Source organism: Corvus moneduloides, chromosome 2 (assembly GCF_009650955.1).
Source record: "Corvus moneduloides isolate bCorMon1 chromosome 2, bCorMon1.pri, whole genome shotgun sequence".
In the NCBI taxonomy this organism is placed as follows: domain Eukaryota; kingdom Metazoa; phylum Chordata; class Aves; order Passeriformes; family Corvidae; genus Corvus; species Corvus moneduloides.
In genome coordinates, this window is record NC_045477.1 from 37,521,468 (window position 1) to 37,593,556 (window position 72,089).

The following is a 72,089-nucleotide window of genomic DNA, read 5'->3' on the forward strand; positions in this document are numbered from 1 at the left end:
TATTTTAACACTGGACTCCCACTTATTTTAACAACTGGACTTTGGTTTTATTTTGGTTCTCAGTATGAAATTAAGGAAAATTCAAAATTCTTTGTTATGGTTCAAAGTGAAAATGAAAATGTAATTAACTTTTATAAAGATTTTTTCACTTAGTTTGTGGTTTTGGCATGGAAGAAGTATTTTGATGAGGATTTTTATGTCAGTTCTCCACAACAATTTCTGGGAAACGGAGGCCTGGGTATTTGAAAATTAAGGATAATTCCCATCCTTAGTTGCTTTGAGCAAGACACAATAAGCATACTCTCTAAATCACAATGTAGGAACAGTCTCTTGGAATCAAAAGGAGATGTGCATTAAAAGAGGATGAGAACAATTTACCAATGTATTGATCTCACTGGTTATTCTGAAGTGAAACATCAATAATGGATGAGGTTTCATTCATCCTTAGAGTGAACCTATTACCAGTATTGACAGGCATAGCTCGGGGTCTTGTAGTCCAGGCCCACCGTCTTGCAGCTGGGGCAAACAACTGCTATGGCTGCTTTGATAACGATTTTTGAGAGAACAAGGTAATCAGCCAGAAGTAAAATCAGTTCACCCAGGGGAAACCACAGTCTCTTGTCCACTTCTACCAACCTAGGGAAGGAAACTGATTTCACACATGAATGACTCTTCTCTGTTTTCTCATAGATTGAAAGAACACTGCTTCTAATCCTCAGTGGAAGGGGAGATCTCCTTAAATGCATTAACTGTGGATAGTAGCCTTTGGCTGATTCCCAGTACACTCATTTTGCTTTCCTGCAGAATGGTCACAACTGCACCTCATCTAAACCTTTATATTCTCTGGCAGAAATTCCCAGGCAGGCATGGGAAAGGCTGCCAGGAGAATCTCAAATTCATTGCCAGTTTACACATTGACTTTATGAGTTCCCTGATGCTTTCTCATCGCTCACAAACAAGTCAAAACTGAAATAAATTGAAGAACTGAAAGCAAGGTGTAACGTCCAGATCTATAACAGGATATATCATTGCCAACTTTCAAAATGCTTATAAAGAGAGTCAGAATTATCAGCACTATTTTAGATGTTGAGAAACTGAAATATGAGGATGTGATTTGCACAAATTCAGCTCATACAGAAAGCAGTCTCACATTTCCTGAGTCCTAGTCCGCTTATGCTGAAATTAACTTAGAAAATCCCAGAAATATTCAGATTTAGAGTCCCAAATTGTGAATTAATAACAAGAGAGGAGGAAAAAACAGGATAAAAACTAGTAGCACTGAAGGAAACTTACTAATACATAAGGAAGCCAGTTTGTTAGAAAGGAAAGGTCAAGATGCTTCCTCACCCACTGAATTAAGATATTAGTTTCACCTCAGTATACTGGAGCCATTGGCTACCAGCTGCATTTGACAGTAAATCAGGCAAGCTCCACTGATTTATAGCATAAACAAGGCTATACACTCAGTAGTGATCTCCATTCTTCTCCAGGACCCCCCAAAAATGGGCGTGCTGACAAGGAAAGCCAGCTGTGGAGAGACCGTGGAGGGAGAGTGAAGGAGAGTGTCTGAAAGTTCAGCTTTGATCCACCCTGCCAGAGGATGATGTATAGTGACAAGCAAGAGTCCAAATTGCTCAGAAAACACCAGAAAGAATTAGTGGGAATGAGCACTAGCTTAGTCCGGTCATTGTCTTCTTTAGTCTGGACAATGAAGCAAACTTTTCTCCACCATGAAGCAAATTTTGGGTGTTTTTTCTGCCTCCCATATCCAGCTGGTGATTATTGACTGCTCTTTGAAAAAGGAAATGGAGAGACACCCGAGCAATGCATAAACAGGCTGAGGCTCAGAACAGCTGATTCTTTCTAGCAGTAAGTCCAAGTTAATAAACAATTCTGGATGATAGGACTTTCTCACCCTACACCTTAAAAAGACCTACTATTTCCTTTTCACTGCAAATTCGGTTTTACCGCTCCTAAACACATAGGTAAATGTGTTCTGTGCTGAAAATGGCACTGGCATCTTGATGGATACCATGTTAAGCATGAATCAGGAGCATGTCTTGATAGATGTGAAAGGTCCCAACATACTGGACTTTATTACTATGAGGGTGGCCACTGGACTGAAGGCAATGATGATTTTTCTTCTATTCAGCACTTTCTATGCTACATCCAGGAAACTCCATCCAGTTTTCAGCTCTTCAGTCCAAAAAAGATGCTTGCAAACTGGAGGTAGTTCAGGGGAGGGCACTGAGATGGTGAGGGCTGAAGTGCACATCCTGTGCAGAGAGGCTTGGGCAGCTGGGCTTGGTCAGCCTGGAGCTGAGAAGGCTTTGGGGGAACCTACTGTTTGGAAGAGTTTGGCCTGAAAAACTCTGTCCTTGGGGATTTTCAGGGCCTGACTGGACAAGGCTCTGAGCAACCTACTCTGCACTGACCAGGTGTTTGACTAAGACATATCCTAAAGTCTCTTCTAACTTGGATAAATTGTATTATTCTATAAAACAAAATGATGCTCTAATAGGTGAGACTCTGTGTGTATGACAGCTGGAATCAGTGGTCAACTCTGCCACAGCTTTCTTGTTATTTAACCAAAGATCCTAAATGACATTTGAACATCTAACTCTTCTTGCTCTCCTCCCTTCAGGAGGATTCAGGTGTTAGAAACCTATGCATATTTTTAGAACGATTTGTTCCATTCCATAGAGTTCTAAAGTTGAAATGACAAACTACTCCAGAAGATCACTGTGATGGTAAATTGATTGATGTTTTTATTACAGGTATGAAAAAAGTCAAAGGATCTTGATAATAACAGTAAAGTTCAATAAGTGTCGCTACGATGCAGGGTTGCTGATAAATGAATAAATCATGTAGCCTATAATTAAAATATAAAGGAGAGCTCCTGACCTTCAGTGTGTCTACATCACAGGTCATAGACCATAAAGCAAATAAAACACCCACTAGATTTTCCATATTTTGAGTCAATACCCACCCAAATGTGTTTCAAGGTGAAGAAGAATTAGCAGCTATTGCTCATTATCAAGAAGGCCTGAAAGAACAGATTTCAGGGGAAAAGAAAGCAATCCCTGAATTACAGTTAAGCCAGACCAGCCTTGAAAGTTGAGAAGTTGAGACATCAAACCTGTTTGTCAGACAGAGAGAAAAACAGGTGATAAAACACAGAAGTTAAGACCAGAAATGTGAAATATGCTCAGCATTTTGAACTTCAGTTTGAAGCCAAATTCCCAGTAAACACTGCAGTAATTTCTGTATTTAGTTCTGAGTGTTGCTTTGCTCTTTTTAGTTATCTATCCCAGCTTTGCAGTGTGCACCTCTCATTTTACCACCCAGAGCTAAGCCCTGGCATCTCGGGGCGGGGCAGAGCAGACAGAGGAGAGTACATAAAATATCATCTTCTCTGCAGCCCCTGAAAATGTCCCAGTGCTCTTCCCTGTCACCCCTTCTGGCTTAAAAATGACTGGGAAAACTTGGTGGGCTTTCTCATTTCCAACGGAACTTGATGCCTAAGTTGTTTGTACCTGACACACTGGACTTCCCTGAATATTTATAGATCTTAAAGATCCAAATTTTACGCAAGAAATATGCTTCAGAAAAAAGAACTCTGAGCATGGGTCATATAGCTCATGCCTTACATTTATGTTTATTTAGGTTTTGGGGTTTCTTTTAAACAAATCGTACAACTGCAGTTCCTATAGGGAAGTGACGGATTAACAGGCTCAGCAAATTGACAAGCCTTCGCAACAACTATAGACAGGACAGGAGTTGCTAAAAGACCATTTTCCAGTATAGCCTCTTCTTTTTAAGTTAGGGCAAGGTTGCCCTCATTTATTCCGGAAAGTTCCTTGACATGGAATAAGTTGTCCACCATGTTTATATAATTTTCCTAACTGGGTATTTCTGACCATTGTGCCAAAAGGCAGGTATCTTTGGTTTTATTTCTAGCCTTATTTCTTAGTAATGCCTTTCCTACAGTGTTAAGTCCTTCCCTGGCTATTCACCAATGCTGGAGTGATCACTTCCATACATGGAAAAGTTTTAACTACAGAAGAGTCAGTAGCACATTCTCGTTTTCTACCTTTTCTGCTTGCCTTCAGATAAACCAGAACTTGTTTTTCCTATGCCTGGAGTTAAAAGTTTAAACATCGTCATCTCTTCTCAACAGCAAACTTAAAGTGGTAGGTACTTCTGAAAGAGATACCAGATGTGTTTGAACACATCTGTGAAGAATCAGCATTTGTCTGTGAATTCTGCATGCACAACAATTTATTCCACAAAGCCATCTCAGCTGAATTTCCTAGAAGAGTAGCCTGTAAAATAGATGAACTCATATATCTTCTTAGGTGTGATGTCTTTTTTTTGGCAGGAGAAGCAGACTCTTCTTTAACAGCAAGGTAACATACTGCTTGAACTCAAGTCTGTCTATTTTTCATTATGATCCTAGTTACGGTAGTAAAAGCCTTCATGGTATTTTTAAGAGCCATGACAAAAATAAAGGAGACCATATTTTTACTTAGTTCAGCCTGTGCAGTCTTAATTATGTTTAATTTTAACTTATAATTTATTGTGTTTTCTCACATATAAACAAGAATATATAAAGCTACAGGAGTTAAGCAGGAAAAAAAGAATCAAAACATGGGAGCATGTGGCTGTCATTTGGTCCGGAAGATATCTGAGGTTTTTTTTCACTGTGAGTTACTTCAAATGTTAAAAATGGGTTATTTTCCATGCCATGTGGAAAAGTGAAAAACATAATTGAAGGACCTTCTACAGTTTTAGATTTCAAGACTCACTCTGCAGACCGTATCACTCCAAATGAAAAGCTGCCATCTCTCTGTGCTTTGTGATTTGAGAGCCAAACTGAATATCAAGAGGCACAGGCAACCATGTCTAGAATTAAACTTCTTTCACGCTTTGTATCATGAGACTTTGTATTCTAACTGCCAAGTTTTAACACTACAGGCTTAAATCTTCATGCTGAGGTTCTGCCACAGGATAAATAATTTTGAATTTTTAACTAAAATAGGCAAGCTATATCCAAGTTCAAAGTATGTCTTCCCCTTAATTAAAAGAATAAAAAAGTGCATTTATCCTGTGACCACCTCATGCACTTCCAGAACTTGGACTTAATGCATCAAGAACCTGAAATTTTGAGGGGAAGGGAAGGAAAGCCCCAATATAAGAGACATACATATGGTTCATTCTACTGTCTTGGGGTGACTTTATGATGTTGTATCCCATATCGCTGTTCTATGCCCAGAAATTAATTTTGTGCCTTTCTGTGCCTTTAAACTGACCCTGAAAGGGGGAGAGAAAACCAAAGGAACTTTTAAAGCAGTTTGCAGTGTTTCAAGGACACATAGAGATAGAGATGGCTCTGTGTGCTGCTGCAGGGAGAGACAGGAGCAGAGGAAGCAGCTTGTTTGCTTTCTCGGCCAGCTTTTGGCCCTTTTTCTCTGGAGAGAGACAGAGTTGAACTTTGCTTTCCCGGAACTTTGGTTTCTTTTTCCCTTCTTCTTTTTTGGACTGTTTCAATATCAGAACACATTGGGAGGACTTTCCACCGAGGCCTTGGCCCTGGAAGTGGGCCCACTACCCCGTCACAGCTCCAAGGAAGGGGAAAGAGATCTGCGGAAGGACTCTGAAATTTTCCCAGGTTTCTCTCAGCAGAGCAAAAGGTTTTATTATTTGGCATTATTATCCTTTTTCTGTGTGTCTGTTAAATAAATAGTTTTTATCTCTTTCACTCCTTTGAGAAAAATTCATTTTTTCCCAAACCTGGTGGGGGGAGGGGTGGTTGTAACCTGCCTTCTCTCAGAGGATATATTTCCAAATTTGTCCAAAACAGCACATCTACTTAAAATGAAAAGCAAGAAACTAGCTAGCAAACTGCCTCCAAAAGAATTCCAGACTGGGTTTTGGTTCCAGACCGGGTTTGGCAGATGCCTTCTCCCCAGACTGTAACTCCCCTGACCAGGTTCCCACTGCTTCCAGCTTCTTCCTGCCATTAGATTTTCCACGCACTGGGCATGACCGTCCTGTGGGAGCTGAGTAAGAACTATTCAAGCAGTCCTCCTCAGGCAGCATGCCATTTTAATGGGGTGTTTTCTAGGGGAAATTAAGAAACTGTATATATATGCGATATATGCACTAAAAATGTTAGGACACTTAAAAGTAGAGAGGTTCTAGATTTAGTGCTGGTTTTGCAAATCTTCATTCAACCCCAATGTGTAAACATATCATTGTAAAAGAGATTATTCAGTCATGGTTTCCTGGGATATTATTCATCTCACTTCATGTTAACTGCCTCAAATATAAATTACAAGTGGAAATATACTTCTTTAATGATCAGCAAGAGACTGACACCACCAGAGGCAACTCATCCCATACCATAATATATATCAAAGGTATTTATTTGAGTAAATAGGGAAATTAGACACTTCTGAAGAGCATTGCATCTAAGAAGCAAGAGGTCCAGTACTTTCAGCACCATTCAACCTGATGGGACTGAGCTTATGCTGCTGAATAGGTCATAATGTGTTCTAATGCCAAGGGATATCCCAGACTAAAATGTTGCTATTCATCCTGTAGAATTTGGCATACCTACATGACCCTGGTGAACTCAGAAAAACAGAAAGGAAGATGACGTTTGGAGGCTTATAGAAGGGATTATAAACTTCCACCTTTCTCCCCAGAGCAGGAATTTTTCCCAGGATCACAGAATGGGTAAGGTTGGAAGGGACCATTGGAGGTAATCTAGTCCTACCTCCCTGCTGAAGCATTGTCCTCTAGAGCAGGTTACTCAGATTGTGTCCAGATGGCTTTTGAGTGTCTCCAGGAAAAGAGATTCCACAGCCTCTCTGGCCAGCCTGTTCCAGTGCTCAGTTACCCACACAGTGAAGTTCTTCCATATGTTCAGGTAGAACTTCCTGTGTTCCAGTTTCTGCCCATGGCTTCTTGTCCTGTTGTTTGGCACCACTGAGAAGAGCCTGGCCAATGTATGTACTTCTATGTCATGTATATGAGATCCCCTCTCAAATTCTACTCCAGGCTAAACAGCCCCCCTCCTTCAGCCTTTCCACAAGCGAGATTCTCCAGTGTTCTAATCATCTTTGTAGCCCACTTTTCATCTCAGTGGGCAGCTGAAGTTAGAAATTTCAGAATAAGTAGGGAGAATCTTTATAAATATAGTTGTTTATAGGATTAACTAAAGTGAGGTAAATTACTCCTTGAGACCTCGGGTCAGCTCAGGGGCTAACCCTATATATGGGGAGGATTTGGGTGTACTGTAAGCTACCTCCAACCATTACTAGCTCAGCATACTGAGCCCCTGACAGTGGGATGTTAAGCACACTGACTTCCTCATATGTCAAGGAATTTCTTCTTTTCCTACATCTCTGTTCTTAAACTCTTCTTGCAATATTTTTCATAGAGATGTGATAAGTGGGAATTCTTTCTGAAAGATTTTTTAGAATTTCATGGCAATCCTTTGTACTGTTGAAGGAATAATGCCTCAAGCCTTGCTGGAATATGCAGGAAATGCTAATCCAGTGTCGCGGGTTCGGTTTGTAACCGGGCGGAAACACCAATTTAGTGTAGTGGTTTGGTCCAAAATACTCATTACTGTTTATCTGCTGTGAGATAAGAATTAGGAGAAATGCAAAACAGGCACCAAACTTGAAAGAATATAAAGAAGTTTATTAACACACCTAAAAGAAGAAAAAAAATTATACCACCTTCAGAACTCTCCTCCTCCCCCCACCTTCCTCCCTTCTCCCACTGACAATGTGAAAAGACAACCCTTAAGATGTTCAGTCTGTTTACCACTTCCATAATAACCTTGTTCAGTCCATTTAGAAAGAGAAGTCTCTTCTTGCTCATGCTATGAAAACATTATCACAACGAGACAGCCGCCCACTTCCAAATATTGTTCAGTCCATTTAGGAAGAGGAGTCTCTCTGCCTGCGTGTGAGTCCTTTCCCCCGACTTGCAGCTTTTCCCGCAACTGCTTTCGAGGGTCCACTCTTGAAGGTTTTTGGGGTACAATTTTAAGGTTGAGCCGTTCAGGAACAAAAACAGAGGCCCTTCTCCTTCCCTGGGAGCAAAGGGTCTTCATCATCTTCATCTTTAGGACTATCTCTGGGAGCATCTCTAGGAACTGAGGTTTTCTCCTTTCCCGTTCGGAGCAAAAGTCCTCATCTGGTTCATCTCTCCCTGTTCAAACTTCTCATGCAATTACAGCTGCATCAGCATCTGCCTATCTCAGCACAGGTGCTTTTGCTCACGAGCTGAACACTCCACCCCCCATATCTTCATGAAATTACAACAGGATACTCTGATATATCATAGCTTCACAACAGAATTTCAGCTTTAAGCATCTCCTCTCTCTCTTCCCTCAGGTTTTCAGCTCTTCACAGCAATAAAAAGGGTTAATCTCACCTCGGCCTTGTAGCTTTGCAGCTGGAATGTTGAATTTTTCTTATCGCAGTGGAGAGGGGGGAGAGCCGAGCCGCTCCGGCTGCCCACGGCAAGGCAGTGGGGGGGGTTCCACGGCTGGAACAGGTCCATCGGCTCCAGGATGGCCGTGGCCTGGCCTGGCCTGGCCCAAGCAGGGCCTGGCCGGGCCTGCTGGCCCCCACACGGGGCCCGCAGCCACCTGTCCCAGCGCTGGAAACGAGAGAGAGCTTGGGGGGGAGTTTGCCTATTCTTAAATGTGGATCACAGAGGCGGTCACAACTTTAAGTGGCTTAGAGAATTGTCCATATTCAAACTGGCCAGCTGATAGGTTCTTTCAGTTCCCAGAGGAAACTGTAAGCACCCCTTAGCAAGGACGTCCCTTCCGGGACTATGCTTGCTAACCTATGACATCCAGATACAAATTTTTGTGTATCTCAATAGAAAGTCATCTCAAAGCACCAGTACCAAACACCTGCAAACAAATGTGATTTATTTTGAAACCTTAATCCTAGAATACAGAACGGAAATATCTAGTGAAGGAGTGCAGAGTCTGGAGAGTCTGAGATATCCGTACCAGCCAACTGGTGGAGGATGGAAAATAAAGTATATTGAGCCTGAACTTGACAGGTGAATTAAAATATTCTTCTTTTTCTTATGACCTATGAAAATCCCAAATCCCTTTTCTGGAATCTTTATCTTGTAGAGCTTTTCACAAATACAGTAATTTTTTTTTTCTGTGGGATAAATAAAATTGAGCAGACAAAAGGACCATTTCAAAGTCTGTTTTTTGTGTGGGTGCTGGGTGAAGTAAAGAGATGAGATCAAATATTTCCTATGTCTAAGAAGTTTAAGATATCTATATGCCACCTTACTTAGTGCAACCCTCTCTACTTCCCACACTAAGTAAATTGCAGGAAGACTTTTCATCTTCTGTATCTATTGCATGAAAGAAAAGTATATGTTCATTTGTTTAAATATATGGATTTCACGAGTTATAGTTATGCATTTCTGGCAGTTCTGAAAAGAGGCTCCCCATTTCTCTACATTTTGCTTCTCTGTCCTTCTTTTTTACTCTGAAGAAAAAAAAAATAAAGCTTTTCTATAAGAAGAAGAATTTTTAAAATTATCTGTTACTTCATAAACAAATGCCAATGTTCTGTAGTCATTCAATGGAATCTAAACAGTGTCATTTATTTCATCACTGTGTTAAGTGCAAATAAACCCATATTTAAACAGTGTTGCTTTTCTTTCACACAAAGAAAGACGCAAAATTTCATAAAAAAACCCTCAGTGGGATAAAATGTTGTCATAGTCTATATCCATACTAATAAATTAAATAGGACCTGTCCATAAACTCAAGCCCTTGCACATGAGTATTCCCAAGTAATCCAGGTCCAAACATTAATTCTTAGCACAGTGTATTGTGCAGTTTTGTCTAGGATGACTTTCCCAAATAATTATAGAATCATAGAATGGCTTGGGTTGGAAGGGATCTTAAAGATAATTTAATTGCATTCTCCTTGCCATGGGCAGGGATGCTGCCCACTAGCTCAGGTTGCTCAAACCCTGCCTTGAATATTTCCAGGGATAGGGCATCCACAGCTTCTCTGGACAACTTGTGCCAGTGTCTCACCACCCACACAGTAAGGATTTTCTTCCTAAAAACTAATCTAAATCTTTCCTCTTTTAGTTAAAAACCATTCCACCTTGTCCTATGTCCTGTCTACCTAAAACCTCAGTCTCTCTTCCTTTTATACCCTCACTTTAAGCACTGAAAGGATGCAATCAGATGCTCCCAAAGCCTTCTCTTCTCCAGGATAAACAACCCCAACTCTACCTTTCCTCCTAGGAAAGGTACCTCTGATCATCTTTGTGTCCCTCCTCTGGACTCACTCCGACAGTGTGAGTGTCATGTCATTTTTGTGCTGAGGACCCCAGAGATGGATGCAGTACTGCAGGTGGGATCTCATGAAGGCAGAGTAGAGGGGAAGAATCACCTCCCTCAACCTGCTGGATGCATCTCTTTAGAGCTAACTCTTTTCTGGCCTCTTTCCAGTACACCTCGCTATCAGCCAGTCTAGCAATACAAAAGGTATAATATCTATTTTGAATCTCAGCAAGCTCTTTTTTCTAATGAGCCTGGCAATTAGGAGGTAGCATAGAAATACCGGGTTTAGTTCCAAATATACTGCATACTCAGTATATTTGGGATGTCAAAAAGCCATTGGAGGGATGCTGTGAAAAGTGTCTACTTACTTGTCGGTTTCAGGGTGAAAATGTCATTTTTGACAATAGGGCCCGGACAATAAGTCAGTGTCTTGTTCTGGGATTCCCTGTGCCTTTGAAAATTTATGTGCCATACCCTGGGTTTAATGTCATTCCATCAGCAAACCTGCCTACATGAATTAAATGTGGTCGGAGTACACCCTCCAGGGCTTTGGGATCCTCTGTACCCAAACATACCCGTGCACTGGTATTCCAGCAGGCACACTGGAGCAGGCAGGCCTGTCTTTTGGAGGGCTGGAGCCAGCATTGTGACTATGAGCCAGGGCTTGCCAAGCTTGGATGTAGGCTGGAAACTGCTTTTTCAGCGCAGTAGGGCTTTTGGACCAGGTTTTTGTCAGCAACAAAGAGCCCCTCATCTTAGCTCTTCCAATTTTTTTTATTTTGAAAGAACAACATGCACCTTGCTGCTGTGAGTTTAATCTAATTGCAACTCTGTTTGCTTTGAGGGGAAAATTCAACAAAGGACAACTATATTCCATAAATATGGAACACTGAGAGACTAATGTATTAACAGGGAGCTTTAGTAATCTATAGGTTTGGCAACATGAGCTGAGGCTCAAAAGGAGATGAGAAATAGTCTTAAGGGAAAATGTTTTTTCACAGACCCCTGTCTCTCTTGGCACAAAACCTGTATGTTCTAATTACGGAAAGTATGTAAGTAGTCACATTTCAATGTCAGAACTGAAAGGGGCTAAAGAAACTCCAGCTGAAAGTGCACAGGATTTCTTCCAGGTGCTGCAGAGCACAAGTGTTCCATTTTGTTTCCAGATTTAATTCATGACATTGTTTTTGGTTTCACTCTGAATTTGTGGAAAAACAAATGTCTGCTCATCTCTGACAGTCAAAAATATCCCATAGAGCAAACACTCCAAGACAATATATTTGTTTCACTGATGGATGTATTAATCAGTTTTTCATGTATCTTGGTGTATTTTTCTCCCTTCTATTTTTCCTTTTTTTTTTTTTTTAATTCTCCCTCAAATGAGCCCTAGAAATTCAATCATAAAAATCATATAACATTTTAATGATGCCTAAAAAAGTGCTGAGACTTGCCACAAGGCACAGGCAAAGGGGCAGTGTCCTTTCAGAACGAACAGAGGGAGCAGAAGTGTTTCAGCAGTAACATTTTCAGAACTAGCTGTGACTTTTTTAAAGTATTCTACATGTTAAATGCTCTTTATAGAAATGAAATAAGTACCTCTAAAAAATAGACCCATAAAAGGAGTTCATGATAAGGAGAGGAGATACCGAGGTTGTGTGTATTCACCACATGTAGCCATTTTATTCTCATGCCAGACTTTTCACTTGAACTCCCCACTGGAAAGGTGACATTAAGAACCACTGAATGAACTCAGAATTTCTCCTGTGCAGCCCAATTACAGAACACCTGTGCTAAATCACTCTGTGCTGATTCACTGTGATCATTCATAAAGTGCAAGAGCCCTCACTATGTCTCTTTCCTCATCTGTAGTGAGGTGGTGATGGTGAGCAAGTGGCTTCACTATGAAACATGAAAGATTGCTTGTTCAGATCCTCCTAAAAGGGCTTTTATTTTATTTCATTTTCATGGCAGCATTTGCCAAGAACACCTGGGATACTCCACTTTTCTCTCATATATAATTTATTTTTGCGTCAATTTTTAACACCCTTCAAAGAGGACAAGAGCTGCTACTGGCATAATCATATGTCATAGTTCCAAGTCAGTCTGAATGTCGATAGTGTTCCCACACCAGAATAAATCCATCTTTTTCCCAGTGCTGCTTCCTAAAGTAACTTCCTCGGGATTTGCACTCCTACTCTGGAGCTCTGAGCTGCCATGCACAAGGACTAGTGTCTTAGTTCAGCCAGCTGATTTGTAAAGGTCTGTTTTCAAACTGAGAATGTGAACTCTAAACTGAAGTGTGGAGTTCACTTATGCCTCACAACACATGCACCATGTCCTAAAGCAAATATATATATATATAAAATATATATATAACTCATGATGGAAACAACATGGCCTCTACTATAGAATAGTGGTTTTCAAACTTTTTTTCCTCAACTTTGAGAAACCTTAATAATTTTGCAAATAGCGAATTTGTGTTGTCTGCCAATTGTCTTTAGATATTTTTTTAATATCTGCATTGCAATTACTACTCACCTGCCGCAAATAAGAAATTGAAAACCACCATTTCATTGTACTTCAAAATTTTTTTTCGTCAGTCCAGAAAGAAGCTTAGTTTTGTGATAAGAAATATCCCCTGTGAAACAGGATTCAGCTTTGAAGTGTGTATGTCCCAGGGTTGTGGACAATGAGATTTTGAATACCACCACAGGCAGAGATTCTACAACTTTTCTGTGAAGCTTCTTCCAGAGTTTAACTAACCTCATAGTAAAAACATCTTTTCCTGTTGTTCAGGTAGAGTGTCCTGTGTTTAAATTTTTGCCCATGGACTCTTGGCTCATTAGTAGTCAGTGTGGAGAGGAGTCTGGATTCCTATCCATTTTCCTTCCATCAGGTATTTTTACACATTTATAAGATTCCCCTGAGCTTTCTATTCTCCAGATCTAGAAGGCTGTTGTCTTCTTCACCAGGAGGGTACCTTAGAGATTCGTGGTCAGCTTGCTGTCTACCAGCAACCCAAGGTTCTACTTTGTAGAGTAACCTCCCAGCCAGTCAGCCCATTACTCCAGCCCAGGCCCTTCTGAATGGCAACATTCTCATCTGGTGTATTAGTCAGAAACTAATGTTGGAGATACATTTTTTGACATGGGACACATGTCCCATATTTTCCAGGAACAAAGGCATCTACAAGTCTGGTCAGTCTACAAGTGCAAATGGCATGAACTCTATAATCAGACTGCAAGCCAAAGTAGTACTTCCTATTAGGTCTTTTCATTGTCCTCCTCTTTGTTTATTTGTTTATCTATCTATCTATCTTTTGTTTATTATCTCCTGCCTTTATGTATTTATTTTTTCTGAGATCTGACACTTTGTCTGTAATAGGGACATCTATGAATGGAACTCCTAGTCCCACTGACAGCTATGACAAAATTTAAAATAAATTCTGCAGTTCGGTGTTAGGCCTTCCCACCACATTAAAGGAATTATTTCTTCCCGCTCTATTTGCATTGCTATACTGCACCCAACATGGTGGAATCTCAAATCCCTGACCTGTTTATAGATAAATTCATTCTAAAGCTGTTTCTGTAAAGGACCAATGAACTGACAACAGAAGACCCAAGAGTTTTTGGAGGCAAACAGTGGAAACAAGTGAGTCTTATGCCCTCAGGTAAACAAGAATCAGATTTTCACGGCATGCTTTGAAAAGACAACATTTAGAGCAAGATATGAATTTTTTTACTTTTGCCATGAACAATTTTTTGCTGATAAACCAAGTTAGGAGGTGATATCAGACTACTCTTAATGGAAAGTGACAACCCAGGAATCACACCACGTGCCTGAGAGCATTGTACAAGCACTTCTGGAACTCTGGCAGGCTTAGCGTCGTGACCACTTACCTGAGCAGCCTGTTCCCGTGACCCACCACCCTCTGGGTGGAGAATCTTTTCTTAATATCCAGCCTGAACCTCCCCTGACACAGTTTCATTCCATTTGTGGGATGAATGAACTATGTGGAGATATCTCTCCTTTGGGTATAGCAATAAGATGTACAGGTAGCTCAGACCAGACACCTACATTTTAGAAACCTAAAGTGAGATGAACATGATCTAGAAAGATGGCAGCATAGTCTTATCGGTTTGGGGGTTTTTTTCAGTAGATCTTCAAAAAAAGAAATCCTGGTCAGTGTGTGAATGGGTGGCTTTTGGGGATCACAGGATCTGCTTCAAATATAATTAGTGTTAAAAACACTCCTCATGAATCATCACTGAAATGCCATACCAAATTGTTAAATGCCAAGTACTCTGTTTAAGATGAGTGAATAAATACATCCAATGAGACTCTGTTTGCTTAACATCGCTGCTCTATTGTTACAGGCTGCCACACTTCAAGGTTAGGCTTCTTCACTGTATATGTCCTGCAGTAAAATCTGCGATCCAAAAGATAGAGAACTGTAGACTCAACAGAGGCGTTTCTTTTTGATATTACTAGAGGAAGAAATACTGATTTTCTTGGGAAACCATCTCCCAGATCCACTGATCTCTGCAGTTTGTATCACTGAAGACTTAACTGATGACATTTGTAAGATATTTACAAATATCTTACAGATATTACCCAGCTCCTTCAGAAGCAGAGCTGCTGTTGGACACATGCACGTCACAGACCACAGTGACATCTGCATCAATTAGTTGTGCTTTTACAAGCATTAACTCTGGCATGAACTTTGACATTTTGGAAATCTATTGTGCCTACAGCGTAATAAAAGGCCAACCTTCTCCAACATATTGTCTGTTCATCTCCTTCATTAAAATCCCATTGCCTCTTGTCTCAGACAGGAAAGAGAGTGTCTGGGAATTGAGAGGAATATCATGAAGACAAAAGAAAACCTTTGGACTTTAATTTCTCTTTTCTCCCTCCTCGAATTGGTTAACAGTGAGGAGTGGGGTTTGCAAGATTTTTTCCAGTTTCTATGGCTCAAAGAAACCCTCCCAGAAATGTCTCCATGCCATTAATGCTTGAAATTTCCCCTTGTACAAAATTGTATAAAATTAATATAGGCTGTAGCTCTTTCCAAAATGTGTTCATCCGATATTTAAGCTTTCAAAGTGATTATAAGGTCAGATGGGGTTGTTCTTCATCTTCTGGCTCTGAAAACCAGAAATGCTGCTGTATAATTTGAGAAAGAAAATCAGATGTTCTGATATATAAACCCCAGGCACATGTCTGTCTTTGAATAATATATCAAGGATCTCAGAATAAAATCTCTTAATAATTTAGCCATCAACCCAGAGTCTTTCATTGTGGATATCTACCAAAAAGAGATAAGGTCAAGATGAATGTTCAGATACACCTTTGTACCCAAAGATGTTAGAGCCACATCTCTGGATATAAACAATGTTTAGTGAGATCTCAGATCTTGACTGATGGCAGTTTAACACAGTGGAATATGATTATTGGGAATTAAAAACAGCAGAGGTAAGTGGGCAAACCACTGATCTGGAAATTGGAAAATCTGGGCTGAATTCCCAGGCCTGTCACCAGCCTATTGCTCAGCCATCACCAATTAATATTTTCATTCTTGCCCCTTACACAATTTCTCTGTTTAGCTGGTAGAACGGAATCAAAGAGAGGACTTCTGTGTTTATGGGTAAAGGTTGCTCCCTCAGCTGATGCTACCCTGTCGAATGTAAAATGAACATGAGTTCCTGGAGAAAGGGGTCAGGAAATGGCACTGATAGTGCAGTTCAGGATCCTTCTTCAGCTCTGTCTCCTGCGCTGGGCCTGTTGCTGGAAATATGGTTGTTCAGCTTCAGGAGAGGAGTAAGAAAAAGGTTATCTCCTATCCTAACCTGCTACCAGGTCCACTTCATGCACAGGTACCTCACTGCAAGGTTATTACATGGCTCTATGTAGTAGCAACCTACCAGCCACTCAGCAGTGACGGAAAACACGACTTCAGCTACCTATTACCAAATCCATTATTTATTTTCCTAAGCCAGGGAATATTCTCAGGGTCTGAAACTCAATTACACTAACAACATGAAAATAATTTTATGTTTTACTTAGGGAAAATATCTTAACCTAGAAATCTAATTTCATTCACTTTCTTTTGGGTATTTCCTATTGGATCATAGAGTTAAATAATCCAATATGCTCGCTTTGGTGTTTCCCTTCCACTGTCCTTCATCACTGTAAGCCTTGTGAAGAGACAGGCAGTAAAGAAATCAGATGTGTGGAACAATCTCACCGACATTTTTAACAGCACTATTAAGACAACGGTGAACTGGATTATGATGTAAGGACAAGCAGCAACATGAAGTCACACATGTGGGCACAGTGTTTGGAAACATCAGCACCAAGGAGCCAGAAAAGGCAAGGGAATCAGATAACCCACATACTTTCACAGAAGGGAAGAATTTCTTTCTATAGAGACTTTTGTTGTTCTGCTATATTGACTGTTGCCAAAATTATGTTTATGTTTATATATTTTATATTTCTATTTATATTTACATTTACATGTATATGTATATTCTTATCTGTCTAAATTTTCCTTTTTTAAAACTCAGGAGCTTATTCAATCCTAAAGCAAAAGGTTTAATTTCAGATTTAAGCTTTATTTGGAATGAAAGTGGGTCTGAAGCAGAACACTTCATGTTGAATCAAAGCGATTTAGCATTCTCTGAATGGCTTTCGCTGCTTTTTACATCTGAAGCTGCTAAAACAGACAACTGAGAAAAATATTTTAGCATTGACAAAGCTTCATTTTTTTTTCATGAAAAATGCATTCCATTAATAGATACTGTCTAGTTTTATTAGGATTTCACACCATTATCAAGGTCTGTCCACAGATACCTGAGAAAAATTGATTCACATTGCTCAACTGTATGTCTGAAATTTGTGTTTATTGTGGACACAGCAAAAAATCACTCAAGAATTTCCCCTCAACAGGCACAGAGGGCCTTCTTTATCCTCAGACATGTTTAACTTGCTTCTCATAGGATGCATAACTACAATTCATCCATGTCCAAAAGTCCTCTTAGTTTAAGGGCTGCTCTATCTTGTCACATTTGACAGGATCTCAGTTTTGTGCTTCAAGAACAAAGCAAAAGAAGCAACTGCTCCCTGTTCCAACACAGAGACCACTGACTGCTGAGGTCCCAGTGCTGTTTCCTACTATTCTCCAGGTGACTCCAACCCAGCTCAGCAAGCCCTGAGAGGAGCATTGCAAGTCTGGTAGTAAACAGCAAATAACCAATAATTGCTAGGAGTGAGTGATTCCAAAATATTCAAAGCATTACAGGAATCTTTTCAAGAGTATTCAGTAGCATCATCTATTTTTCTCATATCAAAGAACAGTTTATTTGCTTTGTAATGGCCTGGTTTTCTTGTTTTCCTGTGTTCATTAAAGTCAGTGGTTACAGGTAGGTTTTGGGAATGGAATAGCTGATCAGTGTGTGAAATAGAGACTGAAATCCCTAAGTCCATCAAGCAATGATTCCATTGTAAAAAATTTTCTGGTGCTGGAACTGATATGTCTGTATCATTTGTATTTGAATAAGCCTATCCAGAAGTGACATGAAAAGAGCAAATAATGCTTGACAGGGAGCAAATGTGTTAGACAAACTCTCCTACAACTACCTATATTAGTACTTTTGGAGACCAGAGGGATTAATCCACAGATGGTAAATTGTCTGACATATATGCAAGCTGACAAGGTTTTTCAATCTTCAATTATTGTACTAAATAACTTTTTATCTCATGTGAGATTTCTGCCCCTGAACTTTCCTTTATATCATTATTTGCTAGAGGACTGTTGTCAGCTCCACAGCTAAGGTGCTTTTGAGACTGAAAAATGCCATTTACAGCTACTGGTTGAAGGAGAGAAGATAAAATTAGAACCTGAGATGACTTCACTTGTTCAGGTGAAATCCCAAATCGGCCCTGGAAGCAGTTGCTCTGGAACAAAATCGACCAACAGAAAATGTTACTGAGCTGCTCTTCGATCACATTTTCACCGCAGTCAGTACTGTAAACACCAAGCACGCAGATGGCAGAGCTCAGCGTCAGCTGCGAACACTGCCTGCGAGCGATTGGAAACACTCATTTTCTCATTCCTCCTTCCACCCTGGGGTAACTCCGCTGCCTCAAAGCTGGCACAGGCTTGCAGGAGGGGAAATAAGTTCACAGCACGAAGCCTAGTGAGCATTAGTTTCAAAACATGGGGTGAGAGAAGGCTTGCTGCATTCTAAAGTCCAGGTCAAAACAGGATATTATTTCATTCTTTTACTTGTGAAGAAGATAGCTCTTTGGGGAAAGGCAGGTTGGACAAACACTTTGTAAGACACATTTGCAGTGACCTATAGGACAATGAGTTCCATGGGGCACTGGAGACAGTTCCATTTGGGAACCTCAGAGGACTAAAGGCAGCCTTGGGAGACAAGCGCTGCTAAGAGCTGCTGTTAACATGAAATACACAACCTTATATCTGTCATGAGGCTCTTCTGTTGTTCACATAGTAGGTGTCTTGCTGCTGTGTGCGTTCTTCCCCTTGGGAATGAGCAGAATTGTTACCTATCTATTTTAATTTGAAGTCACTTTGACATCAAAATTGACAAAGTACCCTTCAAAAGCCAATCTTATCACTTGCTGTCTGCAATGTTCTTTTCTCTCATCCTATATGGAAAAAACAGCATGGAATGCTTGTTCTGAAGCTTTACAAAAATAAACACTGCAGGTACCACAACAGCATTTTCTTGGTTAGCTAAAAGGACTCCACAGCACAGAATACAAGCAGTAACAGGACTTAATCTTGCTCAGTATAGAATGTACAAATAATGTCAGCCAAACATTTATGAATCCAATCAAAATTACCCTAGAGACAGCAGTCTGTTAATCATCTTACCAGTAAATTTACTTTTTGAACAGGAAATAAATTGCTGTGGTAAGGGTATCATATTTTTTTGCCATTTTTTGGTAAGTATTTCATTTCCACAAAGGAATAGTTTGACTGTTGAGGATAAAACAAGTTTGCAGCAGGTACAGCAAAATATATAGAGTGAGCTGACAGCCAAAGCTGCCTCTTTGGACAGATAAATTACCTGAGCACAAGCAGCAACGCTGAAGTTCATTTAAGGACTCAGCAAAATAACTGACCAGAGACAGGGAGCAAAATCCACAAGGAAAATTAGGCACCCATGAAATGCCCTTTCACAGCACTACATGAGCTGTTCTGAGATAAATGACCAGGGTACCTACCTGGTACTGAACATCAGGGTACTTCCCACACAGTTTTCTTTGCTTGGCAATGCGTAGAAATGGCACTGGGGGTGACACCTATCACCAAGCTTGTGCTCCGTTGTTTGGCTGCCATTGACTGGCCTGAACTAATCAGCCACTGAACTCTAAGTAGAAACATTAACTTGGCCTCTGCACAAAAATAAGTAATGAGATTGTCATATGTTCAGATGAGAGCTCTCCTATAGCATGATCAAGTAGAAAAGGATAAGATTAATTTTGTTGCAACCCTATACAGTCTTCCCTGCTGTCGCCTCCTGTCATCCTTTTCTAGAAACATCTTGTCCAGCATCTTTCAGAAGTGTCTATGTTTAGGGTATATTGCTTCCTTTCAAAGTCAGCATTTTGCTTTACTGAGGTCTTTTCCAGCATGAAAGGAAGGAGATGGAGCAAAGTAAGTTTCTCACCACTACTAGGCAGAATCTATTATCTTTGCTCATTAGGGTTTTTGGGCAGTTTTGTTTATTTGTTTATTTCTGTGAAACCATTCTTCTCGACCATACCGCCGTAAATGAAACAGCCATACAACACACTGCACTTCTGAGACCAAAATTAGCAGCCAAAGGGGATTTATCTTATCCTGCAGAGGCTTTGTTGCTGGAGGAAAAAGCACACATTTCAGCGTCTAGCTGTTATATTGAGGTTTTTTTGCAAAGTGGTCTTCCACATGCTAAGGCTTCACTCATCTCTACTGCAGTGTACTAGCAAAATGCTTACTGCTTTCAGCAAGAGTGAAGCTTATGCTGATGTAAACTTTTCAGATCCACTCATTAATCTAGCATCTGGAAGCCTGTTAATCAGAGCCACAAGGTTACTTTAATACTCCCAGTGGCTTACAGTCCTCAGCAAGACTTTCCATTTTGTGAAACGATTTACTGTGTTACACAGAGGGCGGAAAAAAGCTGAAATTTGTTACCGATTGTGCTCTCAGCAGTCACCCAGTTATAAAGCAATGCACCTGGAAATCCCTTCTCTGAAGTGCAACACAATGAAGGCTCTAAGTTGCCTATTACAGCTCCCTTCGGTCCCAACTTCTGCTTAATTTTTAAGGATATTGAACAGGTCATTTGAGACACTGTTAGCAGTAATTTTTAAAATCTTCAGAGTTTTCATCTTGAATGCCAGCAGGCTTATTTGAGCCTGAGAAAGTAGTGAGATCACTTACAGTCTCCTGAGAATGGAAAAGCCCCATGCATTTATGTTCATTCTTCCAAAGCTGCCTTTTGTATCAACCTTTGTTAGGCTAATCAAACCCAAAAAAAAGAAGACCAAAGGCTCTTTCTGGATATCACTCTAGTATGATATATAAGGCAGTTGAAAGAAACAATGAAGAAATGTAGGCTGATTCTTCTGGAGCCAAGCTGAAATTAGGATTTGCAGGCTAATATAAACAAGACAGAGAAATTTAGTGCTATGCAAAGGAAATTTCCCCTGAAGACAGTTCCCAGATGCACTTGAGCTTTGTTATTATTTTTTTCCATTTGACTTAGCAGGGATTCGTTCCTGTCCTGGTCCAATGATTTCAGCGATACCTCCAGACTCCTTGTTGCCCTAGGGCATAAGCCATCTCAAAAACCACCAGCATTTCTTCACCTTTCCATCTGGTTATAGGCATATATTTTAGGTGATGGAGAAAGCATATTCCTAACTCTAGCAAATTAGTACCACAAGAATGGCTTATCCTGAGAAAAACCCAGCACTGACAATGAAAAAAAAAGTAATCATGGAACACATTCTTGTAAATCTTTCCTAACAAAAAAAAAAAAACTGTCTTAAGCCCAATCCATGGCCACTCCAAAGCAATGTAAGTGTCTCCTGAGACCTGTGCTTGGTTTTCTCAAAGATATTGTCACCAGTTTTGCATTGAGTCTTTTTATCTTCTGGCAATTTCCTTTAAGCAAGGACCATTATTCAGAAAACAACTGAATAAATTCTGATTACATTCCTTTGCATCATCTCTTTGTACTTTCTCTTCCCTGGCTGCTTGTGCCCGGCCCTCAGAAAAAATCCTTTGCCATACAGCAGTGACACTTGGCAAATGTTTTGGAGAGGAAGAAAGACCCTAGGAAAATTATAGTATTCTTAAGAAGTAGAAATAAGCACAGGTTAGAAAACATTTTTATGAAAAATTAAGACATTTTAGATGCAAAAATGCATTTTTTATTAGATGGCTTGATGTTGCCTTTACTCTAGCACTCTTCTCTTTGAGGAGAAAATCCCCAAAACCTCTTCATCAGAATTCATGAAAATTACTTGTCATCTTGTGAATTTTGTTTGTAAATATCAGGATTTTATCTGTGGCTTAACAGTTTTGGGGGAATGCACCAGAATTATTTTTTAAACTGTACTATGTTTAAGTATGTAGTGCTCTATACCACGTCAAATTCACTTCTAAATATGAAATTAATCTGGAAAAGAAGTACAGAGTGGAACTCAGCCGAAATGGAAAAGGGGAGGTATATCAAGGAGACTTTTGCATGGGGGAAAAAAATAAGAAAAAAAGAAAACTAGAGGGAAAATACACAATAAATAATTTCTAAGCCTTATATCACATAATCACAGAATTGCTAGGGTTCAAAGGGACCTCTCTAGATCTTCCGGTCCAATCATTATGTCAAGGCAGGGTCATGTGCAGTAGGTGACACAGGAATGAGTCCAGGTGGGTTTGGAACCTCTATGGAGAGCCTCCCTGGGCAGCCTGTTCCAGTGCTCTGCCATCCTCAGTGTAAAGAATTTCTTCCTCATGCTGAGGTAGAATTTCTTGTGTTTTAGTTTATGGCCATTGCTCCTTGTCCCATTGCTGGGCACCACCAAAAAGAGTCTGGCACCATCCTCTTGGCACCTGACTTTGAGATATTTGTACGCATTGATGAGATCCCCACTCAGTCTGCTCTTCTCTAGATTAAACATGGTCAGCAAGTATTATTGAGTTATTTATCTTTCTCTTTTAGAAAATGAAATATGGCCATTTTTCCTATTAAGGATTGCCTATAAATCACAGGTACTTAGTCTTCCAGGAGACATTCCAACTCCTTTCTACTAACTGTACTGAATATGAGTTGGAGGATTTTTTAAGAAGCAAAATGTTACTAAAGGCCTCATAGTGATTGACAGAAAAAGTGTAGTCTTTTCACCTATCCTGAGACTTTTATAACATTGTCATGAACATGTGAACCAGTCATCTCAAACTATCTCCTGTTAAAGTAACTGAGAAGAAGTCAGATACATGTGATTGGTTTTAGGGCAAAATTAATCACACCCTATAATTTGCAGTTACTCTCTACTGAGTATGAAGGAAGCCAAGAAAACTAGCTTCAACAATGTATATGTCTACATGTCAAATGAACCCCTATAAGTTTGTCCAGTGAGATCAGCAAAATACTTCAAAATCTGTACTGAGATTAATGGAGACAGGTAATATTGCTAGTGTTGTACAGGGAGTGTATGAGGGGAGTATTACATTATATGGTCAAAAAATTCCAGGAAGGTTACTGGGTTTTATTAAAATCTAGAGGACAATAATCCATTCTGCACCAGCCTCTTCCTTCATTTGCTTCATATACATTGTGACCCAATGCCATTTAATGCAATCCCAGGCACAGTGTTTCCTGCATCATTTATCTCCCTGTGGTGTTGTTCTTTCCCTGTTATAACATATTATGGACAAATGGTGGTTAGAGAGGCCTTCACAGCTAACCAGGAACACATACAGAGACTGGAGTGTGTCGTGCACATAACTAGCAACAGAGCAGGACTGTCATCCTCCGTGTCTGACAGTTCAGACTGAGGAACTCAGGTCTTGATCTGAACGCATGCCAAAGGCAAGAGATTTGATGAGACCCACATAGGAGATAGGGGAAAATACACAGAAGGGACATTTCTCTACCATTTCAGATGTCTTCTTTCTAGGCAGTTCAACCAAGAAACCATACCTCGTTTAGAGGAAGCACTCATGTGCCTTTGGGTGGCAAAATCTAAACTGCTGAGTCACAGAGAAATAACTTTCCACAAACTTCCTCTAGTTTCTTACCCAATGCAGCCTGTGGAATAAGGTACTGGTTGTAATCCCTCCCTCTCCATGTGAGTGTCTGGATGTTGAAAGCCAGGTAGTGCCAGGTCATGTAGTTTTATATCCTGTAGTTTATAGCTTCCAACTCCATTCTGCAGTACCTTTACAGAAGTGTAATCAAAAGGAATTCTCTGCAGTTTTGCACACACAACCAAAACATGAGGTCAGTTCTATGCCCCACTTCAGCTTTTCCCACAGATTTTTAGTGGAAAAACACCTGGCCTAGTTCTATTGTAGTAAATGAGTCTTATTTTCTGTAATTGTGTTTGGTGCAATTTTTAATAGATTGAAAGCCATATTCTTGTGTGTACTGAGCCGTTAATGTATTCAACTTTTGGTTTTAGTACTCTACAGTCATAGCAGATGTTTAGAAAATTGTGTTCATAGGGTTGGATCTGTTGCATCTGCTTCTTCTGAGACATGCTGCCTTTCAAGCTCATTTCACTCTCTCTAAATCAAAAATAAGCCAAAAAAATCTGAACTTGTCCTTGATATTAATCAGGAAAAAAAGAGAAAAAAAGAAAGTAAATTACAATTATGTGTACTTATAGGAACTTATTTGTAAACCAGAACAAAAACCAGAGTGAAAAAGTTTATTGGGTTCTCTGAATGACCATTGTTCATCTCTGTCAGTTGACTAAAACCACCACCTAAATAAAGAAAAAACTATATTATTAAATACTGGTTGGAATTAACATCCTCAAACAACAATTATGATAGGAAGCAGGGTAGCCAAGCCACCATCAGCAGCCAGCAGCCGTAGGCTGCCTTCTCTTCAGCCTCTTCTATGGCTTTGAACTCTGTAGCAAGGGCAGTAGGACAACCGTTCTCACTCCTGCTGCTAAACAACTTACTTTGATATCACTTGATTTATAAAGGAGCTAGCTGTTATTACTGCTTCTTATCCTGCAATCAAATTCCACATATAGATGTTTCTAGCTCCCCAGTTTTTCATTTTCAGACAAGTTTGCCCTGAAGACAAAGGAGAACGAGGATGTTGCTGTCTTAACTTGGGTTTGCTCTGTTCAAATGTGCTGTGCTATAGGCTGTTCTTGTGCAGCTAAAAGCATACCAGTAGTCAGCCACTGACAATTTTCTGACCATTTGGAAACCACATATTGGAGAAACTTTCACTTTTCCTTGTCCCAGATTTTCCCAGAATTTTGCTGGGCCAGGAGACTTAACTTGGTAAGCCATTTCCAATCTGCTCACCCTGAACCTTCAAGTTATGCCCTCTTGGCTTTAATTTATTCCATGTAATGTGGGGCACCTAAGATGCTGACATTCCAGCTTGCTCTTTGAAGGTACACAGCCCTCACTGTTGGCTATGGTCCAAGGCACTTTTTAAGTAGCTTTGTGTTTATATATTGGGGAAAAAATAGGGTATGATCATTGGTCTGTTGGTAAAAGCAAACAAGATGGGATTTAGACTGGAAATATCACAGCCAAAATATATAGAACAGTTGTGTCTCAAGAAATATTTAATGGTGGATTTTTGGTTTCAGAAATATGAGATTGTTGCAGATTCATTCCATCTAGATTCTAAGTGTTAGGTACCTGTTATAAAATATTTATGTATAATTGGTCTACCTTATTTGAGAATCAGAGGCAGCTTTATGGAACAATTCTTTCTACCATCAAAGAAACCTTCCTTAAAATGAGCTCCTCTCTGGATCTCACTTTACCTTTTTTTTCTCACACTTGTCTGCAAAGGAAGCTGGTGGAAGATGCCCATATATGTATTTCCTCTCATTTCAGAAGCCCTAGGGTACATAAGATGTCCATAAGGAACTGGAAGTTACGGCATGGGACCTGCAAGTTCTTCTGACACAGTAGAGGGTGACCAGGTGGAATATCTTGAACCACCTCTAATCATACAAAACCCTTTTTATGTGGGCAGCTGAGCCCAACCTAGATGAATGATTAGCTTGGACTAGACTTTAGATGGCTAAATTTGGGTGAAGTTAATCCTGACACCAGTGCTCGGTTTAGGTGTCTTGGACTGGACTTGGTTGCTCACACAAAGTAGTATCTTTTGAGATGTTTTGGAGTATGCTGTCTGGATACCAGCTGCCACTCCAGCACAGAGGTCTAACATAGGTCCTGCATCATATCTGCCAACCAACATATCCAATTACACCCGAGACCTCTGTGTTGGCAGCTAACCCAAGTCAATGTCTGCCTTGTCTCAGTTCTGTGGAGCCAATCTTCTATTATTCAGGCCTAAAAAATTTGGCTCTGTTTCAAGGAGAAGTAGCCAGGCATAAAATATAGACAAAATCTAAGGACAGACCTTTTCAATTCACTTAGGAGCTTCTATATCCGAGCATATCACTGTGTTAACATCTATGGGATGCCACTGGACTTGGACAGGAAAATAATCTCAGATCCCTTGCAAAAGCCAAGCCTGATTTCAAAAATGGAGGCAAGAGCACAGGTGTGAGAGCTGACTACCTATTTCCCAGATGGAAATTTAGTAAAGAAGGAGGACATTTGAAAAATTAGTACATTAATATTTTGCCTTAGGAAATAAGGGGAAAGAGTATGTGACTATCATGAGATAAAGATGAGTGGCTTTTTTTTTAAGTAAGAATAATTTATAGGGGAAAGAGGAATGAACCATGGCACAAAGATACAGTTTCCACAAGCATCAACTTCCAACTTTGTTTTCCTTGTTTACCAGGGTTCAAATGCCTTTTTTTCTGAATTTTTTACAGCATTAGAGACATCTAGTGGCTGAAAAGCATAAAAGGAGGACATACTCTGACAGCTCCTACTCCACCCTGAAATACAAGAGAAAAAAAATGGGCCGACATCCAGTCTAACAAAGCTGAGGTAAAGGAAACTACTTTTCCTTTTGCTTTTGCATCTCCCAAAATATGGAGATGGGAAAAGAGGATAGAGGTGAGTGAATGATGGTACAAGTTACATGGGGGCATCGGAAGGAGAAGCACTGAGAGACACTGGTATCTTAGCCTAGAGGATGAAGCAACTCAACTGAGCCATGTGAAATGCAAGCATAAATCTCACTCAGTTCCTGTCCTGAATCTCATGCAAAACAAAAAGTTGTTGTTTGTTTTTTTTACAGCCCTTGCAATTGCCAACATAGAACGTGACTGGAAGCTTCTCCCAGGTCATCAGCTGTTGCATGGAAATCAAAGTGGTTTCTTGAAAAGCAAAGTATAAAATTTCCTGCCTACTGTTGAGAGAAACACCCTTAGTTGAAAAGTGAAAAGTCATAACAGGCTGGAATTCAACACTTGGCTGGAAAAAATGGGACAGTTTGCTACCTTCAGCAATTTTATTGAAACCAAGGAGTTATACAGCAGATAAATTTGGTCCAGTGTATTCCAATAATAACACAAAGGTTCTTGCTTTAAAAAAAAAAACACCAAAAAACCAAAACGAAATAACACAACATCATATTGTTTAAATGTTGATTTCAATTATGAGTAGTTAAAAGTTTCTCCCCAAAATTGTCTTCCATTCCAGTGCACGTGCAAAACCTGATTACTAATGGAAACCAGGGTTCACAGAGACGTGGTGCACACCTACATCTTATCCCTAAAAAGACAAGGGGCTGTGAGATATACACAGTATAGAAATCTACAGACTCCCCAGGCAGTTTTGCTATTTAGAGCATTGGTATGTAGGGAGATTGTATAGAAAATGAGATAGCTCATAAATATTAGCACATATTTCTGTACATTTTCCTTAAGGCAATTACACCCAATCCATTTGGAATGAGATAGAATATCTTTTCTCTTGTATTGTATATGAGTAGCACATACATGTATCCATGGCTCATCACAGAAGGTGGATGTGTTTTTCTGACTTGCAACACTTTGTTGCTTGGCGTAGACTAAGTACACATTTTCCTTGATACTTCACCCTGGGGCCACCCTTTGGGAAGAAAAGACAAGGGCACTTTTCCAAAGAGTACCTGAGGATCCTGAGCCAGAAGAAACCTCTGGGCTTCTGGGAAAGACACAGAAGAGGAGACACCCAGACATAAGGGAGACTGCAGTACCCACAGAAAATGGGAAACCACTGAAAAGTTTGGGAGAAAATAGCCCTGTCAAGATGTGGAGGAGACATAAAGCAAGAAATTTTTCATGGGTCATCCTCATAGCTTGTTCCAAAATAAAACCTAGCTTTGAGGATTCCAAGTCCTCCATGGGGTGTCCTTGGTGTGCTCTGCTTCAGGGTACAGTGAGGGTGGATGCACTTTCTGAGTATTCGTAGAATCATATAATCACAAAATCTTCTGGGTTGGAAGGGACCTTAAAGATCAGCTAGTCCCAACCTCTCTGCCAGCAGCAGGGATGCCACTGACTAGATCAGGCGGTGTGGCAGGAACTGTACACAAGAAAACCTGGTTCTGCCCAGTGTATTACAAAGCAGAGTGAGCCCATGGTGCAATGGATTGGCACAGCCCACTTTCACCAGCATAAGCAGACAATTCTGCAAGCAAGGAAGTCTGAAACCTGATTTCTTTCAGACTGTCTGATTAAGCTTTAGGCACGCACATTATCTATACTTTCCAGAAAACAGAAAATTGCCCTTGGCAGTTTTTTTCTTCTTCCTTATGCCTGCCATGTCAAGTCAAGCCTGTAAACCCATATACAAACTTCAGAGTGATTTAATACAATGAATCTACAAATGAATAAAAAGTTCTAAGTTTTTGAATTAATGAAAAATATAACAGGCTTTTTTCCTAGCCCAATTGCTTGTATTGGTGTATTATTTTTATCACTGAACATTTTGTTTCATCTACACAAATTATCCTCTAATTGTCACAGTCTGGTTACATATAAGCATTTGGTACAGGTTATCAAAAGCAACATATCAGGTATCTATTCACTCCACAGACCAGCCTTCCAATGAAAAAATGCAGTGACCCTCATTGAGAAAGTGTTAAAAAGTCAGCGGTTCTGGCATGGCCATGGATGTCTCAATCTCCTTCTTCCTTTTTCAGTCCGAAAAGCATCCATGTTCCTGTCAATACTATCACTGCCTCTCATGTCAGTTATCCAGAGCACCTGCTAAGCTGACCCATCATACAGTAACTATGAGTCACTTACATCCTTTTTTTTTGGCTGGTAACCAAGATGCTCCAATTGATTTTTTTTTTTCTTACTAATTCCCGGCAAGATCAATGCACAACTGAAATTTAGTGCCACATGAGTCTCTTCATCACGAATCAGATAGCTGGCTGCAGCACCAGGAAACACAAGGGCAGACAACAAAGAATAGGTGGAATTGGAGATAAGATATTATGAGATACTGTGCTGCAAAATGCAGCCATCAGCCAAATGGGTTTGAGTTTAGTGCACACCACTGTCTCCTCCAAACCAATGCTCTCACTTTCTGTAGGGATGGTATCACTGTTCAGGTACCAAACAGTTTATTTTCTGTGCTGGTCTGTACCTGTGTAAGGGCTTATCTCAGTTATCTATATCTGGGGACACAATTTGACTATATATAAGTAGAAACTTGCAGATACATGTTGCTACATAGCAAGGTACCTTACCCCTTATCTTGATCTCTTGGTAATAGCTCCCTGTTTTTCATTTCTTCAGTGGCTACACTTTATCTGTTGTTCTTTGAATCTACCCAAGGTTCTGCAGGGAACAGAATCAACTCTTTACTGTCTGATTTAATTGACTGACAAAACTGCAAAGAGAAGATGATAACCTTGATTATTCCTATGTTAAAAAAAAATAAACAGGATGAGCATACAGTTTCAAGCACTGGTGCATGATTATCCTTCCCAGCTAATGCTGGCAAGATCTTTGGCACAGTCATGACCAAAGTCCACAATCCTAGACCATCCATTGTATCAGTGAGGGATGGCACAGACTGACCAAATGACAGTTTTCACTCACTTGAATATATGGAAAAAGTCATGTCTCTAGGAGAAAAAATTAAATTGCATGGGTGTGAGTCGCACCATGCTGCTGAGCCGGCCTGACTTATTTTATCTGTTAAACCCAGTGAGTGCTACTATCAGTCCTGCTCAATCAAGCATTCCCTCACTAGCCTGCCAGAACTCTCAAACAGAGCTAATCATAACCTCAAAGGGTGTTTTCGTTTCAACTTTAGGGCCCAAGGATCCCTTATCATTCATAACTTTGTTTACTTCTTCCATTTATTCATACAACATCCCAAAGAACAGGAGTAGTCATATAAATAGATTGATCACTTTTGACAATATTGGCATGTCCCCAGTGTCTTATTTTCAGAATCCACCCCTGTAGGTTTATGGCTTGAAGAGAGACTGTACAATATCTCATGCTGGATTTCTGCAACAAAGAAGCAGCTTGAGTATGCTAACTGTGTTATATAGCTTTTCATTTGCTCTGGTTTTCTTTTAAAATAAGAGGGCATAAATCATAAAATCACCCACATCCCCTCACTGAATGGTTAGCTCCAGGAAACATATTCATCTGTAGTTCATTGACTACCACACAGCTATTAGTTTTGCCCTCAGCAAAATTAGCTATAAGATCAAGGCTTATTTCAAACAATCAGTAAGTCAAGCAGGCTTGTATAAAAAAATTTCCCATTTCCACTGCTATGGAAACAGAACTTTTGGCAAGATTTCAGTATCCCATGTGTCTGCCTAAAAAAACTATGCCAAAATCTTTGCCATAACTTTGCCCACCCTTAGTAACTGTGTTGCTTCAAGTCATAGAATCATTTAGGTTAGAAAACACATCTAAGAACATTGAGTCCAACCACTAACCCAGCAACTGCAAAGTTACCAGTAAAATATTTCACTAAATGCCACATCTACACCTCTTTTAAACATTTTCAGGGATGGTAACTCAACCCACTGTTCCAGTGCTTAACAGCCTTTTTGTGTGAAGAAATTTTTCCTAGTATCCAATCTAACGTCCCTCCCTGGCATAACCTGAGACCATTTCCTCTTGTTGTATCACTTGTTACCTGGGAGAAGAGACCAACCCCCACCTGGCTGCACCCTCCTTTCAGGCAGTTGTAGAGAGTGAGAAGGTCCCCCCTGAGCCTCCTTTTCTCCAGGATAAACACCCTCAGCTCCCTCAGCCACTCCTCATCAGATTTGTGCTCCAGCCCCTTCCCCAGCTCCGTTGCCCTTCTCTGGACACGCTCCAGCCCCTCAATGGCCTTCTTGCAGTGAGGGGCCCAAAACTGGACACAGGATTTGAGGTGTGGCCTCACCAGTGCTGAGTACAGAGGGACAGTCACTGCCCTGGTCCTGCTGGCCACACTATTGCTGATCCAGGCCAGGGTGCCATTGGCCTCCTTGGCCACCTGGGCACACACTGGATCATGTTCAGCCACTGCTGACCAGCACTCTCAGCCTTCCTGGACTTCTTTGCCTCTCAGGGCTGCCTCCCAAAGAACACTCTCAACCGGTCTCCTAAATAGGCCAAAATTTGCCCTCTGGAAGTCCAAGGCTGCAGTTCTGCTCATCCCCCTCCTTATTAGAGGATCGATAACTCCATCATTTCATGATCACTGCACCCAAGACAATTCAAGTCATCATATCACCCACCAGTCCTTCACTGTCCACAAACATCAGGTTCAGAGGGTCATCTCCAGCTGTGTCTGGAAAATATTACGTATCAATAAAACACTGTTGGGAATTTCCAGATTTGCTTTGCTGAAATTTTCAATGTAGATTATACCACAGCCATTCTTTTAAGCCTATCTGATGTGTTACTAGGAAAATAAATCAGATCATATCTATCTCAGAAATAAATCAAGTACACCAGCTAACACTTACAAACCTCACTGCTTTCGTTAAATGGCAGCAGGCTGTTCATTGCTTTTGGGTTTTTTATTTCATTTTAAATTTTCTTATAAGTGCTCTATTCTTAATGTCTTCCAAGTCCATTACTCTCACAGTCTTTGATACACAGTATATCTCCTCTGCAAAACCACACATGGAGCCCCCAGGCAAGATATTTTTCAGCGTGTATCATAATATTATAATTACTGTCTAATGGCTCTTCCTAGGAAAGAAAAAGAAAACATTAAAAAGTGTAATTAAGCAAAGCAACCTAAGGCCATACCAGTCCTGGGTGTTAAGACTCAGATATTCCCATATATAGTGAATTTAAATTTCTCTCTTTAAATTATCACCCAATGAAAATTAAAATGTAGCTTTTCAGAGAACCAAAGGTCGTTAATCCTTGGTTACACATTGGTTCCCATCACAAAAAAAGAATAAGAATAATCATCCATTGTTTACATTAAATTTCATGTTGTGTCAATATAACCAAGATTCCTCTTTTCAAATGCAATGATGAATATGCTCACAAAGCTTTCCCTTTAGCACACCTCAGAGTGCAATACTTGCACACTCCTCACAGAAACTATTTCCTGACAGCTTATTTGGGGTGAAAAGTATTATCTCCAAGATGTGTTAAACTGTGTCATTAAAAGCTGCAGAGGTTTTTTCATTAATCTAATGATTCCAAAATTTTTAAATTCAATTTTCCAAAACCCTGTGTTTACATATTTGTATTGCCTATGTACATAATTTATTATTTTAAAATTATGTTTACACACATCAAATTGTCCATTCGTCAAGAGAAAAATGACATGTGCAGCACCAGGTGCTGGAGTTGAGGTGATTTTTTTTTTAAATAAGTGTGTTTCTCTTGGATATGGAAAGCAGTATTAAGAGCACTAAATCATCTTGTCTCTAGGAACACATATGAACTGTAAATGAATGAGGTAGGCAATTTTGCTTAATTAGAATCAATAGTATCATCCTTTAATTAAAGAATATTGATTGTGTTATGCAGAGGGAAGGCTTGCAGAGGATATGCTTTAATGTGATTTCTGTTTGAGTTGCAAAGTTATGTCAAGGGTCAAATTAAACTTGTACATGGAATACCCCTTTCAAGAAGAGTAATCACTCTGAATTCATATAGGACCTTTTACAAGTGGAAATCCAATGTTAAATCTTTACAAAGAAAGCAGTTTTTAACTGCGAAAGATGTGAGCTTTTTAATATTCCTCCTCCAGAGGAACATCAGAGAGGTACAACATCCTATTTTCTTCCTGCTTCCCGTGTCAGGAAGATCAACAGGGAAGTGCATGGATCAGGAACCTCATTGCTTTTGCAACATCTCCCATGCACATACAACACACAATTTCATGACAGTTCAAGGAATGGTATGATGAGAAAACAAAGTTGCCTCATGTGTCATCATTTTCTTTTAAGACCTGGGTACTGTAGCTTCCAGCTATTATTGATATAAGAATGACATGCAGTCCCCAATGTTCTCATTTTCCTCTACACAGCCAAAGTGAATCTCAGAATTGCAGGGTACTGAACACTGAAATTGTATTAAGCCACCAATTAAGTGCTGAAATACACAGCATTTCATGTCAATAACAGTGACAAGAGGCACGCTCTTGAAAAAAAAAGCCTGTGCAACTCCAAGTCACTTCCTTCAAAGTAACCAGCTAAGCCATACCTCATAAGAAAAGTAGAATAAAAAAAAGAAGTGAAAAGCTAACTGTGTGCTTATCTATGAAGCCCCTGAAGACTGAAATTTAGCTGAGCTGTCCAAGGGGAGGAAAAAAGAGTATGTATGTATTAGTAAGTTGCAGGAAATATTCAAACACCAAGGGAAATTCCATGTTTGAACATATGTGGTCACTAATCAGTGAATGCAGGTCTTTTCAGCAGCGACTGTTTTGCACAGTGTAATTCTTATCATTATTAGTCATTACTAGAATTACAACTTCTATTCAAAATCAGACCAATATTATTAAAAACTAAAAAAAAACCTAAACAAACATATACAATGAGATATCCCTGCTGCCCAGAGGTCCTCTGGAAAAGAACAGGAGGAGGAAAGGGCAAATTGATACAGAGAGTTGAAAAGACTCCCAGTCTCACAGTGGATTGCAGATGGTGTTTTACACCCTTCCAGTTTAGTGCTCTCAGACCTTCTCTTCTCCATTCTTTGTGTCAGCAGGGACTAAAATCTCAGATTTTGCTCCAAAGTAAGTTATGCCATCAATTAAATGTGAGCATGTACTGGCTTCTGTCATTACAGAGCCTATGTCCTAAAATGGACACACACACACACATGCAGACTTCCCCTCCCGGACCACATCAAGAGTGGGAATCATGGACATGCAAAGAGTGACGGCACATAGATCCCTTCCCCTATGGATCATGTATGGAGGATTTCCATGTGTCAGTGTGCATGGCGTTACACAGGACAGTGTGTCTGTGCAATGCCCTGCTGCCTTTGCCAGTCCATCAGTAGAAATGATAACACACGTGCTTGTGCACGCCTGGAACGGGGTTGTGCATTATGGATGGTAAGAATGAGCACCTGCTGACAGAAAACACAAAGGTCGGTAACTACTCCTGCCAATAAATGGGATAACAGTGCAACATCTCCTCCATCAGCAGAACCAAAAGGTGATATGAGCATGAGCATCACACTATCAGCAAAACTGCAAGGATAGCAGTAATCAGACATACCTCCGTTCATTTCCAGATATTATGTTGATTGGGAGTAACATTCAGGTCAATTTTTCCTGCGGTCCTTTAAATAAAACTATCTATTTCTTTGATTGATCACATCCTAAGCATTCTTCATTTCAAAACTTCACTTTATGGGTTATTTCCCCTCAGCTATACAATGCCAAGGCTAATGAAGCACTCAGTAGAAGGTAAATACTAATGAAGTGTGCTGGACTTCTAGTTAGCAAGCCTGTAGGGGGAAGAAATTAAATAGGGGAATGAAACCATATAAATATGTAACTATTATGCATAGGACAGTTTGGAGGACATTTAGATTCTTTTTTTTGTCCTCTAGTCCTTCTTGTTCCTTGTTCTTCAGCTTCAGTTTGTGCATATAAGCCTTTGGGTTGATACAAACCCAGAAGATTTCTAGGTGGAAAAGGTGCTGCTGAGTTGGTTGCACAGGAAAGTAGATGCTGCTCTTTTCCCAGTGTGGATAAGTTTCCCCACAATGACGTGAGCTATTTAAGAAGAGTTCTTTCTTACTGACAAAAGCTAGGTGTATGGAGGGTTTGGTGACACAATTATGCCTATTAAAGACAGTATTTTCATGCCTCTTCCTGTCACATGGGCAAAGCATTACAGAGTACAGCTGATATTTGTGGGAAGGCATCCCCCATGTACTCATGAGGAATCTCAGCTTGTGTTTCTCCTGCAAGGAATAGCCTCGAGGCTCTGCAAAACCCAAACACAAAGAAGTGCTGTGGCAGCAGTTCAAAGTGGCTTTTAGTTCCCTGTGTTGCAGTGGTCAGAGAAAAATATGAGTCCCTATGTGTACATCTGACTAGTTACAAAAGAGAGAAACCAACAGCCAAAAGCAGACTGAAAAAGTCCAATTAGGCAAATGAGGTTGCATTATGTCTCTGTAAGGAATGTAGTTTTAGTTACATTTCTGCCCTTTGTCTCTACCTTGCTGGTGTCCTACAAAGGACCGCTAATCTCCTCTCAGCAGGAGAGGCGTTAACAGCTGAGTAGCAGCGCCTTGTGAAGACAAGATCACACATAAGGTAACCGTGATTGACTGATGATACCTCAGATATACTGATTTGCCAATGCATCTCTATTACCTAATGATGAGAAACATATATTAGTGATATGACTCAACTATGACATATCATTATTTTCTTTTCTTTGACACAAATTTAGGCCAGGGTCCAAGAGAATTTTTTTTCCATACCACAGTTTCTTAACTGTTTCTGTAATAAACCTGCCTTTTTCTCACTAATTGTTGGGCTGGGTTATAACATACTAGGTGTACCTGTACAAAATCTGGCACAAGGTGTAGGAAGTTTCAACCTAGAACTGGAGGTAATACTGTAAAATCTGAGTTCTAAATGGCCATCGAGAACATGCAAGTAAACTATGGGTTGGATGATAATTCCCTTTCCTGTGCTGGTCCAGTTCTATTCACAGGCAGGAGATTAGAAAGGTGCACAGGGCTCTCATGAATGGTTTCCCAGCATAGGAAACTCTCAAGCAAAGCATGAATAAGGTATTTTCTGCACTTTCTGCCAGCACTGATGTAACGACCCTATCATGTAAGAAAAATCAGTGAATTAATTCCCTGCTTTGCCTGTTAAAAAGATTTGTTCTCTTTTAGGTTCTCTGGCAAGAACCATGAAGTAGTCCCCCTAAAAAATCCTAACTCTCCCCCCACCTCAGAAAAAACCCCACAATGGGACACCTAGCACAGAATTTGTCAGTCTTAGTCACCATACCATCTCCTTTTATTAATAGAGCCGTGACATGGAAGAGTTTTCTGGCCAGACATTTTTCACACCCCAATAGGCTCAAATAAAAAATTATTGCCAGCACAATGATTTAAATGTAAGATGTAACACTACAGCACTTGCCTAGCTTGATTTTTTAATGTCAGCTCCAATGTGTCTGACACATGCAAGACACAAATGAATATCCATATTTCCTTGGAATTAAAGGTTCCCTGACAGCACACGGTATGGAGCATACGGCACTCCCGATGGGTCGTTATTGTGGACTGGCATTTTTTTCACCTCCTTCATTCTTCCTGAGCCAACTCTACTAGTGGGAGCCAAGACTCTCCCCACTAACCTCAAGGGCAATTTTCTGAAAATATTTGATATAAAGCAGTCTATGCTATATTTGCTAATTGCATTTGTCAACCTCCCTTGCCAAAATTTTCTTAAGTAACGAAACCATTGGCAATAAACATGGAGATCTATGTATTTGGGTAGAGGAAATGCTTTTTACAGTGCATGAGCTAAAGGTTATAAATGAGAAATGATTGCTTTTTTCACAGAATTGGTCCATAGAACTTCCTCAGCCCACACTGTGTCAAAATTGGAACCTTTCTCCTTTTAAAAATAACTTTTTCTGATGTATTTCTACTCAGCTTCTTTCACCGCCTCCTAATCTCTTTGTTCAGTATTTCCTCCCAACACAGAGTCATCACACCATTCATCTGCATCAATCTGTCTGCTGCTCACAGACTTTGCTGGGTCTGCCTCACCAAGTGCAGTCACTAAATTCATATCTTTTTTCAAGTCAGTAATTGCCTTCAGCTTCACGCTGTCATTTTTACTTGTGTTGATGTCTATTAGATTTTTGTCTACTGTTTCAGAAGTCTGTGTCGTGTTCCTTAAGTCACATAAACTCCAGCTCTGCCAGTGATTTCCCAGCCCATCCTGTCTGAAACTGTAGAAATTATGTTTCTGCATACACAATTCCCTGTTCATCGTTAAAGAGGTAAAATATCTAATACCTGTAAACATGTACCCATATATCAAGCACAGGATTTATCTCCTCCAGCCTCAAGGTGTGATTCAGTTTGAGATAAAACTACTGCTAACATAATATGCCTACATGTTGTGTCTCCATGTACAGTACAGCAGTGTCCAAGGTCCTGTTAGCAGCACAGACTAAGTCAATTCATTTGTCCTCACACAAGCCTCTAGTGCTATCTGAGATGCCCTTAAGCTTTCTGTCTGGCTTTCAGCCATGGGCTTCAAGTCCCTTGTCAATATAGGAAGTACAATCTAGAGCAATTCAATTTATCCTAGGTCTGGCTAAAGCCAGAGGGTCAACAGAGTTGCTTTTCAGGCTCCAGCGTAGTGATTAAATTTTCATTGACTAAAGCAGGAGGTTAGGCACTTAACTCACAGGTAAACACCTACATACAGGCATCTGAGTTTAAATGTCTTAATCTGGAGCTGACTTCCACCCTACAGGCTCTGTTCAGTTGCCCAAACATATGGTGAAATTTGCAACACTATGGAGTGTCCAAATCATGCATGAAATGCTGACAGAATGACACAAGCTACAGGAGCACTACTCAGAGCCACATGGAATACCCTGGGGCATCTCAGATGGCACTAGAAATTGGTGTCTAGGCTACTGAAAGACTACATGTCTGCAATATAGATGCCTAAACAGACCTAGGTTCATCTCTAAGGAGGGTGAGATGAGGTTTGAATTATGCCTAGGAAAATTCAGTGTGAGGAAGACATATTAAAAAAATTTAGAAGAAGACTTAGCCAGAAACTCTTGGATATATTTGCCATTTAAAAATAACTACGAAGCCTAAGCTAATTACCTAGACCTGCTCCACGGTATACAAATACAGGTTCCTTCAGATGAAAATTTATATCACATAAGAGAGATGTCTAAATTAGGCAGGATAAATTGCCCTCTAGAGCAGTTTATCACTCTCTACAGATTGTGGAAGGAACCCAAAAAAGTATCTTAAATACCTAATGTTTACCAGGCGAATGCTAAACAATATTACATTCTGCCTTTCCCCGTATGATTCAATAGTAAGTACCCAACTCCCTAAGTGTTAAATATGTGAAAATTATTTTCAGTAGGTGCAGATTTTAAATATTTGTGTAAACAACGAGTTTTTGTCAACTATAACATCCATCATGGTAAGGTAGGCAGCCAACATGATGATTTCCCCTTATAAATCCGCTCTGAGTATTTATGTCCCTAATCAATATTGATGCTTTTGCAAATATTAGGCCTACAAAGTCATAGAATTCTTTATCATACACTAAAGATTTCCTCCTATGGGGATGAGCCATGAGGATTCATGTCTACCTAACTGCCTACAAAGCCACAGAAGTACACACAGGATACAGCAGACAGGATAGCATCCTGGTGAAGAAAAGTCTTTGCACCATAAGGAAGGGTCTTTCTCTTTTCTTGTAAATCACAGTCAAATCTGCCCACCTTTCATTAAACAGAAAAGGGAAGAATAAAGGCTTGAATCACTAGTAAAGCCAGCGTGAGTCACCTGCCATTTGATCAGATATCCTGAATGTTACCAGTCCTGAAATTAAATTTGTGGTCTACATAAAGATAACAAAGAACAACATCCATTGGAGTGCAAGCTCTGAAGAAATGAAGTAGAATTCAGTCTCTTTGTGTGTGATGACAAATGCCTTCATTTTTTCTTCCTTATTATTTTTTTTCAATTATATGCATGTGTCAGCACATGCATAAACAATGCCTTAAATAATTTTCTTAAGGTAAACAGCACAGAATTAAAAGATTTTTCGGGTTAAAATGGTGTTATTCAAAAGCAGTTAATGTGTATGATTTATCCATCACCTCTGTGTGAATTCTTTGAAAAGGTTCTTTTGTTCTAAAGTTAGGGGGTGGAATAAGAACCACAGTAATGTGTAGCATTGAGATTTAAGGAGGAGACATTCAAATGGCATTCATCTAGTCCCTCTCTGCTAAGATGAACAAAGGGATTTCATCACTTGTATTTTCTGAATTGTGTTGTCAAAGGGCTAAGCCCAGAACAGACGCTCAGGCCCAGATTAATTTTACCAAACCATAAAAATTAAATAAAAGTTGGATGTCGAAAGCAGGATTTTTCATACCTGAAATAGTTGTCCAGACTAAGCTGATCATGCACATACTCTTTGCACAAACTGAGAGATTTCCAATGGCAGTTCACCTTGCCCTAAACTGAATGTTTAAGATTAGAAAAGCAGAATAGATCTCTGGTTTGTGCCTCTCTTTGTCACTCCCAAAAGGACTATATTACTACTTTAAACTTGCCTTTCATCTAATGTTCAGATAAACAAAGTTAAGAGAGAGAAGCTGCACTTAAATTAAGTACTTTTCCATCTTATGGGAACTTTTTTCTTACCCCATAAATATTTTTATCTATAGATCATAGATGAAAGAAATCTAGCTCCTCCTCAATTCTTCCCAAGAAAAACTAACTTAAAGTAATTAAAATAGTGTCAAACTCATAATTTGATTTGATTACCTGCATATTAATTTGAAAGTTAAATCATTGAACTCATTGATTCATTCTTGGTTGTGACTTCAATTTGATTATTGCTTTGTGCCACTTTTGATAAGTTTAATGGAACTGCAATACATTTGGCATAGCAACATGTGCACATGTATTTTTCTTGTTCTTACAGTTTTACAAAATCTTTTTAAATATTCACAATAGGTTTATCCATCTAAAATACCACATGGCACACAAATGCTGAGGAAATTTCAAGTTACTTTGCCATGATTGTAAATTACTTAATTATTTTGTTCAAAAACTTAAAACTTTATGGATTACAGCTGATATGTGTCAAAGTACAGCAGCGGTTTACGGTCACTTTCATATGCAAGCCTACTGGGAAATAATCAGCTGAGAGAAGAATCAAGAGAAGAACTAGTCAAAAAGTAAACAAAAAACCTCACCACCCTGAAAAAACAAAGTGCTACAAAGCAAAAAAACTCCTAAATAAATTACAAAAAAATAAAACGCCACACCACAACTTCAAAATGGGCCTGAGGAGTAAAGCTATTTTAAAAAATTTTCAACAAGAAGTTTCAATAAATTTTATCTAGGTTCTTGTTCAGTTCTTGTCATTCTTATTTGTTTCATGTGTATTGTGTATTACAGAACCAGTTGCAATTCTAGTACACATTGGAGATGAGGTTAGCAGCCTTGATGACAGTGATATGAGAGAGTATGCCATACTGGTCAGAGGTATCTGTAAAAAAAGAAATACATTTAATTCTTGTCTCCTACCAGTGCCAGTAAAGAAAAGCTCCATTTATGACACATTGCCAAAGTTTTTTGGAAACAAGGGTGCTCTTCAGCATGCTAAGGCAGAGCAAGGAAGTCAGGTACAGCAAAGAGCAACTTTGTTAAGGCTCACTGAGCTGTTAAAGCAGCAGGAAAGAAATAAGCTGTCACTCTCTGATGTGCAAGGTTTCATTTCTCTGGGAAGCTGAAGGGACATTGTTGTAGTCATAAATGTCTAAAGAGGTGATGGAGAAAAGGAGTTAGTGCTTTTGATTTGACCAGCACTTTGGATAAAACAAATCATTCTGGGGAAAAACAGCTACAAAAATACTCAGTATTCCTGCTCTAAACAAATAGAAGCCAAGACAAGGTAGTATGAATTTAGGTCAGAGGATTCTTGAGACTGGCTCTTTGGGGCAGATCAGCTATTTAGTTCTCCATCTTCCCAGATTTTTCTTCTGTCTTCCTTAAATATTTTTTCCTTTTTATTTTTTTCTTTTTTCTTTCCTTTTTTTTTTTTTTTTTTTTTGATGCCTTTGGCAGCCTACTGCTGTTCTACCCAGCGAAGATGAAATTTTCTCTTTTACATATTGCTTCAGTCCTCTTCTAGCTAAAAAGTATGATGAGCACTACCAGTATCCCATTCCAGTTTCTTCCTCTTCTCTCTTGCCTGTCTGCAATCAGGTACTCTGCCTATTCCCTCAACTAAGACTTTCCCTTCCCCTGCTATCAAGCATGTCTATTCCCTGGCAGTCCTTGTTCTCTCACTTTTCACTAACTCAGGAAAAAACAGTGACACCCTACAACTGGAAAATCTATGATTGTTGCACACACACGATTTTGTTCAGCTCTGTCAGGTTACTCCATTATGTCACCTGAAATCAGTGATGTCTAGGCCTGATAGTCTCTACTTTTCAATCATTTCGTCTTAAAAGGAAAATTTCTGTTACTAATGCACATTTATTTGGGGAACGAGGAAAAGTAAGAATCACTGGGACTCTGCTAATGGCATGTCACATTTCGTTATTGTGCTGCACTGGCTTCTTCTGCCTCGCGTTAAGAACATTCAATTCCAGCTCCCAAGGATATTGGTTCCATACCAATGAAGCTAAAAATATTTCAGAATGCCCATGGGGTGAATATTTCTGTGTCCTTTCACTTAGATGAGGCTGTTTTAGGATGATGCTGTCTCACACACAATATCTCTTGCATACTAATCAACGCAACAATAATTCAGGTCATTTGATTTCAAAGCATGTTCCCTAATGCGTTAACCTTTCACTGTTAACCTCCACTGTCCTCCTTCATGTGGTACAAAAGGATTGAACCAAGCAACTGGATGATGGGTAAAGACAACCATAAATGGAAACTAAAGAATGAGGCTTAGATTTTTTGTATTGCAATACATTTAGATGAAGGAATTGAACTCTGATATCGTGAGTCACAGTCCACTAGTTTGATCATAAGGTTGTCCTTCTTCTCCTTTTCTGCAGACAATGAAAGCTTGATGACAGTCTCTACAGCACTTCAAATATTGACACCACAGCCAACCCAATTAAGCCTTTGTCCTGCTTATATGCTTGCATAGAACCATATAAGGAAGAGAAACACCAACACAACCCTTTGAAAACCAACAACATTTGTTGAAAAAACACACTGAAAATCAGCAGCACACAAAAAAAGAAAAAGCTGTTTCAGACTGAATCAACTGAAAGCCGTCTGTATGAAACATTTGGAGAATCACTTTGGATATGTATATATTGCCAACTGTAATCACAGATCAGTTGCACTCAGAAAATGGGGAAAATAGTTTAATGAGTTCTGCATTAAAGTTAAATCTCTCTGCTCTATTTGTATGTGTTTACGGTCACTGCCTTTTCTAGCTAAAAAGTATGATGAACACTACCAGCATCCCAGTGAATGCAAATGGTCTTACTCTTCATAATTAGGATCTGGACAATAGTTCTACCCTATTTTTGCATGGGTTGAAAACATTCATTGCAAAATCAGAAGAGAGTGAAAATTATTTATTTCCCAAAGCAGGAGCCGTACAATTCAGTGTAGACAAGGTGACATCATGTAAAATTTTTGACATATTTTTTTCTCATCTGTGTTAAGCAGAGGAGCTGAAATTATGGGACAGGGTTTCCATCAAGAATGTTTTTACTTTGATGAGTAGTCCCATTATTTTAAAGTGAAATTCAATGTTCTCTTATAATAGTACTATACAGCATATAGGGCTCATAAAATCGTAGAAGGTTTGGGTTTGAAGGGACCTTAAAGATCTTCTAGTTCCAACCCTTGCTATGGGCCCAGACACATTCCACTAGACCAGGATGCTTGAAGTCCTGTCCATCGTGGCCTTAAACAGTTCCAGGGGTGGAGCATCCACAACTTCCCTGGGTAAACTGTTCCAGTGCTTCATCACCCTCATAGGAAAGAATTTCTTCCTAATATCTAATCTGTATCTACCCTTTTTCATTTTAACACCATTTTCCCGTGTCTTATCACTACATGCCCCTGTTAAAAGTCCCTCTTCAGTTCCCTTGTAGCCTCTTTAGTAGCAGAAGGCTGCAATAAAATCTCCCAGAGCCTTCTATTCTCCAGACTGAACAGCCCCAACTTTCTTAACCTGTCCTCATGGGAGAGGTGCTCCAGCCCTGTGACCATCTTTATGGCCTCCTCTGGACTGCTCCAGCAGATCAACATCTTTCTTTTGCTGAGGACCCCAGAGCTGGACACAGCCCTCCACATGGGGTCTCACAAGAGAGGAGTGGAGGGGTAGAATCACCTCCCTTGACCTGCTGCTCACTCTGCTTTTGATGCAGGCAAGGATAGGGTTGGCTTTCTGGGTTGCAAGAACACATTGCTGGCTTATATTCAGCTTTTTGTCCACAAGAACCCATAAGTCCAGTTGAACCCAGCCCTTTTTCCTCAGGGCTGCTGTCAATCCTTTCACTGCCCAGTCTGTGTTTGTGTTTGTGATTGCCTGGACCCAATGAAGGAAACACCCAAGCTTTTTGAGTGTTCAATCTAATGTTAAAACTGTATGTGTTAAAAAAAATAGCTGCTCACTACCATTTCCTATGTTAGGTAAAAAAAAAAATCACTCATTCTACAGCCATGGAGCTGGTGAGAAGCTGGAGCTTACCTTCTTCTCAAGTAATAGCCCTCCAACAAAATTCTTTGTGTTACAAAAGGGAAGCTTTTTGTAAAATTTCCCATAAAATTAAATGCAAGCAAATCTACTCCAGGGCGATGTAAATCTTCCTTGAGAACAGAAATCAAAGTTTCCATTCCAACTTTACCTCTTGCATTATGGGCATACATTACACTTAGATATAATAGACAGATGGACGTGTCATCGTGTGTACGTACATCTACAGTGGCATTTTAAAATGGAAACAAAACCATTTGGAGCCAGACCATCAAAATGTCCTTTATTGAGCTAATTTTTATCCTGTTTTCAAAATTAAATGAAATTAAAATGTATTTGTTCCTATGAAGTATTTGCCCTTGCCAAACCCTGACAAGAAAAATAAATGTTTCCACTCTGAAAATATTTTATAGCACTGATTTGACCTATCTGTGGTCTTTCCTGAGTTTACATTTACGATTGTTTCACAAAGAGTGTTGTATTGCTTATAGCACCCAGGGTCACTTGTCAGGATATGAGATTCATTGTGCTAGAGACTGTGGAACATGTAAAACAGTGTAAAGCTGTCTGGGCAGGATTCAGCTGCCTTTTTACAGGTTCCTAAGGGTAATGAGGGACGCCCAAGAGTGCCCTAAAAACACATGAAGTGGGACATGTCTGGAAGATCTGCAGCCTTCAGGAATAGCAGCTGGAAGCCTTAAAAGGATACCCTTCTGTGCTTAAAATGATGTTAACTTCCTATATTTAGGCAACAAAATCTTACCCTCCCTGTTGTGAAACACAGATTCTGAAAAACCAAGGATTACAGGATTACAAACTATGTATTTACAAGAAGACAATGTTAATAAAACAAGTACAGGAATGCTGGGAACATAAAAGAAGCAGAAGTGCACCAAAGCTAAGATTCAATCAGCCCATTAACCTCCCTCTGGCAGTGGTCAACAGTAAATGTTATAGAGAAACACAACAAAACCAGGCTAAATCTGCAGAGACCCTTCCCTGCAGTATAAGGCTGCAAATTAAGAACTTCTTAATAGAAGCAGATTAAATTGCAATCAAAACCTAGCAATTTTTACATGGCCTTTTATGAATAGAAACCTCGGATAGATTAACTGCTAGTGGTTTATCTTGAAAAGAAACAGAAGTCTGGCTTTGCTAACTAGGCCCAGGCATAAAATCCACTGTTAACCTGACACCTCTGTGCACTGAAGCCAGCACCATGGCAGAGTATTCCAACATTGTGCTCACAGTGACAGCTATTAAAACCTCAGCTGAGAAGGATGCAGCTAAGAACCTAAGTGAATTTAAATGGTGCTGTGCCACCCAGACCAACTTTCACATAAGTGTTAGAAAATTCTTTCAAAGGCATGTGACATTTTTATTAATAGAAAATTTTATTATTCACATACATTTTCTTTTTAATTTAGATTAAATGTTTCACTTTTACCTGAGTTGGTCCTTTGGAAGATCTGGAACATTTTCAAAATCTCTCTATTGAAAATATTTCAGAGTCTGGTGATCAAAATTCATGAAGAATTCTGGTTTTTGCTTTCCTTTTGCACTTACTGAAAACTAAATTTTTTGAGGTATCAGTGTTTATAATCTCAAAAAACCCTCCATCACCAAATGACCCTTAGGATTCTATTTATAATTCCATTGCTTATAGCAAATGATTTCTGTGATTTCTTAACTGGCAAGCTCAGGACTGCAAATTTCAAAATAATTCTGTTTTTCAGGACTTATCTGACAATGATGACATATCATATTCTAAAGTCATAGAGCTGTTATTCTGCTCACACATTTACGAGCAAAATATTGATCCTACCACAAAACAGTGATTTTTAGAGGAAAGATGATAAAGTGTTCCAGTTTTCAAATGTTGCAAAAAAAAATTATCCTGCTAACCTGGTGTCATTGCTGCTAAATGCCATCCCATCAATCCTTTCCTTGCTGACCTGACTCATTGGCGCAACATTTCCAGCATTGATGATGTTCTGCCCAAGGTCACGAGGGGGTTCATTCTTGCTCTATATCAAATTTAATTCACATCTGGTGACTCCCACATACACCTGGGTGCCTTGGGAAGGGAAAGGAGTAGCTCAGCACTGACAGGGGAGTTTATAGACTTCCAAAATCTAATCCACTGCTGTCCTCACCAAGCAAACAGCTCCTCATTGGCAAGCAGTGCACAGCTAAGGATCACCCAAGCTGTCCCTGCATGAGAAAGGTGACAAGCTGGTAAACACAACATCAAGGGCTGGTGGGTGTAGGTAATTTCACTTTGTGGGAACATCAGCTCAGGTTCTCCCTTGGAAACAGGTTAGTTATTTATAGACAGGGTTCCTCTGAATTGTGCCATCATTAGTATTCAGTCAAAACCGTTTTGCATGCTTGCATGCTTACAGAATGACTCAGAACTCCAAAGATTTTGACTTCTGGTCATTTGCAGTTTGTTGTATTAATGAATATGTGAGGTTCCTCAGTTTAACTGCAGCAATGTTTTGAAAGTGAGTTCCTGGTTCTACCTGTCATATTTTTATTGGTGGACCTATCGCAGTGGTGCCTGGAGACAAAAGACACATGGAGGTCTGATGTTGCTGGGCATTGCACAGTCTCTGCCCTGTCAAGAGAATGAGGTGACCTGAGAATATAGAAGAGAAAAAGAAATGACCAATTAAGGAAAAAAAGGGTTATACAAGGAGGGAGGAGTGAGAAAGGAGAGCTGGCAGAAGAGGCAGCAGACATACCGGACAGTTCTCTAAGGTAGATGGTGTGGTTACACAGAGTCACAGAATGTTCTGAGTTGAAAGGGATCCACATGCATCACCAATTCCAACTCAAGTGAATGGCCCATGCAGGGATTGAACCCACAGCTTTGACATTATTAGCAAGTGGAGATTCAGCTTGAGATACAGAGCCTGAGGTAGGTACAAAAAAGGCCCATTGGCACCACTGTACCGACAGCTCCACACTGACACCATTATGTCTGCTGGTTCAGCTGCTTCTGGAGATGTTCTCCAGGCTTGAGCCTCCAGCTGATGCTTTAATGAAATTTCTCCAAAGTCACAAATTACATGGGGCTATGAGGGCAACATGAGTAGGTTTGCTGCTGTGAGGGCAATGTAACAGGGCAAAATATATATATAATGGGGGGGAGAGGGAGAGGGTTAGCTGTCCTGTCTCTGAATGCAAAAAGTATTAACTGGAAGTAGACAGTATTAATTGAAAGAGCTGGACTTCACATCAGGAGACCTTATAACAACCACATGTTCACACGTACTGTGTTTACTTGCAATAATTGTTACCCCTTACAAGAACCTGAACATAAGATCTCAGCTGAACTTTTCCCTTGACAGACCAGCAAAAAAACAACAAAAAAAAAGGCAAACAAGACGAGAGGGGAGGAACACGGATTAGTCTATGGGAAAACAGAAGTAGGGACACTGTTATTCCCTAATAGCTTCCCAAATACTCCTTTTGTGTTATTCTCTAATAGTTTCCCAAATACTCCTTTTGCTTCTCACCCTTGAATGCAGTCCACATTGCTGCTGAAACACCAGCTTTCTTTACAGATAGCCTACAGGTTATATGCATGTAAATTGGTGATATAGAAGAAAGCATGCATTAGAAATTATCATGGGCAGAAGCTCTGAGTCTTTGGACAGTGGAATAGAAGTAAAATGAAGAGTGCAGCACTTTTTTATATATTTACTTCTTTTGTAAACTTATAAGACTTCCTGAGAAAAAAGACAGCTCTGTAGAGAAATTCTCTTTTGGAAGTGGACAGGATACACATCATGGGGCAATTCTCACCCTCTGTGCAGCAACCGTCATACAGGTTTACAAACAAGGTGATGTTTCCAATAGAGTCAGCACCTCACCTTTCATTTCTCAGTACAGATAGGAGTCCATAGAAGTTATTAAATGTACAGTAGACCCAGAAGTACTTTGGGGAGACACTTTTTTATTTTACTGACACTGTGAAAAAAAAAAAAACAGCTATGGAAAAATGAAAAAAACTTTTAAAAGTATTTGGGTTTTTTCTCCCTACAAATCTGTTGTCAAAAAAAATACAACTCTGCTAGTGAGATCAGCTGCCTTCAGTTTAAAATAATAAGCTTTATTACATGGATTTTCCTCAATATAATCAATAAATTATCTTTATTCTGCTCCTTTTAGGACCAAGAACACATTTCTGTCTTTCTCCCCCTGACTTCTTTTCGGGAGTCAGAGCCCTGGTTGTTCTTCAAGGCAGGGTACCTGCTCCAAATCCTGTCCCACCTCACCTGAAAGTAGTCTGGAGAACAGAGTATGGATTTGACTGAAATTTGAAAAGGAGCTTACCTTCCCATTAAGTAGAATAAATTAGGTCTCTTGGTTTTAGAAGGCTATTCATTGAGAGCTTTGTGGAAAATTTGAATAGGAAGCAAGATTTCAGCAAGCCTGGTGTGCTGTGCCAAAGAGTTGGCATGCTGGGAACAGTCTCCACTGGAGAAGTGCTCTGAAAGAACTATGGGAGACTGACAAGGGGAATTAACTCCAGGTTTGGGACTGCTGTTTGAGTGAGGGATCCAAGAAGCTCATAAAATATGGAACAGGATCAGCACATAAGCTGCTTTGTATATGTGCAACAGTGGAAATTTAGTCATTTAACCCTCTTGAGTTAATCAGCAGCTGAGCAGTGGTTTTTGAAGGCTTTAGGTAGCTTAAGATACATATATGCATCTCAGTTCATCAATCTTAAAAAAAAACTTCACAGCCTCTAGTAAGGGAAATAAAATCCCATGTGCTTCTTATGTCCAGGCTGCCTCTATGGCTTGGAGTTTTATTCAATCTCTTCTGGCAGGACTTATCAAAACAACAGATCGCTTTGGCTAATTAGCCAATATTAGCTAGAGAACTGTGATTTCTGCATTCTTGAAATAAGGAGGTTAGTTGTGACTGCCTGTTAAAGAAAATGGTATTACTCTGAAAAGCTGAAATTCTCTAATGTGTCAAAAATCAGCAAGCATATATGTTTCTTTGATTTTTAGAAAGACAAGACACTGTACTGCAACCAGGGACTCCATATGGGTGTGCCAACCTTTCTAAAAGTGGGACAGAAAACTTTGTGACCCATGACACGCATCACAGGTTCCTCACATATGGGATGGGTGTGGCAGGATGGTGCAGGATTCAGTGTGGAGACTGTTTCAGGGGCAGGCTCACATATACCTGCTGTCTCACCTCCTTCAAAAGGCAGCACCAGCCTGAAGTCCCCATGCCAGTACGGTCCCAGCGCCAGACCTGTGACAGAAACCTGCCATAACACCTGCACTTGATTCACTTGTGTCTCAGGGGCTAGAAAATGCTCCCCACAAAACTTGCTGTTCATCTATCTGAAAAGCCCACAGCAGTCAGTTAAGGATTTTAATTGTATTTCCCTTTCAGTTGCGGTTACATGGAAGTATAATTACATCTACTTTGTCCCAGACAAAAGAAAAAAAAAAGGAGGAAAAAATGCATTAAAAGAAATGGAAGTTTACACAGTAACACAAGATCCAGAACTGCAGCAATTACCCCAACATAAGTCTCCAAAGAGGAAAAATGAGACATCACAGAGGAACAGATTATGCCATGTCTGTGGATGCTGGGTTCATATGTCTTCATCTGAGGCAGCCTGTCCTGCTTGCTGTTTGAGACAGGATGCTGGGCTGAACAGACCTGGAGCATGATCCAGTCTGACAATTTCTGTTTTCTTAAGACTACCAGATAGAGAAAACATACCTTATTTAAACTACTTTAATTTTTCCCTTTCTTCCATGCAGATTTAATTTCCTTCTGGAAAGCAGTTACCCAGCTGTGGCTATGAAACTGGTAATGAGCACACAGCTTCAGTTTAGAGGTGATCAGGCACTGCTCCTATGTTTCAAGTAATAGAAGATGGGAAAGACAGGAATGGGGGTAGGTAATGAAGGCACTTTAGTGGAGTTTGGATCAAGCATCCATGGAGTACGTCATAGCTGTCAGAGTGAAATAGCAAGTTCTGGTCTTCTTCAGATCAAACTTTTTCAAAACAGGCACAGAAAGCACGTTCTTTCTGCTAAAAGAAAGACAGGAAAAAGGAATCTAAGTAGCTATATGCAAAATCATTTCAAAGCTAATTTTTTTTCACTCCCGGGTAACACTTTCACCTTCCTTAATAACAGGAGGATGGATACACATAAAACTTTATGTTTTTAAAATTATCACTCTTGCCTTTGAAACAGAGAGCCAGTTCTTCTGTTGAAGAAGAATGAAACAGATACATTGATTAAATGCTTTTAATCCAGTTTGCACTGCCTGAAGTTCTGGCATTGGTTCACTTTTTTACAAAAGAAAATGCATGTGAAAACTTGGAAAAGCTCCACAGCTGAAAACTTTCTCCTTGCAAGCCTTGCCATTGAATTTAGAGGACCAGGAATCTCATGTGCATTCCCTGTCCTTTCATTCCTTCTCCAAAACAACTTTCAGAAAATCAAAGAAAACATTTAACATCTAGCAGGAAAAAAAAAAAAAAAAAAGGCAAACATTAAAGTATTTCAGGCTTTGAAATACATTTCCAGATTCCATTCTATCTTCAGCAAACTGTTTTTTTAGTTACAACAAGAAATGAGAACTTTATGTCTGGGAATGATGGGTGCAAGGTGGTAAGATCGTAACCAATCCAAGGTGGGTATTGGAGGAGCAAGAGGGTCCAGGACAACTGCTAGAAAGGCTGTAGGGTCTGGGTGTGGACTGAGAGACCTGTTTGTGTGTGTGTGTGGCAGGGGGGTGTTACTGGGCAGACAAATTAACATGGCATAGCACAGAATACCATACACAGAATATTTCAGTCAAAAGAGACCTATCATGATCATATAGTCCAGCTGCCTGGCCACCGCAGGGCTGACCAAAAGTTAAAGCATGTTCCTGAGGGCCTTGTCTGAATGCCTGTTAAACACTGGCAGGCTTGGAGCATCAACCACCTCTCTAGGAAGCCTGTTCCAGTGTTTGGCCACCCTCTGAGTGAAAATATCCTCCACAATGTGTAGTCTGAACCTGCTCTGGTGCAGCTTTGAAGCGTTCCCATGCATTCTATCACTGGATATCAGGGGGAAGAGAACAGCGCCTCTCTCTCTACTTCCCCTCCTCAGGAAGCTGTAGAGAGCAGTGAGGTCACCTTCAGCCTCTTTCTCTTCAAGCTAGACAACTCAGTGTCCTCAGCGCTCCACACGGGACATTCTTTCCAGCCCTTTCCCCAAATGTATCGCCCTCCTCCAGAGGCATTTACAAACCTTCACATTATTCTCAAATTGTGGGGCCCAGAACTGCACACAGTACTCAAAGTGAGTCACACCAGTGCTGAATACAGCAGGACAATCACCTCTTCTGGCCAGCTGGTAATGCTGTGTCTGACAGACCCCAGGACAGGGTTTACTCTCTTGGCTGCCAGGGCTCACTGCAGGCTCACACTGAGCTGCCGCCAACCAGCCCCCCAGATCCCTGTCTGCAGGCCTGCTCTTCCCATTTATATTTGTGCCCAGCATTACTCCATCCTAGGTGCAGAATCCAGCATTATGACTTGTTGAATTTCATCCCATTAATCACAGCCCAGTGCACCAATCAAACCAGATCCCTCTACAAGGCCTCCTCTCCCTTGAGAGAGTCCACGCCACCTCCCAGTTCGGCATTATCAGCAAACTTGTTCATGATGCATTCAACTCCATCATCCAGATAATTGATAAGTATGTTGAACAGGAGTGGACTGTAGAATTGTATCGCAGCTCAGTTCCCCACCAGCCACATTTAGCCCCATTCACTACAACCCTTCATGCTCAGCCCTTCAGCCAGTTCTTCTCCAGAGCACCACAAACCAGGAGTCTGTGAGGAACAGTATCAAAAGCCTTCCTGAAATCCAGGAAAATGTATGTGTCTGAGTGCAGCTGCTGGAGGGATCCATATTGTACAAATTACATATATATATATATGTATAAATACAAATGTACGCACATATATATATATATTTGATGTGTTTGTTTATAAATATATGCATTTATACACACATATATATCTCCTGTCTATCAGCCACAGAAGGAAACAGAATGAGATATCTGTGTTTGTATTTGTGAGACCACTGTGTTTTTTGTCCATGGTGTTCTCTGTGTGTGCTTGTGCATGTTGTGCACACGTGCTCTGCATGTCCCTGTCTGCTGGGGACCAAGGCTCAGCCTCACCACTGCTTGGCTCTGGGGGCACAAGGCTGAAGCATCTTGGGCTCTGCTGGGTTATTGGACTCAGCAACCATGTCTCTTGGCAGAAAGGTGCTGATCTGTGGCAACAGATAGACCCAGGAAGGCTCCCATAAAGATGTGGAGCGGATGGCAAGCTCTTTCATACACCTGCAAAGTCTCTGGGCTATGAAGGCTACAAAGCTTACAGTCCTTTCCCTTTGACAAACAATTTTCCCTATGACATTTCATGATTTACTGTTTTTGCTGAAATTTCCTGATCTTGGGCCCAGCTCATATGGCTGTTTTACTTCGGAACACAAGAACAAGCTAAGTGTTTGTACAAGTCATTATGAAGTTTGTCAAATCAAGAACCAATTCCCTCGGTCGTGTCTGCTTCCAAAGCCTTATACACAGGATCATTACTGTTGCATCAAAAACTCTCAGAAAACTTCTCATATATTGTTTTTTGTCTTTAAAGAGATTACTTTTGGAAATAAATTATCTTCTTGAACTACAGAAAATAAATATGTGAATTTCTCCCTCTTAATTAATTTCCCCAAATACTGACAAACTGTAAGCTTTTCTATAGCACATGTTAAAATCCTTATTGCCACTTTTTGTGAAAACAACAACTAAACAGAATGGAGAAGATAGATCAGCTTATATGGAATTATTGATTACTCTGTTCTGAACAGTCAGGGACTCAGCTAGAGTAAAGGCACAAACTGCCTCCGTTAGCTACCATGGTATGTATGGTTTGGTTCCATGTTACTACCAGATAGTGTGTGGGCACAATTCAGGAACAGCACAAATAAAGAACTATTCCCAAAAAATCATTATTATCAGGGACAGCCTGCTCTACAAGCAAGTTTAACCATACAGACACATGCTACTTACCCTGCTGGCAAAGACCAGACTTTGACTCCTTTTATTTCAAGTGTACAGGTAGCCACTGATTCTTTGCAACAGATGGGGGAAAAGAGACAATGTATTCTTGCTTAGAAAAGCAAGCAACACCCTGAGAAATCACAGATTAAAACAATCAAACTAAGGAAATAAGTGCCAATCTCCAATTAATCAGGCAGGGATACCACTAATAAAATGCATATATACTGTACCTTTGTGTGTGTGTGTGTGTATAAGTAGCCTCTTGCCCACCCTAGTCCTTCAAAACAGTGTTTTTCCTGAATTTCACTTTTCTGTTGTGGGTAGTTGACAAAATCTTCTCAGGCCAAAATTCTCTGCCCAGTCTCTCAAACAACAGCTAACTCAGTCACAATATTTGACCACCAGTAATAGCTCTTCCATCTCTACCTTGGTAATAAGCTTTGAAGGCAAACCTAGGGTCTTGAACAATAAGAAAGAAAATAAGATGTCAGTTATCAGTATTCTGTAATATTAATACATTTCTTGTGCATTTAGGATTAGTGCGTGGTACAGAAAACTACTGGTTACATCACTACGAATAAAAACATGCACGGATTAACAAAGTTCCGCTTTCCTCAGAACTTACATGTTATGAACATTTCCTTTCTCATCTGTGAGGTGTTTAACAGTCTGAATTACCAGTGTATTATGAGATCCATCAGTTATAAGCATTTATGTAATGTCAAAGATCCACTCAAGTCTAAGTAACTCTGCCTCACAAATATACTTAAGAGCATCTCTACTACAACTGATAGTTATAGACACAAATCAAAATGGAGTCAGTGTCTTGAAGGGTTTAGACTCAAATTCTCTCCTAATCAAGTAAAATTACAGTTGAAAGTGCCTAGTACTTCAAAATACCTCATCTCTGCTGCTCTGCAGCTTCCACCATCAGTATTCCACAAGGCAGCAGCTGAGAATAATATATCTGATTTTGTCCGATTAAGTGTGACTTCAGAATCACTGAGAGGGAATCCATTTTCTGCTCAGCACTACAAAAGATTTATCAGTGAATGCATCATGTCCCAAAGTGCAATGCTACTGGGCTATAAAATATTTCAATGTCTTATTAATAAGTTAATTGAATCCATTGTAATTTTCCTAGTATTCATGCAGCTCACTTTGTCATTGATTGATAGAGATGGATTTGAAGATATTTAAGAGCTTCAAAAGCAGATGAACAGCTATATCTGAATTATCACAAATGAGGAAAAGTTAGGAAGGGACTCTAATAATCTCTCATTAGAAAATTTGCTGTAGTAACCAATGCAAACCTAATCCTGTTCCCACTGACAGCTAAAGGAATTTTGCCTACAGATTCAATGCCATTTTGGGTTCAAAATGACTGCATTTTCCCCCAGAAGTCAAGAAATTTGCAATAAAATGAGACAAATACCAGAGAAAAGTCTGTCAAGCCAGCTATAACTGAATCATGAGCTTATTGAGTGACTCATACATTTAATTTCAACATAGATGATTTATAATCCAGAATTTTATTTTTTCAGGTCTTGAGTAGTATTGCAGAAACATCAAAGTTTCTAAACTTGTTTAAGAATCAGTCCTACTCATCATCTCCCCACTTAACATCCAGCATCAGCATGCAACCCCCTGATGTTGAGTTTATACATTTGCTTCTGTCCTGGAGAAGAGAGGACCCATTACAATCTGCAAAACATGAAAAAAGTCCTATCTGAATGCACTAAAAATTTGCTTTTTAACTCAAAATAATACGACCACTCTGTATCAGAATGAGGACTATTTTGTTCTTACAAGAAATTCCCCATCCGGGCACCTGAACCTGGTTTCCAAAACTTTGTTAATTTTTTAAGACAGTTTTGTTTGCATGAGGAATGTGACACCAAGAAGCTGCCAGATGCATCCAGGAGAGCTCATTAACAGAAGACACTGCACATATGGTGCATAAATGCCCCTGAATAGAAGATCCAAATGTCCTACAGGCCTCATCAAGACGAACCCTGAATTCAGAGGTCCCTAGCCTAGAAAACATGTTGGGTTTGGCTCAAACACAGTCATTATGTCAGTGTCATGATCTCCATACAGGAGTTAAGGATGTTTTATATCTGTACATAAAACAGGTCTGGATAGCTGACCATCTCCAGCTGATCTTTGGAGCAGTGTTAGAGAGCAGTGAAGGCACCAGATTAATATAAACCCACACTTTGCCTGCTTCCTGCAACATCTGTAGGGATCCATTGCAAGAACAGCCCTTGTCTATACATCTGAGCTGTCACCATTAGCAAAAGGATGGTGTATCTCCAAGGAAACTTCCTTCCCTTGCACAATGGACATCTCAGAGTCCAGGCAAGATCGAAGGGAGGGAAAATGTCTCAAAAACCGAAATGATCTGAAAGTGTGTAGAGATTGTTGGGCCAGCAGGTAACAGATAGGCCAAAGTCCAGGTCATGGCATGAGGTTAAGCAAATTCAACGCTGGATAAAACTAGAAGTTTTCAGATGTGACAAAATCACAGGCAGTGGTGACTGGTGTCACTGATGTGTAAGGGAGGCTAATGTGAGGAGGGACAGCAAACCACACCAACACTGGAAAGGAGCCCTAGAGACCTTCAGAGAGTGGAGCTGGCACAGCATGGGGAACCACCGCAGCAACACCAGGCTACACTGGGATGACCACAATAACAGTGCTAGAAATACCCCATTAAAGCGTAGATGTATCAAAACTGAGACCAGTGGAGAAAAGAGTTTAGGTTTTTGAGCTACTTATTTGGAAAGGGGCCTGGAGGGCAACAAAAGTAAATTTCAAGAAACAGTAAGGGGGATAATAAGAGGGACAAGTCATAGAGGTACCTGTCTGGAAGGTCTGCATCCAGCTCCCAGAGCCTGAATCAAGGAAATAATAGCTACTGTTCTAACCATACTGTGTTTGCAAAACCCACCTGCACCATCAGGAGGAGGGTATTTCCCCTGCTTTGTTGATACACATTGAGCTTTAGTCTTTGTCTTATACTCACAGAGCAGAGAATCACTTAAACCATTCCTCTGTCTCAGCATTCCTAAAACTCAACTTTGCCTTTTGCCATCAAGGCATGACAGAGGTGAGGAAAACCTCATTAGGTGACAGTTCCAGCTTAACACTGCACCATTCCTCGTAAGTGGCAGAAATATTTTTAGGGACTAAGTGACATGTGAAGAGTACTGTAGAGAAGCTGGGAGGAAAGAGATGAGCAGCAGAGCAGCAAGGCATTAGGCTGCTCAGGGTATCCTTAGTGAGATCCTTTTCCTGAAGTGTGGGGTATGGATTCAGAGCTCAGGCCTGGTGGAACAGGAGTTCAAAATGTACTGTGTGATATTTCAAGCAAAAGGAAAAGAATATTCCCCAAATACACATACAGGTCCCTGAGGACGATTGGTTATTTTTGCAATACTGATTCAACCAGCTAAAACAAAGCATCTGGCTTTTGTATATTATCCAGTCTGCTTTGCAAACAGCATAAAAGAGCAGCTTATTAAACAATCCTCCTGGCTACCTGCTTTCCCTCAACCTCCAGGTTAGTTACAGATTCTCTCTTAATAACAGTTGTGAGAGATTCAGCTTCCTTTCCAAGCAAATACCATCCTATTCAATACTGAATTTGCTTTAAAATTGAATTAAATCTGCCTTTATTTCAGTTTGGGTAAGCATAAGGGAGGGTTGGTGCATTTCTAGTGTAATGATCTTTTATCTGTAGGTTTGGGAGTCTAGCAGAAGTCCTCAAACTACACCTGCAGTGAAGAAAATATTTATAAATTAAAACTGATGCCTAAAGTACTGTAAAGACTGATTCAGCTTTGGAGAGTTACTTATTTAGCCTGAAGAAAAGGAGGCTCATGGGAGACCTTGCTCTCTACAACTCCCTGAAAGGAGGTTGTAGTGAGGAGAGGCTGACAGTCTCTTTTCCCAAGTAGCAAGCAACAGGACAAGAGGAAATGGCCTCAGGTTGTGCCAATGGAAGTTTAGATTGGGTATTAAGAAATGTTTCTTTACCAAAAGAATTGTCAAGCATTGGAATGGGCTGTCCAGGGAAGTGGTAGAGTCACCATCTCTCAAGGTGTGACTAAAAAGACTTTTATGACTTTTACGTGTCATAAAAGACGCGTAGATGTGGTGCTCATGGACATGGTTTAGTGGTGGAATTAGCAGTGCTCATTTAAGGTTAGACCCTCTTAGAGATCTTTTCCAACCTAAATGATTCTATGACTTTTTAAAGTGTCTGTAGAGGCTGGAAATCATTACAATAGAGAATGAAAAAAAAAAAAACCCATCCAACCACTCTCCCTATTTGCATCATCAGGATGTCCATTTTCTGCTTACAATATATTACATTGTAGTTCATTAATTTCAAATTATAGAAAGCAAGCTACCAGTCCCCTGCTGTGTAGTTAATGAACTTAGTGAAAAACCCTACAGTTCTCATCAGAAAATATAAATAACCTAAACAGCTAACTTGTGATTGAGTAGGATTTGTTTGTCTTTTGGGAGCAGTTCATCAGAAGTTATGTTATAAGCTTAAGCCATTAGAACTACTCCAAGGTTCCAAACTACTAGTTCTATAAAATTAAGGAGCTGCTTCTCCATTTTCACAGGAAATTCTAAGTAGTTTAGACAGATATTAAGGTCTGTAATTCTAGAGCAACTGCTTGGAAACTCTGGATACACAAACACAAATTCCCTGGTTTGGTAAGAAGCACCATTTGGGTGTTTCTCTTCTCAAATGCTTAAAAAAAAAAATCAATTTCATAAAAAAGGGAACTATTTGAGAATGGCTAAATAGTACCTGATCTGCCCAGGCAGATCTATTATTTTCAAAACAGTTTGCTTCTCACATTCGCCCTGGGACTTTTCTTCTCTAACCTCAAAGGCCAGCGGTCAAATATGAATTATGTTTGTGGAAACTATTAAGTGATTTATGTCCTTGCACAACAATACCCTAGGCAGGTACCCTGTACAATGCAAAGCAATGCTGACTTAATTCCAGAGAACTACTCCTCTCATGAGTAAATCTTGTGAGGAAATTTGCACTCCACAATGCCCTCAAAAGAGTTAGATTATCTTTATTTTTAAGAGAAACAGCTTCTTTCTGACATCAAACTTATTGTTCCATAAGGAATTCAAATTTAATTAGAATTATGATAGGATTCTATCTGTGGGAATACCTCTCAGTGCATATTTTAGGGTGCATAACAGGCCGCACCTGTATAAAAAGCTTTCTTACATTTAATTTAATTCAGATGTGCATACCTTTCCCTCGCTTAGATGGAGGGAGTAGGGGTCTTTGTATTCTTTAAAAAGGGGAAGTTTCCCTTCTTTAGAATTTGGATTCTTGGTCCTAGCTCAGTCTCCAAACCATACCCTTCTCCACACTTGAAGCAGTTCACAATATTTCTATTAAGGTAAAGATAACTGGTAGATGCTGTGTTGGGAAATGGCTCTAAGGACTGACTTTTCAGGAGCTATATCTAGAGCAATAAATGAAACAAGCCCAGGGGAAACAAAGCCCTGTCCAATGGCAACCCATTTTCCTATATTACCATGCTCCTGAAACAGTTTTTTCCGCCTTGCAGTCCTCCAGGCAATGCCCAGCCATGGCTCAGGTTATCACCAAGTCATGAAATTCTTTCCAGGAGACTCCATGGCTGAGGCCAATGTTCTTTTGGGGTGAGGAGGGAGTTCAGCTGTCTGGGTGCAAGCTGCGCCTTGCCCCATGCTCTCCACACTAGACAAGGGGATCAATCCAGTTTACCTGACTTAGGCCCAGGTAGGAGCAGGGACTCCACAGATTGTACTTGAGACAGAGCTCACACAATTTAAGTCTATTAGAGTCTATGAGAGCACTAACTCAGTACTCTGATAAAACACTGGAGAGGAAGGTGTCTTCAAAGGACAATTCAGAGAACTTCCATTAAATGATTGAGAGTAGACAATGTGAGTATTGTGTCACATCATGTACATGAAGGCATGTGAGATTTGATTGCATTGGAAATCCTGACAAAGCAAGAACTGTGGCAACAGCCATCTGTAATTAATTGACAGGCATTTCTCTGTCCATGGTCGCAATGTTACTGACAAGGAGATGCATTCTGCTCACTGCCTACACACTGTAGAAGATTTATCAGAGTATGGATCATATCCCAAAGCACAGCACTAACAGGCTCTAAAACATCCTGATGTCTTATTAATAAGCTAATTGAATTTCACTGTAGCTCTCTCAGTATTAACGCATTTATGCTTGTCAGTGACTGATAGACAGAGATGAATATGGAGATATTTTAATAGCTTCTTACACAAACAGATTAACATCTATATATACATTATCATAAAAGAAGAAAAATTATTTTGGGAGTGCAACGCAAATTAAGAGGAAGTTGATATGGTAACCACTGCAATCAAAGTTTGTTTTTCTTGATGTCAGGGGAAAAATGTAGGTTGACTTCAAGAGGACTGGAATCATAAGCTACAATTTATGGCAGCAATTAGCCTAAAAGTATTCTTACTAGGAGACTGTATCACTGTCTTTGGCAGCTGAACGTCTCCAAAAAGAGAAAGGAGTTCTGACTGGTAGAGATATGTAATAACCTGATGACAGTAGGCTTTCTTCTTTCTGCTATTTTTGTGGTGAGTTTGTAGATGCTCATGGTAATTTTAAGCATCTAGTTGGAAGTCCTCCACTGTACAAGCTGTCAGATATTTCTGTGGGATTTCTGCTTGGACGCCATAAAATTGTGACTGAGCCAAACACAAACTTTGATTGCTCCAGGAATGCAGTGTGAAACACCAGAGCAAAACCAAGATGGCAAAACAGACCACTAGAAAACCGTCTCTTGTGTTGGTGAGCGATGGACTGCAGCCAAATTGTGAGCACTCATGTGTGTCCCCCAGCCAAATAATAACTACTTTTATCTCTTCCCTGCAAGAATTGCACCAAGATACCAAAATAGCTTTCACCAGGCTACTTCCCAGGTGACTGCAGAGAACACTAATACCAAGTTACCAATTACTTTATTGTCTAAGTGATCCAAGACACTTGAGAAACCTTTTACCTGCACAGAGCATGTCTACACAGTGTAATGCAGGAAATAGCTCAAGCTCCTGAGCCAGAAGCAATACAGGCATGAGAGAACAGGTCACAGAAAGCAGCAGGTAATCTCCTACAGAGCTTTTTAAAAACTGCACATTACCTCAAGATGACCCCTGTTTCCCTCCTGACTTCCTCATGTAATGGATGCAGGAGTATAACATGAGAAGTAAAGCCTGAGTTTGTAAAACATTTTTAGAGAGACTTTGCCATCCATGCGCAGAGGTAACAGGTCTCTGGAACTGAGCACTTCACTCACTTTTCCCCCTCTTTCTTCCTGTTTCTCTACAAAGCTGATGAACAAACTGTGAGCCCTCCAGTGGCCAAAATAATGTATTTCCAACTGTATGTATGATTCCAGTCCACCCTTCAGATGCACAGATGGGCCTTTCCCTGTGCACTATAGCTAAGGCCATGATCAGAGCTAGCAGCTTGACATCCAGAGAACACTAGAGAAATGTAGGAAGGACCCTATTATTCGGAAAACAGATGGAGAGATCAATACAACTGGAGTGTGTAGCAAGAGGTCTCCATTGTATTTTCAGAGTGTGTAAGGAGCAGCCTCTGGGACAGTGTTCCAAGATGAGGAAAAGGGACACTCATCATGTCACCTGTGGGACAACAGAAAAGATCTTGGACAAAAGTCTCTGCTTCTGTAAAGCCCTTCCATGTTTTCCCATCAAAGGCATTGATTATCCAGCATCTGAAATGTGCTCAGTAGCTCAGAGGATGAGTAATAGGCTTTGATATTATCCAGAAGCATTGCCATTGAAATAGGATATTCACAGAAAAAGGCTAGAGAAGGGTGATGATAAATTAGCAGACAACCAAACATATCCACTCTGAGGACTTTACAATCCTGCTCCTCTGTGTGGTTCTCCCTTTACAAAACCCCTTCCCCAAACTCACTCCTGATGCTTGTTCTGTAAGGGTGGGGAGGAGTGAGAAAAAGGGTTTCTTGCACCGTTTTTCCTCCTGCCCCTCAAAGCTCTGGGTTTCTGTTCCCTGTGAAAAGGCACCATTATTCCAGTGCCAGGCTACAGCAGAGCCTGAGCAATAAAGGTGAGGTTTCACAAGTCAAATGTGACACCTCACTGCTGCAGGGGAAGCATTTCGGTCAGTTTGTGGCTGTGTCATCTGGACAGAAGGTGGCTTTGCAATGAATGACCTGCTAACCACAGCACACAGAGGCGGTCACAGCCTCTGGTGAGGAAGCTGCAGGGTTCATTCACAGCAGCACCTCTGCCACGCACTCAAAAAAATTGACGTAAGTACGTTAGAATGAAAACATAGGGTAGTTATTAACACCGCTTCTCAGGGTTAATGGCTTTAAGGTAAAGACAAAACTGTGGAGGCCACAGGTTTAAAGACTCTCATTTGATTCAGAGGTATTAACTTCCAATCCTTTCAAGGCTGTACTTTAATTACAGTTTCCATAGTCCTGACTAGTTTTTTTTTTCCCATCAATGCAATTATTGAGTAATTCAGACTATTCTTCTAAAGCAAAAACCAATTATTCCTGATTTGAAAAATCTGTGGGTTTTTTTAAAGTGAAAAATTAAAAATACAATGAATAGGTACTATATCTAAAGGCATAATACCTATTTTTTTAAGCCTCATGACAAATTGAGCTAGCCATTTAATATAGCAGCTCACACTTAGAAATAATTAAAGCTGACAGCATTTCTAGCACTACATTAGAGTATCTGTGGACTTATAAACCATCTCTGGGTTACACCAGGTGAGAACAGTGTCAAAGTTATCTCTACCATTTTTCTGTTAAAGAGCTTAAAATGTCTCCATAGTCAAGGAAAGAAACTAGAAGTCAGTATTTGGGGTTCTTTGTCTCCATTAATGATTTTCCAAGTCAGGTAAGACCAGGCCAGAGCCAGGCACTTCATTATTTTGCCTTTCCTTGAAACGGGCCAAGGATGGCACAACTGTGTTCCAAGGAGCTCTGAAGATGAGGTCCACCCAGCTCAGCAGAGTAATTGCATTCCTCTGATTGAGGAAAAGAAAGATGCAAACATTCAGAAAGGTCATTCCATTGCCTCTTCTTTCTATAACCACACAGGAGATGGGACCATGTGTCTTTTGTGGTAATAAACATTTGCTTCCTCCTAAGCCAGAGACCCCTTCCAGCACGTGCACAACCCAATTCACGGGAGTTGTACACACCAACTACATCTACACTGCAGACTAAGCCCAGAGCTATCAAGCTCCCACATCTGAGAGACCTGTACCACTACCCCAGATTTGTCAGGTACTTCTTGCCAGGCCTGTGCTGGTGTGGGTGTGCCCTGAGTCACACCAGGGCAAGTCATGCCTGTCTCTGTGTGCAAAAGCAGATTGTAGCACAGACCCTGTCTCGGGTGCTTGCAGACAAAACAGAAGGCAGGGGAACAAATGAACCCAGATGTTCTCAGCTGCTGTGAAGTGTGCAAAGAAATGAACCTTGGCAAAAGGTTTAGTAAGAGAGTGTCATGCAATCTTCTACTTTTCAGATACATCCTTAACTTAAAAATCTTGATGGTGTTTAACAATTCCTTAGTATATCCTGTTAGCAGGTATAACAGAGACCTAAAATACCACTATAATCCTAACAGTATTTTAAATTTAATTTCTTCCCATTCAGCTACTCAAGCTACTCTGACCAATTTTGATTGAGCTCTCAAGCTGTGTCTGAAAAAGGAGAATATCAGAGCATGGAAACTTCACTTTTGTGGACAACTTATCAGAATTGTCCCTGCAGATTGTGTTATCTCTGGCATTATATTTTGCATCACTGGAAATTCTTTGCCCAGATCAAAGCATTTCAAGATTTTTTCTCCTTTTAGACTACCTCATATGTACAAAGTGTTTACAAATGCATAATACAGCTTATTATTCATCTAATATAGTAACATAAAAGGATACATAGTTAAACATGGAAGGAAATATTAAAACTAAATATGGTTTCTAAACAGAAATACAGCAGAATTTCTCAAATACTGAAAGGGAATACTTCAACACTGTGGGAACTTTGTAAAATTATTTTCTGATCTCTTCTCACTGAATAAGGTAAATAAAACCTTTTCTTTATGTTATACTATTACAAAACATGGTCCCAATGACTGCTAATGAATCTTCAGCATCTGGGGACAGACAGAAAGGCAGGGCTGTGTTGTTCTTACTAAAGCACAAAAATATTTATGTTTAAAAACTGTGTAACACTAAGATGTAATATCAAATTTACTAATTTATATATGGGATTCCTGATTTAACAGTGGTAAATATGTGTTGCATAACATAATAAATATATGCTATACTTTTCAAAATGTGTAGTAATTACATTATACAGTGCAACCACATACTAATGTGATTCCATTACTGGTCCCTATAATACACTCACCATCAGACACTTCCTATTTTCCAGAGAGGAATACATGAGTTGAAGCCAGCTCAAGGCCATTGCTCTCTTCAAAATTGTTTTGCTTTAGCTCAGCTTTTATATTTACTCTCCCTGTGCTGGTCTGGCTGACTCAGAGAGATGTAACTGATCTAATGACCACAGAGAGAAATATTTACACCCTCAGTTGATCTGCTCAGCTGTTGATTGTTGTTTGTCTGTAACAAAGGCCACCTTCCCCTCCCCTTTTAGTGGCGAGATAAAACACACATTCTTTGTGACAGCTCTGGTCAATCACACCCTGTGTTATTCCCCGGGCTTCATGGGCACATTGCCTTTACCCATCTCCTCTTAGCCATCTTCCATTTTAGAGGTTTACTGGTTAGTCACAAGTATCAGCATAGATATTTTTAAAAGTACAACCCATATTTGGGAAGCCTGTATGCAGTTATGTTCTTTGCACTCTGAAGACAAGGATAAGATTTTATGCTCATGAGCTTCACTAGTGAATAGCACCAAAAAGGGAAAAGAAGAATATCAAAGGAGGGAAGAGGTTATGGAAGAACCCTTAATGTATTTAATATGGAATTATATTAAATCCAAACAGAATTATTTTATTATTACCGGGTTTCATTGTAGTATTCTCTTGGTAACAGACTAATTTTAATGCAACTGCATATTAGATTTCAGACTAGAAAGAAAATGTAGATTAACTTGAATATATATATTCACCAATAATTGCTACCTAGTGAAGAAAAGAAAAAAAAATGGATATAATTAAAATAGAATGTAATGAGTTTTATAACTTCAGTGACTTTTGACTGAATATTAAACATTTAATGTCCCTATAGGGACTGAATGAGAAATGACTTTGTGTTACACTATTTCCTAGCCCTTGAAGATTTAAGTCAAATGAAAACTGTCAATCACTTTCCATACAGTGCTCCAAAAAGTCAGCTGTGAGTACTGCATCTTCCTCTTGACCTGTCTTGATTCTCAAAGTTGGGAGCAGTGCTATGTTTATAGCACCTACAGCTTGAACTGCTACTTAAAGTAGCATTTTAACTGATTGAAGAAAGAGTGGTTGGGACAATTGTCCTGGGTGGAATCCATATGTGTGTGATCCTCTGTCTTGCATCTGCCCTCCCTTCTGTCTTTCCAGCTGCCCCTTGTAAGCACCCTAAAGTCCTGATATACTTTTGTTTCACTCTACTAACTCCAAGTTTCATTTTTTACAGGGTGTTTAAATGATTTTTTGTTTTGCTTTTCCCAGATGAAAGGAGTGTGATGCGATAACAGCTATCCAGAAGGACAAAAGGGAATGAATTTCCAACAAGGTTTGTCCTGCTGTTGCTACGTAGTGCCCTTTTCCCAGCTCTCAGCAAGGACACAGGCTTCTCACCTTAGCATATTTCACTGCAGGCGTGGTGGATGTCACCATCCAGGAGTACCTTGTATTTCACAGCAGATTATCACCAATTTAGGGGGTTACTGGGTATCCTCCAGAGGATATCAGAAGCATCATGCAACCAGAAGACAAGCACCCACGTGGCATTGCTCCTGTACAGTGACAGACAGTCCCATGCCCTGCAAGCGTGCAGGGCTTTGATTGATCCAGGAGCACCTTTGCTATGTCCCGGCTGGTACATGTAATGGCAGTAGCTGCTCTCAGACTCAATGCTTCAGTAAGAAACCCATAGTAGCATTTTATTCTCTGTGAGGTCAGTTTGACTGATCCTTGTGATTTTAGATAGAACTGGTCAGATGCAAAGGAAACACTGACATTTGAAAAAAGCCATAAACAAAACAGCATGAATCAGGAACATTCCTGAGTATACTTACATGGTTTTAAGGGAAAGAAAACAAATTTAAAATTCAAATTCTCACCACCTTCCCTCTCCTCTCATTAATAAATAGAACTTAAGAAAGAAAAAAAAAATTAAGGATATGTTTAGATGCTTAGTCCCAGAACCTTTTCTGTATTTTACACAGAGGAAGCAAAGAGCAGATTGAAATTATTAAAAGGAATAGAGAAAAGTAAAACACACAAGGCTCTTTCCACACAACCTCATCAAACACAGGGAAAAGGGAGACAGGTGTCTATCTACTCTATTAGTGCACATTGCAGCATGACTAAGTAGAGGAGCACGGCTTGCAGAATGGAATCTAGGCAAATTGCCCAACAGATGGTACAACCTATTAGTGAAGAAACTTTCTAAAGGATGATAAGCTACCACAGGAAATACAGACATTTATACATTGCAAAGCAGGTACTCTGTAGGGAGGTAGGACTCCCTGAAATAAGAGTCCAATTTTAATTCTCAAATGCACCTCAAATTATAAGAAATGCCAAGCTCTGCTCCAGAAGTGCAAAGGGCTCTCCAAGGTTTGGTGCCTAGGGTTTTAGGCATATTTTGAGGTGAAATAGATGTAAGACAACATACCTCTGATCTAAGTGACTAGGGAAAAGACTGGTAAGGATTTTTTGTTCTTGTGGTTTTTTTATTTTCCTCAGAAGGGATAAAAAGAGACAAATATGCTTTTCTTTCTTATGAAAAGAAGACAATATACATTTAAGTTCTGGATAGGTTTCTCTGTTGTAAACCCTGTTAGCCAGAGAAATTCCATGGTGATTAATAAATCTGTGTTGGTTTCTGCCAGCTGAAATCCTTTTCCACTCAAAAATGAATTAAAAAAAAAAAGAAAGAAAGAAAAATTTTGCTTATTCAGTATTGTTTTTCTTGCCATAAAAGTGTCTGGCTTATACTTACAACAGACATCAGAATGTCGGCCTCTAATTAGCTTCATTCATTTCATACAGTAACTATAGGTACGAAAAAATCTTAGCAGGAGTCTCCTCCCTTCTTTCTCTCCTCTAATCATTGTGTGTAAGGCATAGCTGAGACTTTGAATTCATTAGGCCCAAAAAAAGCATCACTTCTTTGTGAAAATGAATATTTTCACTTTAAAATGAGTGAAAGATCTGCCGGCCCTGAGTGCACTAGTGCTGTAGCCAGCCAAACCTAACAATGCACAAACAAAAGTACCAAATACAAGAAATACAGCTCCAGTCACAGTGTAATATTATAATATAAGCAATAGCAGTCTGGCACAAAGTCTTTTATTGCTGTTGGCAAAGAGTTTTTTAAGTATGTGTGCTTGTTCATCCAAACAAAAAACAAAAATGCAGTGCATGAGAAATCATAGTTGCTTCATCTTTTTTCTCTGGTTATAGACTCAGAGATCAAAAGATTGCTCATTCTATTCTCAAACCTTTTCCTTAGGAATGCAGTCATTAGTCACCTGACTATTCCCACTGAAGCAAATTCTGTTCCGAGAAACATCCAAGTAGGTTAAAGCAGAAATAAGTTTTAAAAGTCTCTGTATCCCAGTTTTCTTCCACTGACTTCAGTGTTGCCTCTTACGAGCTTGACCTATGATTTGTACGTGTTTAATTTAAAGCGTGATCTATGTATATAAAAACCATGCATATATATAAAAATTCTGATTTTATATGTGTTTATGTAATATGTGTGTAATGAATGTCTGCCAGCAGCTTGTATTAACCATCATGAATGGCTCTGGTTCTCCTGTCACTCACTGGAGTTTACAGCAGTTGTTCCATCAGGCCTGATGCTCATCTAAAGTGCCTCATCTGAGAGCTATTAAGCATCTCCAGATGAAACTCTACCCTTTGCTTTCAGTGAGCATGAGCATCAGCAGAGGTGAGGACAGAGAGGAAAAAATCCCCAAATTGTTATACGTGGACTGAACGAAATGTTCTTCCAGTTCCTTTGCCATCTTAGGCAGTAGTGGTATTTAGTTCCTTGCCTGAGATGCACCTGGATTTCTCTCAAGAGCAAATGTATTTTGTCCTGTGGGTAAATTCCAGCAGCAATTTATATATGCATATATATCCTGCTTTAACCATCAGAGCATCAGAAAGAGGCTGAGAAACATAACAATTTACACTGGATTTTTGCTACCATTTAACTGACAATAATTCATTCTAAGATATCATAATGGTATGTCATTTAGCCCAGTAAATATCATATTCTTAATCCAAGCCATAGAAATCTACAAAGAAACTTCCACTAAACTCACAAGTTGTGCATATGTCATTCTATCCAACTAAAAAGAAACAACTTTGCAATCATGCTCAGATATGATTTGCTGTAAAAAATTGAGTCCCTGGCCTTTCAGTACATAGATTTAAGGATACAGTTATCATCTCATTAGACTGAGTTGATAGCTTGAAGTTATCATTAGAAAAACTAAACCAAGCCTTTTTTAACCCTACAATCATGTTGGTAATTCTGGCAGCATTTAACCTGTTGGAATGTATGTTGTGCCATGCTGTCTCCATTCCAGGGACTGCACCACCTTTCCCTACCTGCTCTCATATTTAGATTTCCAGTTTCCAAGGCCCAGCTACATATGGAACAGAATGGGATGCATGCTGGGTCTCATCTCAACAAGAGGTGGAGATTCATTGGCCACATGTTGCTGAACCACATTTAGGTACAACTTGTTTTAAGAGCAAGATTAGCAAATCAAGTAAGATTTGCTGTCTTTGGTCACATTCAGTGATTCTTTTGGTGCAGTTAAACCTTTCAAGGAACCATGCCCCATGCAGGACACATGGCCCAATGCGAGTCTTCATTACAGCTCATCTGCAGGATGTCAGGGTTAAGAATTGTCCCTGCCCTTATCTGAGGACAGTCAAAGTAATGTACGAGACCATCACTGAAGAGTTCGCTACAAATTCAGACAGTAAAGAAGGCTGGCCTTAATGCTTGCTTGAGCAAAGCACAAATTCTGCTTCCGTTCCTTCCTTCTTTTCACAGCCTCTCAGCATCGGTCTCTGAGATTTACCAGACAAATGCCACAGCTCCTCTCTTCCCATTCTGCAAGGCTCAAAAAGGACTTTACACATGCCATGCAGACTAGCTGCTAGAGAGAATGGCAAATAAATACCATAAATAAAGAACAAATTCAATAAAAAACACACCCAAAAATCCCCTGTAAAAAACCAAAGAAAAAAGAATTAAGAACTAAGTCTGCGGAATTAAGAACAGACTGGATCACTCTTGTGAAAGCAGTTTGAGAGACATCCAACGGGAAGTTAATTCAGGATTGTGGCTGATGTTTCATGTCAGTTCTGACAGTAACAATTGTTCCTGTACATTTTGACAGCTGAAGATGAGTGGCTAAAAAGGAGACATTTTCTAGTCTCAGTTCAGAAAGCACTGTTACTTCAGTCAGGTGAAACAAGTGACTAGGAATTAATTAAATAATTTCAAAATGTCAGCTATATCAAGTATTCAACACATTTATTCCTTTTTTTTTTTTAATTCCTAGACCTTCTATTCAAAGATGATCTTTGCAAACCATTTCACCAGGTCATAATCCACTTTTGCTTGATTTGACAAATTGATGAGTGAACATTACAGAGCAGGAGTTATACAAACTAATGAACATGTTTGAAGGAGTATTTTTTAATTGACTTGGACAAAGAACAGAAATATATAAGTCAATCTGCAGGAATTTGCCTTCACAGACTTCTACGTGAGCAAGCTGGTAAACACCTTTATTATGATTCCTGATTTGTTTTACACTAGTCTTCAAACACAGGAAAGACTAATCCAGACACTCAAAGGAAGATGCAATATCTGTTTCCAAATCTCAGTCAGATCCATTCATCTGTGTTCTTCAAGCTTTTGGTGGGGTTTTTTTGACAAATATCCTCCCACTTCTGTGGCCAAAGTACTGTTTGTAAAACACATTAATCATGTATAGAAAATGGACATCAGCCTTGAGACATAAAACCACGGTTTTGCCTTTTATGGTCCTTAAAGACTCATGGCAGCTTCTTTAAGATATGACAGAAGCCCAAGGCCTCTCTGCTTGCTGTCAATAAAGAAGAACAGCTTGGTGATGAAGGAACAACTGTGGCTGATAACTCATTAATTTTGAGCTGAATAATTGCATTCTGTTTCCATAAAATATACTGTCCTTCTAGTTATATTCCCCTTTATACATTGTTCTCTTCTGTGACAATGCTGCCAAATATCATAGGAACAGGTTGCCCAATTGCACTGTCATTAGCTGTGTTAGATTTTCTGAGCTCAGTTTTGAAGACGCTATTTGGAGTAGAGGTGGGGAAAAAAGATATTTTTCAGCACAATGCATCACACAGATAAGCAAGCAGAACAAGAAGTTTAAACAGTGCTGACACTATGCATAGTCCTCTAAGTTCAGCCCAAAAATAAATGTATTGCCTCTGAGGACACACCACTTCTTAACAATTTTCTCTTACATCAAGAAAATGGTGATTCAGCCTGTGACCATGCTTTACCTCATGAATTTTTGGTTCATTGTGTATGGCCTACCTCAATACATTGCATAGCATGATTCAAATATCTGTGTGCCATGACCATGCCTAAATTTACATGGTTGTCACACTACAGCTCACCTCTGGCCACACTCCTACAATTTTTATGCAGAAACATGGGAGTGAGATGATGGTTATGCTAAGTCTGACTTAACTTAGACTTGTCTTAACTGAGATGGTTAAGAAAGGTCTGAGTTTTTGCCTTACAGAAGAGAGAGAGTGGATGGTGCACGTGCTCTTCCCCAGGGAGCAGCAAGTTCTCTGTACTCTGATGGCAAAGGTATTTCCCAGGCACTCTGAGGTGGTGGTTTCCTCCATCTCTCACTCCCAGAGACTGAGGTAGGGAATTTACACCCACTTAATCTCCTCTGTTTGCCAAAATATCTCTGAGACTACTGGGAGTGGAGCAAAACGTTTTGGGATGCTTCATCCTCTGTTTGCAGCAAGTGACCTGCATCTCATTCTCTACGCTGTTTAACAGCTGAGCAACGTGGGGTTTTCTAGGGTTTGGGTGCAGCGTGGTTCTGGGCAACAAAAAATCATTGAAAGTTTAATACAGGTGAAGCCACTGTGATGTGGGTTAAAAGAAGCAACCCAAAAGATCAGCGAGTACCGCTGCAGAGAGGAGCCAGGCAACTCTAAGGAAGGAGATTTGTGGGTGATCTGCTCTAATTTTTCCCAGAGTTTTAAAAATATTTTCTGCTATTAAAGTGAAATAATCCAAATATGAAGCAAAAATAGCTCATATTTTGCTGGAGACATTTCCAAGAAGTTTATTTGTAGTTGCACTTGTTATGACAGGTATTTATTTTCTGCTTCTACTTAGAGGAGTAAGAGATGAATGAATTTTTATAACTTTAGAAATGAATAAACATATACAGGAATTTTTTGTTAAGTTTTGTCACAAATATTTGTTCTCATAGCTGCATTGTTGAAGAGCCATTGTCTCACACCCGTGAGGTGAAGAGTTCAAGCGGCTCTAGAAGTCATTAATAACGATTGTAGCACATGTATGGTGGGAGACATATATGCATGTACAAGCAGAAGACTGGTTTTGGATTGAAGGATTGTTGGAACAAAGGTGTCAAGATAAATAATGTATCCACACAGACATGTGCTGGCACAGATATATATACAAACTCAAATACTCTCAAGCTGGTTCCACTAGGCCAATTCAGCCCTTCCTGTGCTGAATTGCAGATGGGTTTGGGGTGTTTCAGCCTGGAGGAATTCCAGAGGAGAGGGGCTTGTGAAAAAAACTACAGTAAATATTTAAGGATTATTTAGCAGTGCAAAGAGTTTGAAACAATTTCTTAGTACTAACTTTGGATCTGCTACCCAGCTCTGTTTTTAATGCAGAAGTGAGACATGAAATATGATTGCTACAAAACATATGAATTTTAAATAAATTGGAAAATTAACAGCTCATTTAATGTATAGAAATACTAAAAGAAATGGTCTTACATCTCTGGGAGTGTATCAATGGCCAATCTTATTGCCTTGTACAGACAACACAACTTCATATTAAGGATCTGTCCTCTCTGCTTGGTGTTTTATCGTTGGAGAACAGCCCTGCAGGGAATTAAAACAAAGAATCACTTGGCCTGGGCACACAGAAAGATGTTTTCTTAAGAACTCTGAAAAGCGGGGACAGATAAACTGCCTCTGTTACCATTGCACCCACTATTCAGTGTGAATTACTGGCTCTCCTATAACCTGGGTATCTAAAGGTCTGCAGGAGGGTTAACTATCTACTGTAGCACTGAGAGTGGGTTGAGCCATGTAGGAAATAAAAGCAAATTTATAAAATTACATTTAATCATTATCAGCTATTCTTCAGTGCATGAATGAATAAATGCTCCTGGGTTAGATCTAGTCAGGAAATCACATCATCATGTTATTCACAGGACTTTGAAAACATGAATATCTCTCATCAGTGATCCTAATTATTCCTACAGGAGCTAAAGTTCAGTTACTAAGTAGAATGGGTTGATAAGAGAAGCATTATTTTCTGGCAGAACACAATTTAGCAACCAGCAGATATTGGACAACTGCTTACAATCCACTGGAATGTTCTGGTATGAATTAAATCTATTTCTTAAGATTAATAATAGGAATCTTTAATTTCTATGATGGGTTTAATTCTGAAACTTGCCAAAGTGTTTTACATATTATTCTACTGGATTTAGAAATAAGCACTCTGGTTCAACGACTTTTTTTTTTTTTTTTTTTTTTTTTTTGCTGTGGCCACCAGATAAGTCCTTATCTTAAGGACTTAATAAATAAACCAGTGGCATATCTGCAAACTCCTCAGAAAGTCTCTTACATCAACATTTTCCACTAGCAGAGGACAAGAAATTTTAAAAATTGTCTTACATTGAAGTTACAAGGAGTATATATTTAAAGCTGGAATATAACTGTGTCTTTATATGAAATTAACCAAAGGACTTTTCCAGCCACAAAGAGTTTTGGGTGCCAAACCACCATTGTCCTTATGAGGAAACACCACATCTTCTTAATACCGTGTCTTGGCCTCAGCTTTCTATTAACTTGGTTTCTAGAATCAGTTCTTATCTCAGTTAAGTAAGCAAATATCATTTATTCCTTGGCT

The 72,089-nt window shown here is 39.8% G+C and overlaps 1 long non-coding RNA gene across 1 annotated transcript; it reads left to right on the top strand.

The window, feature by feature from the left end:
* The first annotated feature begins 17,440 nt into the window (after positions 1-17,440).
* Positions 17,441-42,195, top strand: LOC116436375. Its single transcript, XR_004236992.1, has 3 exons — positions 17,441-17,544; positions 26,441-26,558; positions 41,785-42,195. It is a non-coding gene; the product is annotated as an uncharacterized LOC116436375 (long non-coding RNA).
* Positions 42,196-72,089: the final 29,894 nt, after the last annotated feature.